The following is a 71,087-nucleotide window of genomic DNA, read 5'->3' as shown; positions in this document are numbered from 1 at the left end:
TTTATTAGGAAAAAGTAAAACCAACTTTGTTGCTGATAGAGCCTTGGTCAAGTGCCAAATCTTTTCTTCTCTATAGTTTTGCACAGTAGTAAATACTAAAATACTTGAGTGCATGTCTACTACATAATCAGGCTTATAGATTTATTTTCAGACCACAACTCCAAGCAGTGGTGTGCACTTGATAAGAGTATGCAAGTGATTTTGATTCAGAGTACTTAAGCAACCTGAGCTAAAATTGAAAAAACCTATTGCAAAAAGCTGGAGATAAAAGGGGCTGAGACGGTATGGACAAATATTAACAGCCAGATCTATACTCGTTGGCTCGCATGTTTCTCTTGTTTGATAAAATGTCCTATTTGGCAAACAAAAATTTTCTAGCAACTCTAAACAAAAGCCACAAACTAAGTCACTTCCCCATCCGGTGGTGGGAGGACCTGCAGTAAATCCCCACTCTGGACAGTGGGTCTTCCCACTGTTTCTTTATCACTATTTTCAAGTTAGGCCTTGAAGTACTCCTCCATCAAACAAAAAATATTCACAAACATAAAGGGGGTAACTTTGCCTCCCCCACCTCAGAGGCATCGTCCTGTTATGCACCCAGGGTGTAAGTCCTTCCTCTAAACAAGTATTCAGTTTTGGTTGTTTCCGTTGTAGGGAGGAGAGCAGCCTCTCATCCTAGAGGTGCCTGTCTCACCTCACCAGGAGAGGGATTTTTAGGTTTCAGGCAGCCCTTAATTGGACTCAGGTGTCCCTTGACCTGCAGCAACTCCTTCTCAGCTTATCAGAAACAGGACCGTTATTCTAAGGCTAACATCACTCTCTTGCAGCTGTCCAGCTTTTGTCACAAGTTATATAAAGGAAATTCACCTATTAATTAGCATGAAGGTATCAACTTGGTTTCTATAAATTCCCTCACAACTCAGTCAGTGCATTCCCCGCACTAACAAAAATGCAATCTAATTAGAAGAGTGGTAATTTAACTTTCACTTCTCACAGGAGTAAGCCACAGCCAGTACACAAAGTAGAGAAGTATGGTCAAGAGGTCAAAATAATTTGAGCATTTCACTTATTATAATGGAACCTTACAAGGATTATTTGTTTTGGTTCACAGCAAAGTCATAGCCAGAACTCCTTATCAGAACATATCTAAACATAAGAAAGCAAAATCCAGACGCTCCCAAAGGTTGGGGTGAAACTTACTCATATTCAGCCCATTATAAAAACCTATTTGAGCTGTAATCTCTAATTCAAACCTGAATTTCCTTTGGGACTGTGTAGTTAAGTTTTCAAAAGATAGGAAAACATACTTAAAATGTATCCAGTGTTAATTAAAAAGTGCCAAAAAAGCTAGTTTTAAAGAAATTTTGCTGCATCTCAGAAGATTTGGGTAACAATTCAGGCATCTTTCCTCACTTGTTTCAGTAGAGGGAGCCAAATTTTCATCACAGATGCTGCAATACCGGCTCTCAATCCCCTCAAAATGAAATTAGGTTCTCTCTACAATTGATAGCAAAAGTTTGCTTAAGTGGATATAGTTGAATGGATAAACTACTGTCAAAAGACCCAAGATGAAAGGAGGAGTTAGAAAGTGTACTTTTTGAGCTTGAAAGATCATGATAGATGCTGCCCATCAAAAGCAGACACAAATGAGTCAGGCTTAACAAAATTTATTTTTCAATCATTTCTTGCACTTGAAGTATTCTTCGATTACATCTTTGGCCTGAGATTCCTTGCCATAGTCCTATAATACAAAAGAGTAAATTAATGGAATACAGACATCTTTGGAAATTAATATATCTTTGTTCAGAGTAAGCTACAGGCTAAATTACAATATATTTTTGTTTGGCTATGTTGGAGTAAACTTTAGTGGAAGATATTCAAATAGATTCAGCACTTAGATATATGGGCACACAAACGTTATTCTTCAAGTATGATCTACATGTATGTATATACTTGTTCATGTACACGCCCTCATGTTAGAATAACAATCAGAGACTCTCGGTATTCACTTTAGCCTCCTTAATATGCTAGTAAGTTGCACACACTTCATCTACTTCCCACTATTTGAAGAAACTGAGCTGTGCAGAAGTTGGGATACTAACTGCCAGATTCTTCCTTATATACACAAAGTATTTTTGAAAGACTGTTCCCATCCTTGACTCCCCTCAAACACACCAATAATCCCCTGTACTTTGACAAAAACAATGGTGTGTTCAAAAGCAGTGTGCTTCTACCATCTCTTTGTTGTGCTCCTTGAGCAACTGCAAGTGGACTGCACTTTCCCAGATACTCTGCTACTCTTCCAAAATACCCTTCAACGTCCCTACAACGTATCTGAGTGCCTGAGACTTAAGGAAACCAAATGGTAAAATGTAGGCAAGCATACCTAATTGTTGTGATAACATGGAATCTATGGGAAAACCTTAACAGTCATAGAAAATCCATTTATTAAAATCCAGAACAATGACAGAAATATGAAAATATTCAGAGTAACCATCAGTGTTGTCCACTATGGACGATGTGTAGCCATTTTCAGGGACCTCAAGGACTAGCAAGTCTTTAAGGCTCGTACCATGGCTTTGTTATTGCCAGCACCATCTTAATGATTTCTGCAGAACATGTTCAAGTTAAGCAGACATAATTTACTGGCATTTAGTTATTTGTTAAAACAGAACCAGACCTCTTCCAATAAAGGGTAATATTGAATTTTGTTTTAATGTTAACCCATTAATGTTTTCTATCAATCCTGTACTCAGATTTCTAGTTATGCATTATAAAATAATCAGCAACAAAAGAGAAAACATTAGACTGAGCTGGATTGGTAAAACTATCTGCTGCTAAAAATACCACTAAAATTAATTATAAAATAAGAATGTTAACCCATGTATGCCTATTTTTTTTTTTTTCAATACAAGAAACTTTTTTTCTGGAATGGAGAATTGGCACTGAATTTACTAAGTGGAAATATTTTTCTATTTAAAACTATGTTCTAGATTCTTTACTTATTTTTTGGAAACCAAGGAAACAAATGGAAAAAAACCTTGTCATCTTACTTTGACAACCACACAACTGCAGCCCACTACTTTGCGAGGTTTTCCTTCTCTGTCGATTTTGCAGAGACCTACCCACTCGCCCAGTTTCTTGTTGTCATCAACCTGTTAAAGACATTAGTATGTTAGAACTGCACTTTCCTTGATGCAATTAGAATAAGATCAAAGCCGCTGTACACTCAGAAACATTGGGTAACGTTTGTGGCTGCTTTCCTCACAAATATCAGTAGAGGGAGCCAAACTATCATCATTGTACAGCTCTAACAGGATTCTGAAGAAAGTAAATGAGGCTCTGACTTGAAATTAAGAGCCTCAGACTAACATTTGTAGGCAGAAGTACCAGCAACTGAGTTTTACAACACACAAAATACACCACAGTCTACTTGGTCTTCAACATTACTTACTAAAAAAAAAAATCTTAATTTTCTTCCTCTTTGGCTTATATTTTTATACTGTTAATATGCTTAGTTCATAGCACTAAAATACTAGTCCAACAGAAATGGGTCTTGGTTGAGTAGACTACAGTATCAGATCATTTATGGCACCACGTATGTTTTTAAGTACAATACTGATACAGCTCTAAATTTGTAACTGAAGTTTCAATACTCACTTTTATCAAGTTGATCTGGTGTTCTGCACAAAGGGCTTCAACCAACTTTACGTACATGGGTTCGTCGCAGTTTGAAGCAAGAACACAAAGGTGGGCTTGGCGTCTAAAATAAAGAACATTTATACACAAGTTACACAACAAGTTATTCCCAAGTCAATAGATTTTCATTAGTAATTAAGCCATGAACTAAAAATACAATATTCAAAGTTTATTTGTTTGCATTAAACCACTTTTTGTAAAACCTATCTGGTCCCACCAGTATGTTCAGATTCAGTTTAAAAGAAAATAAATAACTTTTAATCAAGCTTTAGAAGGATTTACTGCATCAATAGCAGAGTTCAGAGTTTAACTGACAGGAATCCACTTCAGTTTTGGAAACAATCTAAAAAACCATTGATTACATGGAACCTCTGCCCTTGATTTAATGTAATGTAGTTAGATTCCAGTTTCTGCAAATGACTGCATATGGGCACACCTCCATATTACAGCAAGCAGCCAACTGCAAGAGTGAGGCCTTCACAGCATAGTTCAAATGACAGCAATCCATTAGCACAAACTATGATTGTGAAGTAAAAATGTATGTCCACTAGTTATATTTGACATTTAAATTATAAACTCTTCAAGGCAGGGATCTTGTCTGCCCATCTGCACAGCAGCTATCATGACAGGACCTCACGTTTAATTAGGGCTTCTGTACACTACTGCAATACATACTTTTTGAATAGATTGAAGAGGAAGATGAGAGTAAGGGAGATCTGAAAGAAGGCAGTTACAGGAGCCCAGGCCAAAAAAAAAAAAAAAAAGTGGCACAAGCCATGAATTTTGTATCTTTATGCATTTTGACTATTAAGATGACTGGAGTGGTTTGAATTTTGTATGCAATTTTACACACCCCCTGCCCTGGGCGACTGGAATGGAGTTTTTGTAGTTGTTCATAATCTCTCAAGTAAAAGTTTGATTAATAACATATATTGGATAAAGGTGGGGGAGGACACCATTGAAAAAGAATGGGATCTGACTGAGGATCCACCTGAATCATGGGCACTGGTTTACCTCTGATCTCTCCTGGTCCATGCAAGAATCGGAAGTGAGATATGAATATCAGGAGGATCCGAGTCATTACACTCGGACCTAATTACAATCATGATGCTACTCCATCTATTCCATCCAGCACCACACATCTGATTATCTTTAGAGATTAATGCAGCTAAAAACAGGCTCTTAGTACTGTACTTAACACACTTTGAAAGAATCCACCTATTAAATATCACTACTACCCATGGTCCTGTGCTAATACCCGCCCATCCCTCACCCAGCCTACAACAAATAAGGCAGCTCAAAAAGCAATGTCACATTAGGCAATATAATTGTATTTCCTAAAGTATGTTTCGGAGAGTTGACTGTACATAGTCTATGTCTTCTTTCTTTCTCTCTTGTTTTAGTATTATCTGTCTAGTCCCTTAAACTTACAGGTTTGTCAGACTACTTTTATCACTCATAAAAAGAGTGAAGGGGTATCCGACATGTTTGAGAGTCATCATTCAAACACTGTAGTTTTATTGGAGTTTTGGAAGTTATTATATACCTAAACCTAAAAAGATTATTCACACATGCATCTCTATCTTACTTTGCCACTAAGCGTGTGCTCTGAGATCAACTCACATACTACATTTGGTAACAGATACATAAAACAGAACATAAAGCTGAAACTTATAAGATTTTCTTTGCAATATACTATACAGAAGTTCACTGAATGAAACCAGAATATAAATTAAAGGTTACCAAAAAACTGAAGACAAGTTTTCCCAAACAGACCTATTCTCAATGAGATCTTGAGAAGATTTTTATCCCCAGTTAAAGGCACACTATTAAGTTTAGTAGACCCCAAGTCTGATACTGTCTATAAAAAACCTCAATCTTCCAATAATCCCTAGCCCAGAAGAAATGTATCAGCTCACCAAAACAAGGGCCATACTAATCAAACTACATTTAAAGTAGAAGCTCAAGCAAACTACACTGAGACTCAGATTTCCTAAACTCAAATCATGTTGCATGTGCTATCCCACAACTGTTCATGAAAGCTATTTTTGCTTGGGTGCTCTCAGTTACATGAGGCAACTACATAACACAAGCACAGGAAACCCAGCATCTTGGGACTGTAACCTGTAATTTTTGGGTTTAAACTTTACATATGACAGAAGGACTGATAGTCTCCTTGTTAGTGGGATCAGATTTCAAGTCAAAACCTGTTCATCCTAATATATGTCCAAATAACTATACACCTACATTAACAAATATTTAAACAGATTTGCTCGTTACAATACATAGCCCCAAAATATAAGACTTACTTGTCCAAGGCTTTGGCAGCTTCACGAATACCACGAGCTAAGCCATCGTGGATGAGTGCGGTCTTCAGCACTTCCTGCAGGGCGGTGTTAACATCCATTACACCTCCAGCAGCAATGCTAAACAATCGAACAGAGACATAACTCCTCGCTCACCTGCCGGCCTCCCGCCTTAGGAGCCCCGGGGACCTGCAAACACCGGGCCCATAACACACCGGGGGCGGGGTGCAAAGGGACGCACAACCCCGCTGCAGCCCAGGCCGCCCCGCTGCAGGTGAAGCCCCCGACCCGGAGATCCCGCCACCCGTTCCTCCCACCCGGCTCCGAACACGCGGCGAGGCCGCGCCGGCCTGGGCCGGGCCAGGAGCGCTCAGCGCCCGGCGGAGCCACACGCGGCGGCACGTGGCGCGCGAGGCCCGGCATCGGCCACGCGCGCCCGCGCCCCCTCCCCTCCCGGGAAGCCCCAGCCGAGCTGCTAGGACCCAGCGCCCGCCCCCCGCCCCGCGGCCCCGGCTCTCACCCTTCCTCGGCCATGGTCGGTGGGGGTCGCTCCCGCCCGGGGTTTGCTGAAACACAAGAGACAGACCGAGGTTAGTGGCGGTGGCGGCCGCAGCCCCGCCCCGATGCCCAGGGGACGGGGGTTAAATTCGCGCCGCGGCCTCGTGCCCACTTACCCCGCAGCCTCTACGAGTCACCAGCGAAAGAGGGGGGCGGGGCCCCGGCGCTGCCTTCTTAAGGGCGCGAGGACCCCGGCGCTGCCGCGCGCTCCCGGAAGAGGTGGCCACGGAACTGCCTGATCCTCTGACTGTCACTGACTCCCGTTCACAAGCTGACAAAAAACCCGCCCCCAGTGGCCTCTGGCTGTGACCCCTCCCCCCGCAGAGCCGAGTGACGTGTTTCGGCCAAAACCTTTTTTTTCCACAGCAACATGGCGCGGCGGGTGAGCCGGACTAAACCCCGCCGGTGGCGGGAACCCGCCTCTGAGGCGATGACCCCGGCCCGTCCCAGGGTTTCCCCACAGACTTGCGGGGCTCAGCGCCACGCTGCCCTTGCGCTCTGGCCGCCGGCTTGGCTGCACAGTTGCCGGCTTTAAACGCGGTAAACAAGCACCCGACTTTCACAACACGCCAGAACCGAAGCTGATCCCGTTTCAGACCAAGCCAGTCCCTGAGAACCCCGACACCCTGTGACTGGCTGCCCCCGCGGGCAGTCTGGGACTGTGGTGGGCCCCCTGTGACCCCCGGACTCACCCCCGCTTGCTGGGAGCTGATCAAAAAAAAAAAAAGACGCAACAAGCTACAAGCCAAAAACTAGCCAACAAGCAACTCTCAAGCCAATTAAGCCAAAACCAAGCCCAATTTCAGTTTTTCCCCCTTGAGTTTGGCATGTCTGCTTCTGGGATCGCCTGTGGTCCCAGGGCTCAGAGTTCCCCTTTCCTTCTGCACAAAGCCCCAGGGCTGCCCAGAGGGAGGGGCAAGTGGGGTAATTTGCCCCAGGCCTGGCAATGTGCCCCCAGCCCCCTTGCGAGCCCTGTCCAAGAATCCCTTCCCTGGCTACTCACCCAGTGGCGGTCCGGGTCTTTGGCTGTGGGCCCTTCACTCACTCCGGGTCTTCGGCGGCACTTTGGCAGCAGGTCCTTCAGTGCTGCCGAACACATGGAGCGAGTGAAGGAGCCGCCATCGCTGAAGACTCTGAGCGCCGCCCAGTGAGTACAAGTGCCGCAGTGGGTGGTGCCTTTTTTTATATCCGCTCCCTCACTTTGCCCCAGGCCCCCCGAATCCTCTGGGCAGCCCTGCAAAGCCCTGCTGTTTGTCAGTTCTCCCAAGGGCCAGCGAACTGGAAGAAGATCAGTGATTCACACAGCTCAACTCCCCCCCTCACACACCTTTCCCAGGGTATGTCTACACTACAGCTTATGTCAGCATAATTTATGGCTCTCATGGGTGCAAATAAGGCAAATAATCCCACACCTTTTGAATGTTACATTTCAGTATTCAGCATGTGTATATTCTTCTCCACTGTTCCTGAAAAGATTTCTGAAGCCTATGAATGTGTTCAGAAAAGAGAAAGTAAAATACAAACACTGGAAAATTCTGAGAATGAAAAAGCACAGAAACAAATCCAAAAAACAGATGTTTGGGGGTGGGGGGAAGGTAACAAAAGCTGGTAGCCATAGCTTTGTAACTAAAGAAACCAAAATCAGAATCCTCTGTCCTTTTTCTGCAATGTATCCCTCTATCACCTTGCTAGTACCCACATCGGGGTGTATGGGGTTGTCAGGGAGGGGTAGTACTTCTGATAGGGGAGCAGTCGTACTCCTAGGAGTAGCTCATCCACTTTGGTCCCCACTTGACACCCAGCTCTCACCTGTGGCTCCAAGTAGCTGTCAGCATGCGACAGCGGCCACACCCTGGAAACCGTCTCGACTGGCGGGCTAAACCAGGTGAGGGTAGCTGATGAGTCTAAGACCCTCGGTGAGTTAGGGCCTGTCTACCCATTGCATGCGAAGGCTGGATCCGGCTGACTGAGGAAACCTGGTTCAATGGTCAGGAAGGCGGTGACAGCAAGCATTGTGGAACGCTCAAGAGCACGACAAGACACATAGGCGTCCTGGTCATCCACTGCGCCCTGCCCTATCTCCAGCAGTCTCGACTCTTGTCCTGCCACTGGATACAGATAGGAACTGGGAAGAAAGAGTGAGGTTGACGTTGCGCAACTCTCCCTCACTTTAATCCAATTCACGCGCAAGTCTCGACATCATATCATATCATATCACATCATATCAAGTCCTGTGGCGATGGGCGAGCGACGAAGCAGCAGGTGTGGATACACTGGGAGCTGTAGCCGCGGACCTGCACACAGGCGGCTCAGGTATAATGGTCGTTCCTCACTGACCGAAGCAGCGGTGGAGCTTGGCATCTTCTTGAGCGACTGAGCAGCCCTATTCAGGATTGCACTGCTCACCTCCATAGAGTGAGGAGGGGGCTAGAAAAGGTGCCCTAAACATTGCCTGCTTCACCTTACCCTGGCCAGCATACCGCGGCTGCCGGGGATCCCATAAAAGCGGTCGAACAAAAACAAAATTTAGAGTGACACCGATCACCATTGGCACATGGAATGTGCGCACGCTACTGGATAACATCACGGCAGACAGACCAGAGAGAAGAACAGCACTTGTCGCCAGAGAGCTCGCACGCTACAACATTGACATTGCAGCCCTTAGCGAAACTCACCTTGCTAATGAAGGACAGCTGTCCGAGTCAGGCGGAGGCTATACATTCTTCTGGAGTGGCCGCAGCGGTGATGAGCGTCGCGAATCTGGAGTTGGCTTCGCCATCAAAAATCATCTTGTTCGGAAACTTGCCAGTCCCCCCAAGGGTGTGAATGATCGTCTCATGACAATGCAGCTTCCGCTTCAAAATGGAAAACAAGCTACTTTGATCAGTGCATACGCTCCCACAATGACCAACCCAGAGGATGTGAAGGATAAATTCTACGAAGAACTAGATGCTCTGCTATCATCAGTTCACCGCACAGACAAGCTGATCCTGCTTGGCGATTTTAATGCAAGAGTCGGATGCGATGCCGCAGCCTGGGAAGGAGTCATCGGGAAAAATGGAGTGGGAAAGTGTAACAGCAATGGTCTGTTACTGCTGGAAACTTGTGCAGCACATGACCTTCTGATCACCAATACGGTCTTCCGCCTCCCTACCCGTAACAGGACTTCGTGGATGCATCCCCATTCCAAGCACTGGCATCTGATTGACTATGTCATCATCAGGAGAAGGGACAGACAAGATGTCAGGGTTACAAAAGCTATGTGCGGCGCTGACTGCTGGACGGATCACAGGCTCATAGTATCTAAAATGAAGCTCCATATCATGCCGAAGAGACGACCACAAGGCTGTAAGGCTCTCAAAAGGATCAACGTGTCGAAGCTGAAGAACAGCCGCATCACTGAAAATCTAGCAGAAGACCTAGAGAACGAGCTTGCTGATCTTCGTATTGAGAATGACGCTGAGAGAGACTGGGAGCGATTCCGCAACACTGTCCATACAGCTGCATCGAAGGTTTTGGGGCCCTCCACACACAGGCGGCAAGACTGGTTTGATGAAAATGATGCAGAAATCCAGGCCTTACTTGCTGAGAAGCACCGCCTGCATCGCGCATATCAGAACAATCCATCCTCAGCGGCAAAGAAGACTACCTTTATCAACGCTCGCAGAACAGTACAGAACCGACTGCGCAAAATGCGGGACTTGTGGCTGAGCGCCAAAGCAGATGAAATACAGGTGTACGCGGACAGGAACGACTATAAGCAGTTCTATGAAGCCCTCAACACGCTCTATGGTCCACAGGCTTCTGGGAGCTTTCCCCTCCTGAACTCTGATGGCACTGTGCTCCTTACAGAGAAGTCGCAGATTCTCCAGAGATGGGCTGAACATTTTGAAGCAGTTCTCAACTGCCCCTCAGTCATCAATGATGAGGCCATCGACAAGATGCCCCAGGTTGCAGTCAATGACTCCATGGATGCTTCACCAGAAGAGGACGAAGTGAAGAAAGCCATCAACCAGCTGTCAAGTGGCAAATCCCCAGGGTCAGATGCCATACCAGCAGAGGTGTACAAAGTCGGTGGATCAGTGCTGCTACGGAAACTCACTGAGCTGTTTCAGTCCTTCTGGAAGCAGGGATCCATTCCACAGGAATTTAGAGATGCGTCCATTGTGCACCTCTATAAGAGGAAGGGCAATCGCCAGGTATGTGACAATCACCGTGGAATCTCGCTGCTCTCTACAGTGGGGAAAGTTCTTGCACGGGTTTTGTTGAACCGACTGATCACTCACCTGGAGCAGGGCTTACTGCCAGAATCATAGTGCGGCTTCCGCAAGGGGCGTGGGACTATTGACATGATCTTTGCTGCGCGTCAGCTACAGGAGAAATGTCAAGAGCAGAACCGTGAACTCTACACAACTTTTGTGGACCTCACGAAAGCGTTCGACTCTGTCAGTCGCCAGGGCTTGTGGAGGATCATGTCGAAATTCGGCTGTCCAGACCAATTCATACAAATGGTACGTCAATTTCATCACGGTATGATGGCTCGTGTCCTGGATAACGGTGAAACATCTGAGGCCTTCCCAGTCACCAACGGCGTCAAGCAAGGGTGTGTTTTAGCACCCACTTTGTTTAGCATGATATTCTCTGCCACTCTGACTGATGCCTTTCAACACTGCACTGAAGGAGTAGGCCTGAAGTACAGAACCGATGGGAAACTATTCAATTTGAGGCGACTGCGTGCCATCACCAAGGTGAAGGAAACTGTACTTCGAGACTTTCTCTTTGCCGATGAATGTGCTCTGAATGCTAGTACAGAGCCAGAAATGCAAGCCAGTATGGACAAGTTTTCATCTGCATGCAACAGCTTCGGCCTCACCATTAACATCAAGAAGACTGAGGTCATGCACCAGCCAGCTCCCCACACTCTGTACTCAGAACCGTCCATCACTGTAAATGGACAGAGACTTCAGGCAGTGGACCACTTCACGTACCTGGGCAGTACCCTTTCTCGAGCAGTGTCAATCAATGAAGAAGTAAAGTGCAGAATTGCTAAAGCCAGCTCTGCATTTGGCCGATTGCGCTCCAACGTCTGGGAACGTCGAGGGATCAGCCTACCAACGAGGCTGAAGGTCTACCGAGCAGTGGTGCTTCCAACTCTGCTGTACGCCTGCGAGACGTGGACTGTCTATCGGAGTCATGCACGAAGGCTCAATCACTTCCACACTTCCTGTCTGCGAAAGCTTCTAAAAATCAGATGGCAGGACAAAGTGCCCGATACTGAAGTCCTTATCAGAGCCAGTCTGCCGTCAGTTCACACACTGCTGATGACAGCCCAGACCAGATGGGTTGGACATGTCGTGAGAATGTCAGACGAGCGCATTCCTAAACAGCTCTTCTACGGAGAACTCGCCCAGGGAAAGCGCTCCCATGGAGGACAAAAGAAGCGGTTCAAGGACACGCTGAAGACCTCTCTGAAGTCGTTTGAGATTAACATCGCCACATGGGAAACCCTCGCACTGAACCGTCCAGCATGGCGCAGCCTCATTCGCATAGGCAGTAATACCTCTGAGGCGAGGCGTACTGCTGAGGCTGAAAGAAAGCGTGAGCTGCGCAAGTCCAGAGCTGCCCGCACATCATCGACAGTGCCATCACATGTCTGCCCAACATGTGACAGGACGTTCCATGCCCGAATCGGACTGATCAGTCATCTTCGGACGCACAGAGTCCGGTTATCGAAAGAATGAGTTGTTGAGGTCTTCATCGACAACGATGGACAAACATCATCAGTACCCACATCATTGGTGGAATTTTACCCCACTCCTTTCCATCTAAGTTATCATGGGAGGCAACCACTTGTGGACCATGAGGCTCCTTACGCCTCTGTACAGGAAACTACACTTGCGCGGCAGCGCTTTGAAGCGCTAAGTGTAGTCAAAGCGCCAGCGCTGGGAGAGAGCTCTCCCAGCGCTGTCCGTACTCCACGTCCCTGTGGGGAATAACGTACAGTGCTGGGAGCCGCGCTCCCAGTGCTGGGGCTTTGACCACACTGGCGCTTTGCAGCGCCGCAATTTGCAGCACTGGAGAGGGTATGTTTTCACACCCTGCTGCAGCGCTGCAAATTTGCAAGTGTAGCCAAGGCCTAAATAATGACGTATGCGATATATATTCTATCCGGTAGATGGAAGTATGCTCAGCCAAAAAGGTATGTATTAGATCAAACAAGAAAAATAATAGAAGAGCCTTGGGGAAGGGGCAGGGCAGTGGGTGGGGCAAGGGTGTTTGATTCTCTGGAATTAGAAAGTTTGCAACGGTAGTGACAGCACATGTGTGTTTCTTGACAGCAGGGAAAGATCCCAGGTGGTCGTTCTTCAGCTCTGCTCTTGCTGCCTGAAAATTCCAAAGCTGGGCTGTCTGTGGGGATAATTATCCCCTGAATGTGCCTGGGGCAGCAGCCCCCTCCCAAGCCTGAGCAGCCCTGTGTCTACTGATGTCAGCTCCTGCCTTGGTAACATGTCACCATGTGAAGGTGAATGGCACATTATGGTGAAATCTGCAGCAAGCATCTTCCAACCTAAGCCCAGAGCTTCCTTCCCCCCATTACTCCCTGAGCCAGTTTGTTTCAGGAATGAATCTGAAAAAAGTGCTGCAGAAACTCCCATTCCTGCTATTGGCTCTGTGAGATACATCTCTTCATTCCTATTGGCTGAGCAAAGAATTGCCTGCCCAAGGAGGGGAGGGGAGAGAAGAGTGAACCACATTGCTCCTGACTTGTGTTGGTGCCACTAGGCCTGGGTAAACCAAAGTTGTGACTTTGGGCCTGAAGTGAACCAAAGTTCTTACATGCTGTGAACTTTAACCAGCCTAAGATGCTAACAGACTGCAAGCAAAATGTGTAGCTGTCAGCAATCTCCGCTTGCAAATGTAGGAGTTTGGAATAGCAGAAGCGGCGGGGAGGAGGGGGAGAGGGGGAAGGAAAATCTGTATGCGTTTGTTCTGTGAAGGCCATAGATAAGCTTGTGCATGAGAACCTTTTCTAACACGCTGAAATGTAATACCTAATGTAGCTGCTGCTGGGAAGGGAGGGGTGAGGGGGAAAACCGAACAAAAGGCTTACACAAACAAGTGGGGTATAAATGCTGGGACCCCGCCTGCGCGCGGGTGTGCAGGATTTGAGAATGCTATTCTCCCTGACACCTTATTTGGGGCTCAAATAAACCTGGTTTTGCTTCTCCACCCTGGTGTGATAATTAGTGCGACGCACACCGGGCAACGAATCCCGCTGTTGCTCCGCCTTGGGCTCTTTGAGTCGGCAACAGTTTTGGCGTCCCTGGGTGGGCTCGAGGCAAAATTGTGCCTTGCCCGGACTCCTCCAATGGCCGGTGGACGATGGTCACAGCCGATGCCTAGCGCGCACTGGTGTCTTTACCGGGGGCCTCGGCAGAGACACGTCAGGCTGACCTTGGAGGACACAACGGTGCAACGCACTCAGATAGTGGAGAAGCAGCTACGGGCGACGGTGAGGAACCGGTCCTGTGGTAAGGTAGGAACAGTCCAGTGGTGTGGACTTTTGCCTGAGGCTGGGGACGCCCAGCCGTTGTAATTCCCACTAGACAAGAGAGCGTCCTATAGTGGGTCAAGGGCAAGCCCGTGGTATGGGGCAGGAACAGAGTACAGGCAGGGTATGGTGTACACCCTTAGAATGCATTCTGATGAATTGAAGAGTGTTTGAATCAGATCCAATGACTAAAAGTGAACTGAAAAGATTTTGTACAGTAGACTGGCCTCAGTATCAGCTAGAGAGCCAGGAAAGGTGGCCACCAGAAGGATCACTTAATTACAACATGATCCTTCAATTATTTCTGTTTTGTCAGCGAATGGGTAGCTTCTGAAGCTGTTTGTATGTAGAGCTCTTGTAAAAATCCCTCATCATATGCCCCAGAGCTGCACTGGGAGGAGAACTGTCCGTGGGAATGTCTGTCTCTGCTGGGCTCATGCCATTTGAATTTATTGACTGTGCAGCAAGATAAAATGCATCGTGGTAATAGGAAACAATGGCCTTGGTGTGTGTGTGTGTGTGTGTATACCTGTGTGAGTGTTCGTTGCTGGAAGACGCCCAGATTGCCCTGTGAAGCGATTGCTAATGATCAGGAGTAGTCTAACGCAAGCCCAGTAACTAGTGGATCTTTAGGAGATCCAACCCACGGTGGGCTGACTCAGCCTGGCATTGTCCGGCGAGGAAGCTGCCTGGGTCTAGGAATGTGTGAACCCATCTTCCCTCCCCCCCCTTCCTTTCCGTGTGGGCTACTGACAGTCTGATCATCTCATTGGATGCAATTAGAGTATACGGCGCTGTGTCTCCCAGAGACTAGCCGACGCTCTTTGCTGAAAGGGGATGTAGGAAAGTCAGTCATCCTTGTTAGTCTCCCCTGTGTGACTGTTCTGTAGGGAGAGATTCTTAGTTTATGAGCCGCTAGTGCGGACAGGGTACCCTCTCTGTGTGTGCAAGTGGAAAGTGGGTAAAGGGACAGTCTAAAAATTCTTCCTCACCCCCTAAGGGTACCCCAGCATGTTCCATGTACGTACATTATGGTCCTAAAACCTGCAGGTATTTAGAGAATTGGAATCTTCACATGTGTGAAAATCCATCTAAACAGTGCCCATTAGAAGGTATCTTCAATCTAGATAAGATCATATATCTCAGAGGAGCTTTTAATCACAAAGAAAAGCCTCTGACACAGTGTGAGCAATTTGTCTAGGAACGGGTTAATTTGAAACTCGGCTAACCCCAGAGATAAAGAGAGAGCTGCTCTGCTACAAGGTCAAGAGCCAGCACACAAACTATGCTAAGTAAAATTGCTTTCAGCCCCAGCTGGTTGTGGAAAATAAAGAGGCAAACAAAAAGCAGTATAAATTACAGAACTGAGATTGCATTTGCAAAGCTTAACGGTTCAGTGAGATCCAACAGTTTTTGCAACCCTGAAGCCGGACAGGCAGCTGACCTGAACTGGAATCTCTGAAAGAGACGCCGCAGGAGATTCCAGGGTGTAAAAGAACAGCCATCCCAAGAGTGGAAGCATGTTGGAAATGCTGGACAAGCTGTATACAGGATAATCTCCCGTCCACCTATTTCCCTTCTCTGAACATTATACACAGACATGCCAGTCTGGATATGTGTAAGTATTAAAGTGGCTTAAGGCTTGGAGCATTCATATTTTTTCCTGAGTGATGTGGGAGTGTTCCCAATACTTTCCATTGTTGTTTTATTATTTTTAATGAAGCTTTAAAATTTGGATATATGGTGTGATTTCTCTACCCCCCCCCCCCAGTCCTGCAATGTCAGTTTGATCACCTGACATAAGGGATAATTGGTAACAGAAATTTGTCAGTTTGGTGAGCAATAGAGAATTGGGGAGCCCTGTAGAATTTACACCATCTGTTTTACCCTTGTTATTTTATGTTTGCTTTGTTTGGTATTGTTTGGTATTATATAATAAGGATTGTATGGTTAAAGGTGAGCCCTAATAGAATAAGGAAACACTATCTGGTTTTGGTGCACTATCTAGTTTTAGCTCTGTTCTGTTTAACCGGTTACTGTTGGTTTTTCTGCTCTGTTCATTTGGGCGTTGGGTGTGTGGGCGGAACTGAACTTCTCGTTCGTAATTCCTCAGGGTGGAAGCCATGTGTGCGATGAAGCTCTGAGGTTGTATTGAGATAATTCTGTCCCGCCCCCTGTGACGGACAATGTAATAGAAGTGGAAAAATCTGGCTTTGACTGTAATTTTCTCTGCTCTCTGTGTAATTTTCTTTTCTGTTTAAGTGTCAGCAGACAAATGGGTGGGTCTCTGGGTAGACCCCCTTTAGGAGTTTGGATTGTGTGTTAAGTAAATGGCCTTTACCCAATGGCCGTGTATTTTTGCCAGGTGGCAAGCCTTACTAGGGAGGACTTGAGTAGTTTTGGGAGTAAAATGTTTTAGGGAAAAGACCAGAAGGGTGGGGGCTAGTTGTGAAGCCCACCCTCCTAGCTAAACTGGTAATGGAATAAGTTTGTGTCCAGGATAGGGACAATTCAGCGAGAAAAGCAGGATCGGGCCCAGGCGAGGCAGGCAACAGAGAGATGGGAAAACAGGTTGGAAACTTTTAAGGGTGTAGTGGAAAGAAGGAGTAAGTGAGTATAAGCATGGAAATTTCAAATACTCAGGAGGATATTTGAAATGGTGATTTGAATTGGTAAGTGGCTGCTGAAGGAAAAAGCAAGTGATTTAAGGGAGGAGCATGTGATTTTTAAGGGAAAGTGAAAAGTTAACTCTTTAGTTGCTGGAGGGAACAGCAGTTGAACTTTGTAAAAATGCTAAAGAGAAGTTTTTGGTGTCTTTGAAATGTTTGTAAATAAATTCAGGCAAAGAAAATATGGGGTAATTCTCCTGAATTAACAAGAGTATTCGTATATTTTAAGTAATGATTGACTGCCCAGAAGGGGGTAGACTTTTGCTTTGTCTTTCAGATAATCAAAGAAAACTAATGCCAGCTGAACAGCATTCAACATATCATGCATTTACTGACAGAGTAACAATTATGTTTTGTGTTCTATGTTCTGTCTTGTGGTGTCTGTCTCAAGTGGCCAGAATTGTTGTGTTTAATATTTTTATGGGATGATCTAATTTAAAATCAAGTGGCAGTGTTAAATTGAAATGCAGATACTTGTTTTGTTCAATTTAGAATACAAAGTGTTTGGATATATCAGAAAAATGTGATATACTAAAGTCTAATACATTTTCCTAAGTAAGAGAAAGAAACTTTATTAGCCAAATCTTTTAATTGAGAATTGTTATTAAAATTTGCATACTAACAGTCTTTGAAAGCAAGGACATGGAAAGTTAACCCACTCCCCATATTGTACATGGGATCCTTCTGGCTACCTCAGACTTCTAGCCAGAGGGCTGGGATGGTGGAAAGCTATTGGACTAGAGGTTATATTAAGTGAACTCATCAAAGTGGGTGTGCTTGTCCTGGCCTGTTGTTCTAAAGCTCTGTAATAAGGTTATTTTATTAAAAGGGTATATGAGGCATACATTAAATAAGACTAATGTACTGTGTATGTGTTTATTGTTAACAAAAGGTGTATAAGTAAAAGTTTCCTTTATAGGTTAAAGAAAAAAATGGGAAAAGGAAAAAGAATGAGTTAACTGAAGAAAAAAATAATAGCTAACATGCTAAAATAAACTGGCCAAGATTTGTGCTGAGACAAACTTAAAGTGGCCAGATGCCCTTCCTTTGGCACTAATAAATATAAGAACCATTACTTGGCTAAAAACCAGAAAAAGGGGGGACTTAAATTTGCCCATGCAACTATAAAATTTGTAAAATCTGCAAAGACACTAATGCAATGTGTTAGGTTTTTTTTTTTCTCACAGGTGAAGAAGAAACAACCCAAAGATCCTAGCAGCCCTACCATTCCTAGGAACCAGAAGACTGGGTCTACATAAAGATCCATCAACGAAAGACTGCCTTGGCTCCACGCTGGAAAGGCCCTTTCCAAGTCCTGTCTACCAACACTGCTGTGAAGTGCCAAAGACTGACTGCTTGGACCCAGGATTCTCACTGCAAAAAGACCCCTCCACATCAGAAGAATTTTCCTATTGATGATTAGCCTATTCTTTCTTCTAGTTCTACTGTGCTTCTGGACAGCTTCTGGACAACCTCTCCCTTGTCCACTGACAGACCAACTGTGCCTTTAGACTTTTCTAGAAAAAGCAAAGCCATTACAGGGTGATATGTGCTGGAAACCTCTCCCCTGTAGGATGCTAAACCACAATTGTTTTGGGAAAGAAGAAGAAACACTCACTCCACTGACATTGCCAAAGTCCAGGAATTCCTGACTAAAAGGACATTGAGAACTGACCCTGGTGAAGAAACAAAGAATTGTACACTGGCAAGAAAGAAATTTATGGGACCCATGATTGGGAATGTGGTGTTAATTGACTTTTGGGGTTTAATCTACAGGCTGTGCCCTGTGTTTTGGATAAATCCTTCAGTATGTATTGCCCTCCTAATTGGATTTTAAATGACATTGCCCTTATCAAGTTTTCAAATCACTTCTACATACCCAGATTGCTCACAAGGGGATGCCATTAGATTAGCACAACAGAGGGCCTGGGTTATTTCCTCTGGAAAGAAAGAGAATTGAGCAGATCCCTGTGGGCTAGGGCCAATATCTTAAAAGACAAGAACATAATAAGAAATTGGGCCAACTAGAAAAGGCTACTAGCCTTATTTTTGAAACTCAGCTATCTTAAATACAGGCTGGAGTTGGTGAGTTACATGTCATTTCAGCCCTTAGTTCTATAACCCAGAAGTTACTGACAGAGATGGTATTGCATATCACTGAGGCTGGGAAGGTATTGCAGTGGGATCTAGACCAGACTTGGCCCACTGCCCTTACAGATGCATCAGGAGTACCATCTGATCTGTGGTCATGAAGACATACTTGGACACTTTCTGGATGGAAGTGGGGACATTCACAGTGCTCCTTCCAAGCATATGGACCGGTTAGGGTGGGTGTGGTTCCCACATACCGAATCCTGCTGGGTCCATGGGGAGCATGCATATGGGACTGAATTATTCACCGAGACATCTGGGAAATTAAACCACTTGGTATACCTACCTGATTTATAGTCAGTGTCCCAATCCCTTAGTTGTTAAATGAACATTCCACTCTTTTGTCCATGCATTCATTCCTGGGTTGGGGGTAACTAAGCTCAAAAGAGCAGTTGTACATATATCTGTAAAGCTTCATTGTTTTTTTGTTTTTAAAGTTTGAGAAAACTCGCCAAAAGTTTGTTGAGTATTCTCAAAGGGGGGAATTGTTGGTGCCACTAGGCCTGGGTAAACCAAAGTTGTGACTTTGGGCCTGAAGTGAACCAAAGTTCTTACATGCTGTGAACTTTAACCAGCCTAAGATGCTAACAGACTGCAAGCAAAATGTGTAGCTGTCAGCAATCTCCGCTTGCAAATGTAGGAGTTTGGAATAGCAGAAGCGGCGGGGAGGAGGGGGAGAGGGGGAAGGAAAATCTGTATGCGTTTGTTCTGTGAAGGCCATAGATAAGCTTGTGCATGAGAACCTTTTCTAACACGCTGAAATGTAATACCTAATGTAGCTGCTGCTGGGAAGGGAGGGGTGAGGGGGAAAACCGAACAAAAGGCTTACACAAACAAGTGGGGTATAAATGCTGGGACCCCGCCTGCGCGCGGGTGTGCAGGATTTGAGAATGCTATTCTCCCTGACACCTTATTTGGGGCTCAAATAAACCTGGTTTTGCTTCTCCACCCTGGTGTGATAATTAGTGCGACGCACACCGGGCAACGAATCCCGCTGTTGCTCCGCCTTGGGCTCTTTGAGTCGGCAACACTTGTGAGGGGAGCAGGGGAGAGGATAAGCAATGCAAGCAGTGTGCATTGCTCTCACTCCTGGCTGGTGAGGGGAGGAGGCAGAGAAGCAAGCAGTGTTGATCCCAACTGGTGGTACGAAACTCGGTGTGGAGGGTGCTGCATCCCTCCCCTGGCATCCCTAAATGGCGCCCTTGCAAGGCTGGCTCTTCTAATAGCCCTTGTGTCTGGCAGTTCAAACTCAGCAGACAGCTGAACCACCCTGCTGGTAGCCCCTTTCATGTCACAGATATTATACAGGACACAACAGGTAGCTATTAACCATTGGGATATTTTTTCTCTCTGAGATCCAACCTAGTTAGTAAACATCACCAGAACCTTTTAATCTACCAAAAGCACATTCAACAATAATTCTGCACCTGCTCAGCCAATATATCAGTGCTGGGCAACCTGTGGCCTGCTGCTTCCCGTAGCTCCCATTGGCCGGGAATGGTGAACCGTGGCCACTGGGAGCTGCGGGCTGCTGTGCTTGCAGAGGGTTGAGGTAAACAAACTGTCTCACAGCCTGCCAGCGGATTACCTGGATGGGCCGCAGGTTGCCCACCACTGCAATAGATGAATCTTTCATTGTTGTCAAGGAAGCAAAAGGTAGGGTCCCCCAGAATCACTATTGTCATTTCAACATTATAATTGGGAATGCACCAATCAGGGAAGAATGTCCCTGCTTGCAGCTCTTGGAAAAGACCTGTGTTCTTAAAGATGTAAGCATCATGCAATCAGCTCTTGCATAACTACAGAAAACCTATCCCTTTGCACATTTGGATGCCAATGGAACCCTCTGTGGATTTTCTAACTCCAAACTGATTGCCCACTAACTGATAGCAATCCAGTGTTGTAAGTTTCCCTAGTGTGATCACCACTCGCTTTTCTACTGTTAATGTAGCTCTAATTCCGGTGACTCTGCAATGGAGGGCCAACTTGGCACACAGATCCAGGAACATGGCCTTTTGCATCTGAAAGTTCTTAAGCCATTGTTCATCATCACAAACTTGCATTCTGATGTGACCCCACCAGCCAGTGCTTGTTTCTTGGGCCCAGAAGCAGCAATCCACCATGTAGAGCTGCTCTGTGAGTGCCATCAGCAAACCTGCCATTTTTATTTGCCTTGTGCATCAGCACGCAGTCATTATCATCAAACATCTCCTCTTCTTCCTCCTCGCACACATGGTGGTAGTCATACTTGAAATTCCGCAAATACAGGAGATTCACATGTACTGTATCTGCAGCAGTTATTAATATTGTCCTAAGTTCTGCAGAGCACATGCTTCTGCCAGAGAGATGGCAGAGATGGGAATGAAACAAGCATTATGTGTTGGAGAAAATGGCTTTTTGGGAATTTGATACCAAGTTCCCAAAAATCCATGAGCGAATCACTAATATTCCTAAAACATTGTGAAAATGTCCCACAAGGCATTGCACTGAATGGTGGCACAGGACACACAGGGATTAATATCCATGTAAATATCCATAGTGCACCACATTTTCCATAGATGCCACCGCTCTTGATGAGTAATGGAGTGCCATCGCAAGCAGCCAAGAGTGCATACTCCCAGACAATATACAAATATCATTGGTAGTACACCAATGTAACTTACATCAATGAAACTTTGTACAGTAGACGTAGCCTTAGTTTCCTATCTGTAAAATGAGGATAATAATGCTATTTCACAGGAGTGTTTAAATGATTAATTAAGGTTTATAAAGTGCTAACATCCAACAAAATGCACCCAAAAAATCCCTAACAACTGGACAACACATTCCCAGCTTATTTTGACAAATGACTCTTATCAACATTTTAAAAAATGTTTTTAATTATGCACAGACTTCAGCACAAGCGGAAGATTCACATCTCTCTTTTTACATAATTGGGAGTTCACCGAAGCATCACATTTCACAAAAACTTTCCCAAAATCTTTGGGGCTGGCCCTGTTCAGAAAGGTGTGATCACAGCGGACAGCAGTCAGTTATGTCTCTTGAAGGAATGGCCAAAAATATTTTACAGGCCTATACAAATATACAGTACCAGAGTGAGGAATGCATATTCCCATGGTGTTCTGAGGGGAAATTATTATTCTTATTTTGTTTTCATGTAGTGGACAAAAATATTAAAAATGAATGCAGACTTTCATCAATAGTATTGTTATGAGGTAGGTGAAACTTTGTTAAGGGTTAAGTTAAAAGCTCATTAAGATTGACAGATATGAGTACTCCTTTCAGTTAACATAACTGTAAAGACAATCCCTCACCTAAGAGAGAAGGAGTACGTGACCCTGTCCAAGAGCTTTTGCTGAGTATTGTTTGGGGTAAGAGAGAGAGAAATGGGCAGAACATAGAGGACCAAGAGAGCCAAATGAACAGCCTGAAGGAGCTGCTGAAAACATGGTATATGAACTTTGAAGAAACCTGGGGAGAGGTTTTGTGGTCAGGATGAAGAGTGTTCATCCTGACCACAAAAAGTCAGGAGAGGTCAGCTAAAGAGAGTGTTCTTGGTGCTCTGAGCAATGAAGCTGTTTTCTGCTATTTGATTCATTCTGTGTTCAGAGACACAGGACTTTGTCCATTCTTTGTAAATAAACAAAACCACGTCAAAGAACTACTTGAATATCAGCAGTTTCTCCTCCTAACTGGAAACACCTACTAATTTTTGGCTAGCCACTAAGGTCAAAAGAAGTGACAGCATTTATAAAGAGCCTGGGACACCAAGGCAGGAGTTTGACATACAATACAAACCCTGTGTTGTGGTGCTCATGGTAGTTACTAGGAATTTCTCTGACCTATGCTGGTTTTACATGAGTGTAACTCCATGGGCTTCAGTAGGGTTAATCCTGATTTATGTTAGAATAACTGAGAAAAGAATCAGGTACTAAAAGTGAAGGATAGATGCAAACAAGTGCATGGCTGCCTGAGATACCTACAGCTCAGAACTTAAATAAAATATACTGTGGAGATGTTGCACTCTATTATTTCCCTGGAAAATTTCAATGGGGCTGTGATAAATGGCGGGGGGGAGAGTAGTTCCCTTTTATGGGCCCCCAGCCAGCCAGTTAGCTATAAAATCCCTCTTGGTAGCTGTTCTCTACTTGCTTTACCTGTAAAGGGTTAAAAAGTCTGATTGCATGCATAGGTAAAAAGACGTGAGTGAGCACCTGGCCAAAAGAGCCAATGGGAAGGCTAGAACTTTTTATAATCGAAACAAGACTCCCCTTTTGTCTGTCTGTGGTTGTTCTCTCTGGAGAAGAGACACAGAGCAGCAATGCTGTAAGAAGCTTGCGCCAGATATGAAAAATTATCAAATCATACCTAGAAACTACTCATTTGAAACCCCAGATATGTAAGTAGATCAGGAAATGTCTAGGAAGATGCTATTAGGTTTCTCTCTTTTATTTCTGTAAGTCTTGTGGACTCCTCTGTGCTAACCCCAGGTGCTTTTGTTTTGCCTGTAACCTTTAAGATGGACCTCAAAGTTATTTTGATGCTTAATCCTTATAAGTGGTTCTTTTTAAAATCTAGCAATAGTCTGAGTTTTTAGATGTATTTTCTTTCTTTTTTGTTTTTAATAAAATTTATCTTTTTAAAAAACTTGATTGGATTTTGTGTCCTAAGAGGGCGTGCACGTGTTGTTTAATTAGCTCGTGGCAACAGCTGACTTCCTTTGTTTTCTTTCTCAGCTCTTCCCTGGAGGGGGGTGAAAGGACTTGAGGGTACCCCACAGGGAGGAATTCCCAAGTGCTCCTTCCTGGGTTCAAAGGGTTGGTTTTTATTTTTTTGGTTTTTTTTAAACATTTGCATGGTGGCAGCATCTACCCATCCAAGGTCAGAGAGAGAAGCTGTAACCTTGGGAGTTTAATACAAGCCTGGAGTGGCTGGTATTAATTTTTAGAATCCTTACGTGCCCCCATCTTCTACACTCCCAGTGCCAGAGTGGAGAATCAGCCTTGATGAGGGCCTTTAATTCACCATTCAAACCCTATCAATCATCAGCTTTAACTGGAGGCTGCACCACTTTAATGTAACTTGGAACCCAGAGCAGAAAATCTGCTTCATGGGTATGTTCATTGTGGAAGAAAGTAGTCACAGGTTTAATAAAGGTTGGGATAACAAAACCGTTACTCCCAATCCCTAGTCCCCCTCCTCATTCCAAACCACTCCCAGAAAAATCCACTAGACTATAAGAGAAAAAGCTGAAACAGCATTCTCTGCTGCCCAGCAGATGTATCACAGCTTTCAGTTGTGCAAGAGGCAATCCTAACTCTTTTAACAGGAGTCCCAACAACAACATTTCTAATTGGACATTTGTACCCGTCCCCTGTATACAGCAGTCAAATCACTTATCTCCATGGAGGCATCCTAAGATAATTCTTCCATTATGAGGAATCTTGCCCAGAAGATCATACTGCCTACTGTTACTGCTGCTAGGATTTCTTCCTAGGTGGCTCCTAAGAAGACCCATGGCTGGAAACAGACACCTCAGATCCTTCCTTATTGTCACCATTCCTCAGTTTCTAACTCCTGACAGGCTTTTGTGTTCTCTCATCAGCCCTGGGATTTCCCTTTGTGTTGCTGGGATTCTCACAGTCAAGCAAAACAAAAAAACACCACTTCAGATTATAAAAAAATGCCTCTTTTGGACCACTTTTCCCCCTGGTCCACTCATACCCTTAATAATTCCCTGAGTGGAGAAAAGCAAATGGAACTCCTGCAACAGAGGAGACCCCAGTACTACCCCCATCTCCACTCACAGGGGAAGAGGAAGCCACATGTACGGCAGCTAAACTGCCCTTTACCTCTACATTTCTGATACAGTTTGACTGTGTTAAAGTTCCACTGTATCCCTGCCCCTCCTCTAAACCCCATGCAGAATTCAAAATGGAGGGCATGCCCTGAAAACCATCTGCAAGAGTAAGGAAACCTAATCCACCCCCTCACTAGCCAAAGCTCCTTCTGGCAGCTGATCCCCAACAGCAGGGAGCTTCAAAGCAAGCTCTCTTTCCACTTGAACGTATACTCCTATTGCCAGTCTCTTCATTCTCCCTCTCCATGCAGATCCCAAGTCAGCTTCCCCAGCTATACATAGCATGGGGACACAACCCCCCCAGGCACCACAGGAATATAACATCAGCTGATAGCACCACATAGATCCACCGATCTGTTCACGGTGATTTCTGCATCCATCTCCACACACACAGACTTTTATGCCATCCCATCCAGAGAACTTGTGGGTAGGACAAAGCCTTCTTTCAGCCCCATTATCTGAGACTGCAGCCATCTTGGCAGAAAGAGGAGGTAAGAACTCTCTCTCTCTCTCTCTTTCTGTATCTCAGAGAGACTGAGAACAGAGAGACTTTTGTTTTGGACTTTTAAGTTTTGGAAGTTCTGAACCTTAGTCCTGAGGTAAGGGCCTTTATGGGACTACCTTTCATAGAGCTTAATTAAAAGGAACACATATTTATGTTAATTAGCATGCTTGGTTTCTCATTGCCCTGATCTGAGCAAGCATACTTGTTGACACTCAGGAAGGATAATATAGGGTGAGGTATACCTGCAGTACCACATCTGGCCATGAGGGAGGGCATAGGGTGGCCCACCCCTGTAAAAGAAAAGTGTCCATCACAATGTACAATGAATATCAATAACATAAAAAAAACTACACAAGCACAAATGAACAAGAGGAAAAAGTAAGACTTTCTTGAAGCTTTGTGAAATTTAAAATTTTCAATTTGCATCCTATAGAAGTTTCCTTTTGAGTTAAAAGTGAACCAACCTAGGCTGAAACCACTATATTTCAGCAGGTCAGAAATACACATTAGACTACTTGGTGTTTTTTTTTATTGAAAACCTAAAACAGGTAACATCCAGCAGCCATCCCTACCCACCCACCATGCTCAGATTTCTGTCTTTTTTCCATGTCTTCCAAAATTGTTCCTCACCTCCATTGTTCCTGCACAGGGGGACAGCTGGCCTAATGCTCTATTTGTGTCTTCACATGAGCAGAATAAGTTAGATCTGCTTCCCAATATACACCTGGAAACCTTTGGGAGAATGAGGCAGTCTGTGTGGACCCTCTGTTCAGCAGCACATCAGGAGAAGCCCTCAAGACTGGGGATGAAATACCCCAGTCTCCACCACATAGAAGAAAAATCCAAAGCTTCTGCCTGAACCTTAGCCAAGAAAAGTATGAATTGCTTCTGTTCATCTCCAGGGGATGTTGACCCTAATGATGATGAAATCTCAATGTTATGTATTTTGCTGCTGATCAAACCATAAGCAAAAAAAGATCTACATTAGAGTAGATCTACTGGAAATGACATCTCTTTTTGGCATCATGAATGACAGAAGCTTGAGTTATAGACAACTCCTGTAGGTGTACCACCATAATAAGATCTAATGGCTGGAACATAAATCAAGACAGGGTGCAACTTTTTAACAGTGAGGGTAATTAATCATTGGAACAATTTGTCTAGGAATGCAATGAATTCTCCATCACTCAGAGACTTTATATCAAAATTGGATATCTTTCTAAAACATAGTTCAAACAGAAGTTATGGTCTTGATGTAGCAATTACTGGGTAAGTTTCTGTTGCCTGTATTATGCGGGAAGTCAGACTAGGTCAGGGGTTGGCAACCTTTCAGAAGTGGTGTGCTGAGTCTTCATTTATTTACTCTAATTTAAGGTTTCATGTGCCAGTAATACATTTTAACATTTTTAGAAGGTCTCTTTCTCTAAGTCTATATTATATAACTAAACTATTGTTGTATGTAAAGTAAATAAGATTTTTAAAATGTTTAAGAAGCTTCATTTAAAATTAAATTAAAATGCAGCGCACCCCGGACCGGTGGCCAGGACCTGGGCAGTGTGAGTGCCACTGAAAATCAACTCACGTGCCATCTTCCGCACAGGTGCCATAGGTTGCCTACCCCTGGACTAGATGATCATTATAGTCTTTGTCCTAAATTCTATAAATGTTGTGTAATGCTCACTTCTATTTTGCTACATGCTGCACACATGTGCACATGCACACACACACACACACACCTGTGCTGCTCCCATAGCTTTGTCTGTCGGTTTGGAGCGCTGAATGATAGAATAGCCAAAGAACATTTACACGGATGTGATTCCCGTGACCATGTGTCATGTCCCTTTTGCTGTGACATTAACTTCGCAGCTGTTCTTTGTAACCCTTCACAAATTCTCAGGGTAGAAAAAGGACTAATATGTACTAAAGCCGCTGATCTGCGGATTAAGCAAATATGGTGAAGCAGCCTGTGTTTGTCAATGAAAAACTGGGAGGGAACGGTAGTGTCAGCTGCTTCTCCCGCGCGGCTAATGAGCGGGTTTAGGGTGGGCTGAGGCTGAGCATACTCACTAACAACATCTGAAGCTGCTGCCTTAAATCTGCTCTCCGCTGCGGTTAGGATCTCTTTCATGTGCAAAACCGGGATAGACAGAGGGACATTGGTACTCTGGTGAAGCTACATTGGGGCTGCGATATCCAGGATCCCTCGCTATGGGTAGCCAGGAAGCAGGGACCCAGGAGACTTTGCAAACCCCAGGTGGGAGTAGGAGAGTTTGTCTTTTACATCCTGCTCTCTCTAACCTTTTGGGTTGCGGGTGTCTTCCCCTCCCGCCCCCCAGGGAAATTGGGTGACTACTTCACCCAAGTATTGTCTGAACGCTTCTGAAAACCCCGGCTGACTTCTTCTGTTTAGGTTAGTGGTTTGCGTTTGCTGAAGGTGGGACCTGATTTTTCTGAGTAACTGCAACTTTGGGGGCAGGTGACCCGTTTTGTGTGCACTTTTTTTCCTTTTATTATTTTTGTAACTAAACTCTGCACATCAGAAGAACTTAAAACTACACTAAGATCACACTCTGACACTTCTTGCCTTTCATGTTTACATTTCTCACTGTTGAAAATGACCCATTTCATCTTCTTTTCCAGGACAATGTGTTCAGTGGGCTTTTTGTCTTTATGTGAAGTCTAACTAAAGCTCAGCAGGAGCTTTTTGTCTGTTTATCAAGGCTATGAAGGGATGAACTTGAAGGTTTCTTGCTGGCTATTTTAAAAACTCTGACCCTAATTGCAACCCTAGCTAAATAATGGAAAGACTTGCTAGTAGCCTGAAGCTAAACCTGTTAAATAACTATCTTATTGCACCTTGGAAAAAGAGCAAAAGGGTATCTTTGATTTTCTGGGAACTCTCTTCTGGCCTCAACCTCATTCTGGAGTGCAAAATATTAGGAACACTTGAAATCTACACCTGGAGGAGTGGCGAGAAAGAAAGGGAGTAAATTTAAATACTATCTATTGCAAACTTTCTTTGAAGGATACAAAGAGCTGGTAGATGACCTACACTTGTATCTTAAATGTTTCTTACATCTTTATTTGTAAGCTGATTGTTTCTGGGTCTCTGGGCTGTAAAACAAAGTGTTTGTGAGGGATGAAGTGCAGACTTTTTATAGCATGTTAATACTGTGTAGTTAAAACTATGTGAGAGTGGCAGTGGCAGATTCTTTTGCAGCATCAATGACAAGCTGTGCAGAGATCCTGGGAGACTCTCAGAAGTCAAATGGACTCTGGGTGCAAGAGGCTATACTGATAGGGTTGTGGGGAGGGCTTCACTTAGGCTATGTCTACGCTGCACTTTCCTCATTAAAACTCTTGTCTCTCAGGGGTGTGGAAAAAAACAACTTGTTGGGGGTGCTTTTATTTTGTCAAGAAGAGTGGCGACTCTGCTTACCTTACAGCCGTAACAAGGCTTGTAAGCTGTGCAGTGTAGACATAGCCTTGTAAAATGGTGCAGTAATACATTCAGAAATGGTGGGTTTTATGGCTTTTAATGGCAGAACATAGACTCATAGACCCTAGGACTGGAAGGGACATCGAGAGGTCATCGAGTCCAGTCCCCTGCCCTCATGGCAGGACCAAATACTGTCTAGTAAATTACCTTTTCCTGACCCATAGGTTTAGGTTACTAATTCTGAATTCCTGGAGGGGCCATCTCTTGTAAACAGACAGCTTGAAGTTGTGCCTAATACAAATATTTGTAGTTCTAGAGAATGGCAGACCAGAAGTTCCCAGTGAAGAGTCAAGCAGATTTACCAGAGATCAGCTCTTCACAATGGCAGCAACAGGTTGTTTAAACTTCAGTTCAATGATTTGCTATTCGATCCTGGGGCCCTTTTTTCCAAGAGAGGTAAATCAATGTACAGCTCTGGAAACTATTATTCAAATTACCTGCATATTTTGTAGATTTTTTTTTTAAATCAGAAATTACTTTATAAAAAAATTATCAGATTTATATTTCAGCATCACCCTTAGAGGCTACATGTGAGCTCAGGCCCCTATTGTGCCAGGCGCTGTAAGAGACTGGTCCTGTACCAAAGCACTTACAGCCTATTTTAGATGAGGCAGACAAACTGTAGAGAGAGGTGAAGTGATTTGCCCAAGGCCTCTTAGCCGGTCAGTAGGAAAACCAGGAATAAGCCCCAGGTCTCTTGACTCCATTCCAATACCTTATCTTCTGGATCACTCTCTTCCCTCCCCTCCCCCATCCATTTATGACTTCCCCCTCAGTCTTTCCCAGGTTAAAGTTTGCCATGCTGGCAGATAGGAAAATCACCTTTACTGTCATTAAATTGAGCAAACTTGATGTGCAAGTTGAGGAAAAATAAATGTATGTGGAGCCCTATGACACTTCAGAGTAATCATTTTAGAGCAAATCTATTGCTCAGACAGGGAGAGGCAGGCCCTGGTAGGGTGACCAGATGTCCTGATTTTATCAGGAGTGTCCTGATATTTACTTGTTTGTCCCGTGTCCTGACCGATGTTCGGGATGCGAATTGTCCCTATATTTTGTACTCCAGCACAATTCAACTCACTGCCCCAATTCTGCCCCCTTCCTGCCCCATTGGATCCCTCCCCAAATCCCTGCTCTGCCCCTGGCCCTGCCTCTTCCCCAAGCACACTGCATTCCTCCCCCCTCCCACCCTCCCAGGCTTGCATGAATCAGCTGTATGGTGGCGGAAGCGCTGGGAGAGAGGAGGGAGAAGCAGGATGCGGCAGCCAGCTCAGGGGAGGCAGAGGTGAGCTGGTGCGGTGGGGGGAGGGGCGAGGAGCTGCTGGTGGGTGCTCAGCCCCCACCAGGGGCGGCTCTAGACATTTCACCACCCCAAGCACGGCGTCACTCTGTGGAGGGTCCGCTGGTCCACCGAAGCCACGGGTCCAATGGTGGGAGGTCCACCGGAGCCGTGGGACCAGCGGACCCTCCGCAGGCATGCTGCCAAAGGCGGCCTGCCTGCCGTGCCCCGCGGCCGGCGGAGCGCCCCCCCCATGGCATGCCGCCCCAAGCACGCGCTTGGCGTGCTGGGGCCTGCAGCCGCCCCTGGCCCTCACCAATTTTTCCTATGCTCCAGCAGCTTTTTTTTTTTTTTTTTTGGTTGCTCCACTGGTGATGCCCCCCCCCCCCAATATTTCATGTCTCTCAGCTGGTCACCTTAGGCCTTGGTCAGTTAGCCAGATCATCCCCACCTGGGGCAATGCCTAGAAGAGAGGGCTAAGGGTTTTCCCCTCGGACATTCCAGTGTTCACTCCATGCAGCAGGTGGGCGGATCTTCAAAGCTTGCCCCCAAATGCTACATAGCCACCAAGATCTGAGAGAGGCCAGTGCTCCCTGTGCAGAGGCCTTGTACCTCTAGTGCTGGAGTCACCCTAGTTCTTTCCCTCTAGCAGTGTAGTTCTACTGGAAAGGAAAAGTACAGTGACAGACCATATTACCTCTTCCCAGGTAACTTCTATAAGACCAGGGGGGAGATGTGGTCATCTTCCCCCTGCCCAGTCCACACCTTTTCCTCTGCATGGATCCCAAATTTGCAGGGTGTCCTCTGTGGCATCCTGGGATCTGGGGGGTAGGAGAACCATGCTGTGGAGACAGCAGAATCCTTCATTTGCCCCTTCCTTGCACGGGGGATGAGGTCTGTGCACACCAGGTTCCACCTGTGTATGGACTTAGGGAATGTGTTCTGTCCCTGGGTAAGGTCCTACTAGCTGACCTGTAGTGCAACACAGCAACTTAGAATTTCCATCCTTCACACCTGCTTCCACTTGTAATAGATGCTGCTTCTGCTCCTGACTACAGAAATACTGAATTGTGGTGCCAGGTGATTTTAAATTGCTGTAAAGATGTAAGACTTGATTAAAAGTATTTTACCTAATGCTAATGTTTTCCTTTGTGAACTGTGGTCCCTTTTTTTTTTTTTTTTTTTGGTCCATGTTCTAAGTCTGGCTGTCATGGTGTTTCCTTTTACAGGCAGAGAAAAAGGGTGCCAGTGATACAGTTGTTGGACTGATTTTTGGATGCTTTGCTTTATCTAATTTCTTGACTTCTTTAATAGTAGGAAATTATGTAAGTATTTTTACAGTTTTCAGTACTGACTTAATTATGGAATAGGACCTAAACTTTATGCAGAGCCTGGTCCAAATAAACCAATTTGACTGCTGACATGTATAAATTTGCTCTTTTAAGCAAGTGAAAAGATACATTGACATAATAATGGCCATACTGGGTCAGACCAAAGGTCCATCTAGTTCAGTATCCTGTCTTTCAACAGTGGCCAATGCCAGGTGCTTGAGAGGGAATGAACAGAACAGGTAATCCTCAAGTGATCCATCTGCTGCTGCCAGTTCCTGGGTGTTTAGTGGTCAGGAAAAACTAATTATGTGCACTCTGAGACTCACTCCATACTCTAGTAAATGTATTTGTTGTTTTCCTATTTTCCAGTTACTTTTACAGACATCCATGCTCTTCCTTTCAATGAAGAGCCTGGGCACCTGTAAATTCAGCTAGAAACTAGGAAGATGTCCAGCAGAATGAGACTAAGTTGCTCTGCTGATCATCAGCAAGTACTCTACATATCACAGTAGAGAAGCTGCTCTTTATTATAAAGAAGGCAGGTTTTGTCTCTGACTGTACATTCAGCCAGCTGGGTTAGGAGCAATAGTCTGTGTGCTGTTTTTTACACCATTGGGTTCTCAGAGGCAGACCTCCTGGGAGAAGAGATCAAAAATAGGGCTGTTAAGTGATTTAAAAAAATAATTGTGATTAATAGCAGAATTAATTGCACTGTTAAATAACAATAGAATACCATTTAAATATTTGTGGATGTTTTCTACATTTTTCAAGTATATTGACTTCAATTACAACACAGAATACAAAGTGTGCAGTGCTCACTTTATATTTTGGATTACAAGTATTTGCACTGTAAAAAATCAAATATATTTTTCAATTCACCTAATACAAGTACTGTAGTATAATCTTTTTATCACAAAAGTTGAACTTACAAATGTAGAATTATGTACCAAAAACCAAAACAATGTAAAACTTTAGAGCTTGGAAGTCCACTCAGTACTCCTTGTTCAGCCAATTGCTCAGACAAACAAGTTTTTACACTTGCACGAGCTAATGCTGCCCTCTTCTTATTTACAATGTCACCTGAAATGAGAACAGGCATTCTCATGGCACTGTTGTAGCTGCCATTGCAAGATATTTACATGTCAGATGCGCTAAAGATTGATATGTCCCTTTATCGGGGCTGGCTCTACCATTTTTGCTGCCCCAAGCATGCCCAAAAAAAAAAAAAGCCGTGGGACTGTGCTGCCCCAAGAATGGACGGAATGCTACCCCTTAGCATGTGCCGCCCCAGGCACGTGCTTCCTCCACTGGTGCCTGAAGCCGGCCCTGCCCTTTATGCTTCAATTGCTATTCAAGAGGATATGCATCAATCCAAAGCAGTGCAGACAGACGCATGTTCATTATCTGAGTCAGATGCCACTAGCAGAAGGTTGGTGGGTTTTTTTGGTGGTTCGGGTTCTGTAGTTTCCACATCGGAATGTTGCTCTTCTAAGACTTCTGAAAGCATGCCTCACACCTCATCCCTCTCAGATTTTGGAAAGCACTTCAGATTCTTAAACTTTGGGTCAAGTGCTGTAGCTATCATTAGAAATCTCACATTGGTACCTTCTTTGCATTTTGTCAAATTTTCAGTAAAAGTGTTCTTAAAATGAACAAAATGTGCTGGGTCATCATCTGAGACTGCTATAACATGAAGTATGTGGCAGAATGTGAGTAAAACAGAGCAGGGGACATGCAATCCTCCCTCATGGAGTTCAGTCACCAAAAAAAAAAGCGTTAATTATATTTGACAAGTGTCTTCCATATGGAAGCATGTCCTCTGGAATAGTGCCCAAAGCATGAATGTTTATCATATCTGGCATGAAAATACCTTGTAATGCCAGCTAGGCCGGCTCCAGGCACCAGCGAACAAAGCAGGTGCTTGGGGCAGCCAATGGGAAGGGGCGGCATGTCAGTGGTCTTCGGCAATTTGGCAACGGGTCCCTCAGTTTCTTTCTGAGTGATGGACCCGCTGCCGAGGAATGAAGCAGCATGGTCGAGCTGCTGCCGATCACAGCCTTTTTTTTTTCCCACCGCAAGGGGCAGCAAAAAAACCTGAGCCGGCCCTGATGTCAGCTACAAAAGTGCCATGCACGTGCCTGTTTTCACTTTCTAGTGACATTGTAAATAGGGCAGCATTATCTCCTGTAAATGTAAACAAGCTTGTTTGTCTGAGCAATTGGCTGGACAAGAAGTAGGACTGAGCGGACTTTGTTTTGTTTTTGAGTGAAGTTATGTAACAAAACAAAATCTACGTTTGTAAATTGCACTTTCACAACAGAGATCGCACTACAGTACTTATGAGGTAAATTGAAAAATACTATTTTTACAGTGCAAATATTTGTAATAAAAATATACCCTTTGATTTCAAATACAACACAGAATAAACATATATGAAAATATATATAAAAACATCCAAAATATTTAATAAATTTCAATTGGTCTTCTATTTAATGGTGCAATTAAAAGTGTGATTAATTGCCATTTATTTTTTAATTTCAATTAATTTGTGAGTTAACTGCAATTAGTGGACAGCCCTAGTCAAAACTGTGGTCAGAATATGCTGTAATCAAAAAAAGTTCTCCTGTCTGCTCTCTTTTTGGAGTATCTTCTTCCAATTTCAATTTTGCCTTTCTTTTTGTGACTAGTACTCAAAGATTTGAGAAACACCTTGTTAGTCTTTTTCAAAACTGACTTTTTTTCTCCCCCCCTTGCTGCAGTGATTGCAGTCTGGCCAGCCAGTGGGCATGGAGCTAAACCGTGCAAGAAAACATTTTAGAGTTGGAAAATGTTTTCTAGGTTCTCACCTTAAGAACTATATTTGATAGCCATATTTAAGCTAGTGCACAGGCTGCTTTAAGGCTCTAGCTATACTTTTAACACACTTAAGAAAAATAAGTGTTGTATTTTACCCCTTCCTTTTTTGGGGGGGGGCAAGGGGGAGGAAGGAATAGTACTTGAAAATCTTTTCAATGAAAGTGGCATTAGACCTCTGTTTCCAATGGGAAGTCCCTTCAATTTACAAGAAAAAAGAATAAAAGCCCTTACAACAGACCACTGGGGTGAAAGTAAGGCGGTACAAGCTGGTACAGTGTACTGGTAAAAAGTTGCCACCGATAACAGCCTGTACAGCTGACTTTTTAAAGCAGTGCCATGGCAAAGGACCCTGCTTAAAGTGAGGCCCCTTTTGCCCTCTCCACCCTCCCCTGGGCTGCTGATGGGGTGGGGGGGGGCAAAAGGAGCAGCTGCCCCGGGGCCAGTGACTTGGGCTTGGGCTCTGGCTTCTCATCTGCAAGGTAAGTGAGTGGGGGCTGTGTGAAGCACACAACTTCCCACTAATGGAAGAGACAAGCGGGTAGCCTGTAGCAATGATTGGACATCTCAGGGTTTCACTGAAAGCAGGACAAACCACTGGCTTCAGTAAAACACGCTGCAGTACAGGGACTGGTTCTCCAGCCCTGAACAATCCAAAGAAACTGAAATGTGTGCTCATGCTAATGGAGGGTTAGAATGCAATAAGAAGCCACACAGAGTTATATTGTTGAAGGTGACCTGGCCAGAGGCTGTGCCCCCAGCCATCCATTTCCTAGCTGGCGAGTCTGTAGTGAAAGCAGGCCACGCTGTCTTGCCTCTGGCATTTCTGAGAATGGGGAGAAGTGAAGTGCATTCCCTACCTCAGAGATGGTTACTAGTTTCTTTTAAACTGGCTTCCATGGCAGAATGATCTTTTCCCTGAATAATTAGCCTTTCACAGATCCTGTGTTTACTGCCTCTGGTGCTTATATGCCCTGAGCTGCATACCTTGTTGTCTTGGATTATCTATCGAACAGACTAGCAGCTGAGCAAATGGAAACAGCCATTTTAGTCAGCTCCCCATTGCCTACCTTAATAGCATCATTACTGCCTGCTATAAGCAATGCTAGAGTGACTCAAGCCTGGTCTACACTACGCGTTTAAACCGGTTTTAGGAGCGTAAAACCGATTTAACACCACACCCGTCCACACTAAGAGGCCCTTTATATCGGTATAAAGGGCTCTTTAAACCAGTTTCTGTACTCCTCCCTAACGAGAGGAGTAGCGCTAATATCAGTATTACCATATTGGATTGGGGTTAGTGTGGCCGCAGATCGACGGTATTGGCCTCCGGGCGGTATCCCACAGTGCACCACTGACCGCTCTGGACAGCAATCTGAACTCGGATGCAGTGGCCAGGTAGACAGGAAAAGCCCCGCGAACTTTTGAATATTTCCTGTTTGCCCAGCGTGGAGCTCCGATCAGCACGGGTGGTGATGCAGTTAAAAATCAAAATAAATAAAGAGCTCCCGCATGGACGATGCGGACGTGATCGCTGTAAGGGCAGGCAAATCTGTTCTATCAGCACTCTGTTACAGAAGACGAAATTCAAAATCATTTTTTAAATATCTCCAGACAGATGCCATAGCAGGGACTCAGCGCACTGCTGCGTGACAAGCGTAACGGAAAGCCAAAGAATCAAATGGATGCTCATGGACTGGAGGACTCAAGCTATCCCACAGTTCCTGCAGTCTCTGAAAAGCATTTGCATTCTTGGCTGAGCTCCAAATGCTTCTAGGGTCAAAAACAGTGTCCGCGGTGGGTCAGGGCATAGCTAGGCAATTTACGCACCCCCCCCACCCACTCCCAGAAGTGAAAGGGAAAACAATCCTCTCTTGACTCTTTTACATGTCACCCTATCTTTACTGAATGCTGCAGATAGACGCGATGGTGCAGCACTCAACACCAACATCCTTGCTCCCCCCACGCTATGGATGGCTGATGGTACAATACGACTGGTATCCGTCCTCATCATCAGCCTATTGGCACATGGGGCAGTGCAAAAGGACTGGTAACCATGCTAACTAGCATCTGTTAGGTCGATCAAGGGCGCCTGGTCCTAATTTTTCCTGGTAGATGGTACAGTATGGCTGATAACCATCGTCATCATAGCAACAGGGGGCTGAGCTCCATCAGCCCCCACCCTTCATGTGTAAAGAAAAGATTCAATTGCCCCTGAACTAGCAGAGGGATGCTGGGCTCCTCTCCTACACACTCCTTACTGTCCTGTCTGGACTATCATAGCAGCTGGAGGCTGCCTTCCACTCATATCTCACTATTCTATTTTTAGATACCAAAAAGGAGGGATTGACTCAGGGAGTCATTCCCAATTTTGGCTTTTGTGCCCCTGGCTAAGAGCAGCCAGGGGCACTTATGACAGCAGCAAATGGAACAGTGCAAAAGGACTGGTAGCCACGATCATCTTATTACCAATTTATGGTATGGTAGATGGTACAATATGGCTGATAACCATCTCTGCTATCATGCAAAAGCAAAAGCATGCTGCTGTGTAGCGCTGCTGAATCGCCTCTGTTTGAGCGGCATCTAGTACACATACGGTGACAGTCACAAAAGGCGAAACAGGCTCCATGATTGCCATGCTATGGCATCTTCCAGGGCAATCCAGGGAAAAAAGGCATGAAATGCTTGTCTGCCGTTGCTTTCCCAGCGGAAGGAGTGACTGACGACATTTACCCAGAACCACCCGCGACAATGATTTTTGCCGCATCAGGCACTGGGCTCTCAACCCGGAAATTCAAAGGGGCGGGGGAGGCTGCGGGAACTATGGGATAGCTACGGAATAGCTACCCACAGTGCAATGCTCCAGAAATCGACGCTAGCCTCGGACCGTGGACGCACACCACCAATTTAATGTGTTTAGTGTGGCTGCGCACACTCGATTTTATACAATCTGTTTTGTTAAACCGGTTTATGTATAATCCCGTAGTGTAGACGTACCCTCACATACATCCATCTAATCGATATAAGAATGCTGGTGCATTCTGCCACTGTACAGAGGCTACAGCAAATGGCAGTGAGAGTTAGCTCTACCAGTGACTTACCGTTGAGGGGAAAAGTAGGTTAAGTCACTTAACCATTTAGAATATTTTTAGGTTTGGTTACAAGCTAAATGTGGGAGGGAGTCTGATTCTCTGCCTTTGTTCTGTCAGTGATTTTTCTAGAGCATGCACACAGTGTTTTTGATTTCATAACAAAAGTCTCCAAATACATTTCCTTGATTAAAATGGACTGGAAATAATTAAAATGTAACATTTATTCTTGACCAATTGCAGCTTGTACAAATTGGAGCCAAATTCACGTTTGTGGCTGGAATGTTTGTCTCAGGATGTATTACAATTCTGTTTGGGTGAGTGTGTTTTCTTGTTTCTAGTGTGAAATTTGCATATTTTTTTTTGACTCAGGGCTAGGAGTCAAAAGACCTCAGCTCTGTTTCTGACATTGGGCCAATGACTTAACCTCTCTGTCTTAGTTTTCCTCCTCTGTAAAGTGAGAATAATACTTGCCTAACTCCGGGGGCTATAAGGTTTGTTTAGCACTCTGAGACCCTTGGCTGGAAGATGCCATAAATGCAATTTGCTAATTAGTTATTGGAAAAACCTCACATATGGTAATAAGTACATACAAAATCTAGCTCATAAAATGGGACTTTTAATTATTTTAAATCCATTTGGAAATTGGAAACTTTCCCTGGCAGTTGTAAGGTCTAAGGCACTAATTTCTGATTATGTAGGCTTTATTTTTAAAAAGTGTCTATTTCACAATGCTGTGAAATTGTGAAATCAAGTTCAGCTTTGTGGGGATGCTGCTTGGCAAAACGATGAGGAGCAACTGAGGAAGGCCCTGGAGTTTTTCACAGGGGAGAAGGATGCTGTGCTGGCCCTCTGCCCCCAAAGCGGGTGGAGGAGTTGGAGAAAGGCTAGAGATTTTCACTCTCCTTTTCCAGTTCAGGCACTAGGGGTATGTCTGCACTGCATTGTCAGCCTGGGTCTGTAGGATCTGAGACTGCAGACTCAGTATCTTTTGCATCCACACTGCATCATGAACCAGGGCTTACAATTTCTGGACCTGGGTCTTGCAATCATGCTGACACGACATCCATACTGTGCTACGCTGACCACAGTCAAACATTATTCTTGGGACATATTCCAGGCGTCCTAGTGCATCCTCTAGCTGTAGCCATTCTAGGCCTTGTTTCACTGTGTATTGTGGGAAAACTTGACTGTCCAGCTTATGGCACTTGACTGGAAATTGTCTCAACCTGCCAACACATCCAGCTGAGCCATCTTTGGGTCTACATGCTCCCAAGAACCAGAGTCACAAACATGGGTGAAGCACCGTTGGAAGAACTTGTCTCGCTTTCACTTTCCCTCCCACTTCAGGAAATGATAGAGTGCCCATGAGATGCTGGTAGATATTTCAACAGTGTTTGTGGGGGTTTTTTTGGGGGGGGATGGTCCCTACTGGAGACCTCTCTCAGAGAGGAATACAGATGTAGCAGACTCCAGCTGGTGGGTGATATTAATGATTCTTGCTATAGCTGCAGATTTTCCCCATATGTTGACTGGTGCTTCTGGATCAGGGCCATGAGAACAGACTAATGGGATCAGATCACGTGGACCTGGGATGCCAGCACTGGCTCCAGAACTTTCACATGAAGAAGCAGGTGTTTCTGGAGCTTTGTCAGCTCAGCTGGTCCAGAGCAAGGTTGCTATAGCCATCTGAAAGAAGCTCTATCCCTGACTGCTACAGATCCATGGCTAACTAGTTTGGTGTTGGCAAGTCAATGGTAGGAGCTGTGCTGGTGGATGTTTGTGTGGCAATTGGAACTGAGATTTACCCAAAGGTTAGTGGGCATAAACAAAGTCCCTGAAATAATTTTGAGAGAATGGGCTTTCCAAACTGCACTGGGGCATGGATGGGATTCGTGTCCTTAGTTTGATCTCCTCAAGGAGCACATGAGTGCATGAACTACAAGTGATCCAACTTGATCATGGAGCCCCTGGTTGACCACAGAGGCTAATTCATGGATGCCAACATGGGCTGTTCCAGCAAAGTGCATGGTGCCAAGGTTTTCTGCAGAATAGGACTTTACTTTCATGGACAGGCTGGGACTATTCCCACCGAATGAGATGGTAATAAATAGAGAACAGGGAGGACAGACAGTTACTAGGGAACTCCATGTACCCCTTATGACTTCTGAAACAGTACCCTGATCTCAGAAGGCCTGGCAAAAGAAGGTTAATTACACCGTCAGTAGCTGTAGAATGGTGGTTTGAAATCCTGCTATAGCTGTTTACTGGATCATTTGGATGCTAGTGTTATGCTGTCCATTATTGTGGCTTGCTGTGCTCTTCACAAGATGAAGCCATTTCTTCAGGTGTGCACTCAGGCTTTTAATGGATTGCTAGACCAGTACACCTATTATAATGGAACCAGGATCCACATGTGCCATGGAAATCAGGGGTGCTTTGTGAAGCCACGAGGTGGGCTTGCCTCACCCCATGGATGGGGGGGAATAGTAAGTGTGAATATATTCCTATAGTAATGTGAAATATCATCTGTAGTGGGATGGATCCCATTCACATTTCCATGACCTCTGGGGGATTCTTAATGAATTTAAATGTATGGATGCAATGGAATATATGGTCTTTTCTATATTTTTTTTAAATCTTTGCTGTAAAATGGGCATGTGCTTCAGCCCACTGTTTTTTGGATTGCTGTTATGTAGTCAGCTTTAGTAAAAGTAATAAACAGCTGTCATGACATCTTTGTGCAAACAAAACACTTTAATTCTATACATGGTTTTAATAAAAACTGAAAATATTAAAAACTACAAGCCAGCCCAGCTACCATCAAACTCCTAATACGGGTGTGGGGGGGAATTGCAAAAAACAGTGAATGGTGCTCATTAAATCACTTCCAAAAAAGTGACTCTTTTGGCAGTGACTTTGTGTCAGTGACTCTATCTGACCTGTCCAAGTCACTACACCTAACAGGTTGCTGTCATAGTATTTGTCTTTAAAGAAGATTGTGTGAGATGTCAAATAACAGCTTATACCGTACTGGTCATTCTAAGCATTGTGAGATGCATCTGCAGGTATTTTTCTCAAGAAGTTGTATGTATGTACTAAAAATGTTTAAAATATGTAACTACTATGTTGAAAATGTTACTAGGCAGGGTTAATAAACTAGTTTCTCTCAGACAAAGGAATATTGACTTACCAGTGTGCCTACATCTCTGATGTAAAATTAAGCACTGTGAAAGCCAAAACACAAGGGGAACTACATCCGCATGCAAGTCACCAGGAAAAGCCAGGTGTGTGGGGAGATGAGTAATCAGCATGAGAAGATGTTGGAGACTTAAAGCAAGGGAGGTTGTCTTGTTTTGATCCCAGACACAAATGAGTTCTGGGGAAACATAAGGCGAAAACATTTTGTCCATAACTGAGGGAGCAAAATGGACAGTTCTTCTTGCAGCCATGGAAATTGGATCCTGGCCCTGGGGCTAGTGTTGCTGAGAGGTTGCTGCAGGCAAGAAACTTAGCATAGGTAAAGTTTTCCACCTGTTAAAAGTTTATTCATCTCTGAGAAGTGTTTATACTTCTGTTTTATTTGTAACCAATTCCCCTTTCACCATCTTAACCAGTTTCACTTAAATCTGTCCTTAATCAATAAGCTTATTCTTGAGTTTATTATAAATTCATCTTAGTGCTTTTTTCAGTTCAGGATTCACACTTTACTAAGTATAAAACAGGCTGGTGAGTATGCTCTCTTTGGAGACAGCCAACTTGATCATTTCTGTGAGTGCCCAGTGACAGGGTCTGGATATTACAGGGAATACTCTATTCTTCAAGGGAGCATGGGGATTAGAGTGTTAACCTGCAGGGTAAAGGAAAGGGCTGGCAGAGCTTCTCAGGAGATGGATTGTTTGGGTGACTAACAGACTGGCAAGACAGTGGTGCTAAACTGGTACCAGCTCCCTAAGTCTGTCTCTCTCACTGAGACAGGTGGGTAGCTAATTGACCCATCCTGTACACTCCAAGAAGAAAACACTCCAGCTCTGTTTCACCAATTCTGAGTACCTCCTTCCCCAGTTCTTTGGCTTTTCTAGTGCATCATGTATGTACTGGCTGCTGCTGCACAGGACTGGAAGAATGAATGGGATACATGTGCCCATTCTAATTAGTGTTCATGCCTTGGGGGCATGTACCACCCAATCACAGAATGGTCCAAAGGGTTCTGGGGCTGCAGGATACAGTAGAGTGGTGGGGCTCAGGGGGTGGGACTGGAGCAGGAGGTACAGAGGTAAGTGGGGCTGGAACCTTCAGTCTCACTGCCCTGAGCACAAGCAGCTTCCCTAACCTTTCTGCTGTACTTGAATTTTCTCCCTCAAGTGTTGCTTGGGCTCCAGAAACAATGCTGCCAATCTCCCCTAATGTGCTGCAGCCTCTCTTGGTCTGTCAATCTACCGTACATCTTCCTCCCATTGATATTGCTGCTTATGACTGGTTTTATCCAGGATGTCCACCATTAATTCTTCTTGCCTCCTTGACTGCTGTAGCAGCATATGGCCCTCCCTCCCTGACCCCCAAAGGGCCCTGCGTGACTGACTGCCCTGCAGAGGTGAAAGGGTTGGCAAGACAAATGAAAGAACTTATTGTCTGAGTATTTCAAAAGGTTTGACTTCATCTGTAGTGAAAGTCAAGGTCAAAAATGGTACTTTGGGTTTTATTCTGAGAAAAAGAAGTTGATTTTTCTGACACTGTTGGGAATTGAGCAGAAAGCAATCACGTTAGGATAAGGTCTGATTTACAAATCAATTCAAATTATTTCTAAAATTGCAGTCCATTTTTTTTTTTCAGTTATGGTGGAAGAAGCGGGACCACTTGCCATGGTTTTATAATCCTTTTAGACTTGTTGGTCAGGCATTACACATCTATGAGTGGAAGGGGTTAGTGACCTACAGAGGAGGCCCTAATAAGCATGCCCTGCACTGAAATGTGATCACCCGTTTGGAGTTTATGCTCCAGGAAAAGTTTGCAGTCATTAATAACTGGGACTGTATGGAAAACTTGTGGGGAAATCAACAGGATGCAGAGTTCACTTGCAGATCTAGTGAAGCCTCCCTGAAAGCTCCCTGCAGTCAGGCAATGACCTAAGTGCAGCTTAGGCTTACAATACAGCCCCCATGGTTATATACAGACACCCCAGGTCAATTTGGATTCCTTATATCGCGCGCACACACACGCCTGGACTCCACATAGATGTCCATAGCCTAAATAACTTTTTACCCCTCTCCCCATATTCGGATAATAGCTCAGTAAAAGGGATTGAAAAGCACTCCCCCTCCTGGCATCTTTTTGGACTCGTAATACAGGACTCCTGGAGTAAATACAACCCAGGTGCATTTTGGACAGTTATGTTCTCTCTTCCCTTTCTCCCTCCTCTTCCCCCCCCCCCTCCCGCCATATCTCCATTATAGTTTAGAGTAATTGGACAGGCAGCTTGGCATGGTCCAGTGGTGCTGATTTGTATGGCATTGTGTACTATTAGTAAAAGGCTCTTTATCTCCACAATGCATCTTTGGGACAAGGGGGGTGTGTGTGTGAATATTTAGTAAAAATTTCATCAGAACTGCTTAACTTTTTGTTTTCACTTCCCGGAATCCATTTTGAATTCCATATGGTGGCTGGGGGTGGAGGTAACATTAGGGTCCTGGCATGTGTTCCACCTTTAGCGGATACGTGCTGCTATCCCTGATGGTGATTTCATTGGGGCATAAACCAAAATTGACTCTTCCCTATATTAACAAAAATGTTCTGCCACCATGTTTACCAGGTTCTGATGCTTCCAGTTCTGCTGCGGGCTGCTCCCTGGGGCATCTTCAAACAGCTCCTCTCAGCATGGACTCAGGATGTGCTGTCGCAGCTCACTATGCAGAACCTCCTCAGGGACTAGCATGAGTAGCAAAATCCTTCCTGTGCTTGATCTGATGGCGGCTGGTTTTGCTCTGTGTTGCCTGTGACTCAGGGCTTACAAGGGTGCCATCCCTGCTCAGCACATTGTCATGCACCACCATAGACTCAGTGAGATGTTCAGTTCCCATTACCCCATCAAATTCCTCAGAGAAGAGGCAGAGAGTTCCCAGAGGTGTGGTTGTTTATCCCTGACTTTGCAGTAGTTGGTCTAGAGTCACTTTGTTCACTCTGAGCATTGATCAGCTGAGTGGTGGATCCCCAATGGTGTAAGCTTCTCCAACCTTTCCTGGTACACATGGTCATTTCTGGTACTTTTGCTGAAGTCAGATAGCTTGCTTGTCTTGCATTAGAGATCAGCCAGATTCTGGTTAATTTTCCGAGGCTGGTTAGTACCCATGGCCAGCCACAAGAAGTCATCCTACAGCAAGTGTGCTAACACAGGAGATGGTTAACTGTGTTCCCAGTTCCAAGGCCAGCATGGGAAGGAAGAGTTGCTTCCAGTTTCTGGGAATCAAGTAGGTAGTTCTGAGCTAAAAGGGCCAAGAAACACTGGCCCAGAGGACTGGGGGACAATGTTGACGAGCTGTCCAGCCATGACCCTGGGAAGCCAGGGTTGAGCTGCATCCACCCAGCAAAAAGACAGTTGGAACCTGAATCTCCGAAGGACTCAGGCTCAGACCCTCCCCTCCCCCCCCCACACCCTTTTTCACCCATGTCCTAGGAGCTGGGTCTGAGAATCCAAGTCAGAATATTTGTGTGTGGATGCTAAGGGAGGTCTGGGCTCAAACCTGAGTCTTAGCATGGATTTACAATGCAGTATAGACATACCTTTGATATATTAGAAGCTCCAGTATCTCTAATACATGCAAAAGCTGGAGCACCCAAGCAGGTCCTGGGACAGCACCTTCCACAGCACCTGAGAGTCAAAGTGGAACTGAGCTTCTTATCAGGACCCTATCCCTGGACTCTGCTAGGTGTCTAAACTTTTCAAACTTTCTTTATGTGATAGGTAGGTAAGAGTTTTATTACCCATTTGACAAAGGGCAAGTGACTTGCCCTGTGCTTTGACTACTCGAGCATATTGTTTAAAACTATTATCAGTTTGGCTTGTTTCATTTTGTTTTGTTTCCTTGTTCTTTCAGTATGTTGGATAGAGCACCTGATGGACCAATATTCATTGGTTTGTGTTTTCTGGTTAGAGCGATGGATGCCACAGGCTTTGCTGCAGCAGCGACAGCTTCATTTTCTATTCTTGCAAAGGCTTTTCCCAATAATATAGCTACAGTAATGGTATGTACAGAACTATACATTATAGCCAAATGTCAAGAATAAGTGTTTTTTAATGACTCTCATCTTTATGCATTTTGCGTAACAGACAGCCACTGTAACCCTACAGCTCATGTCAGGTGTCTAATATAAGCTCCTCCAATTTAAAAAGCCTGACAAAAAATCTCTAATTTGAATTAAAAACTATATATGCCTGGATGAATAAACATGATTCAGGTGCAACAAAAGTTATGCAGGTCCTGGAACAATGGAAGGAATAAAGAAGTAAAACTGAGCTCATTCAGTAACATATACAGGAGTGTTTAAAATAATAAAAACCTTGATGTCTTTCTGAGGATTAGGAGAGGAGGGATTTTTTTTTTAAATTATATTCTTGTTGTGATCAGTTTACCAGCCTTGTTTGAAACATGGGTAGGATATTGACAGACAACATACAACTTTAAAGCATTTTAAAAATGCTTTCCATCTAATCTAGTGTTCGTGAAGACTGAATTCCTTATGACATAACACAACAAAGGGAAATGTCTTGGCTTATCATCCAGCTTTCTGCTTAAGGATCAATCTGCTTTAACCAGGTGCTTCAGTGAGGAGTTAAACCATTACATTTGGGACTTTTTTATTCTAAGGTTCCTCCATTCTAGTGGGGACTGTTGCAAAGTGCCCTATGCTGTTGTGTCCAGCTGCATTGGTGATGGCTTCACTAGGAGTAGACACAAGGGAGGGTGTGCTGACCCAACTTTGCATGATACTAATGCTGTGCCCTTGCTTATAAAACAGCAAGCCAGTAGCAATGGGAGGAGGGATCTAAGAAGTGGATATGGCTGGAGACTTGGAGTAGGAATGGTGCTGCTGTTAAATGTAGATAGAAGTAATCACTTTTGGGGGGAGCGGGGGATGGAGTGCGTGTGGGAGAACTAAATAAAAGTTTACTTTAAATCTTAAACCCACCATCGCTTTACACAAGGCTCCAGTTCATAAAGGTGGACTGGCTGAACTGGGGCATCTGTCACCTGTCAGTCTTGTTTCTCCATGAGAGAGATGTCTGCCCTTCAGTGTTATCTCTGAAATCCTGTGAAAATAACTAGAGTCATAGTTTGCTGTTAACACAGCAAAAATCTCAGAAGTAGACCACTATAGCATTGTGACATAAAAAACAAAAACTGCCCTGTCCCCCTGCACCCCTTCCCAAAGCAAATTAACTCCAAGGAAACCAAGTAGACACCCAAGTCTGATGTACACTTAAGTTTTTTGCCCATATTTTAATTATGGGTGGCCTTTTTAAACCAAAATAGTTATACTGGCAAAAGCCTTATGTAGACAGTTATACAGTGTAAAGGTGATTTCTATCAGTGTAGTTTTTCTCCTTCCTGCACAGGAATAATGATGCTGGTGAAAGCACTACCCCTATAGTGCAAGCAGTACGTCTTTCTAGTGTAGATATGCCCTTATGTGAGCTTTCTTGTCACTGTTCTATTACTTCCCAGTGGATATTATGGCTAACTACTTTTTTGTTTTTTAGGAAAATTTCTTAGTCTAAGCATAGGTTGATCCAACGATGTAACTGAAGGGTAGTCAATTATTTTTGTCAAAGTCCAGGTTTTTTTGGTCAAGGTATAATCACGGTCCAGACTCCAGAGAAGAAAATAAATAAAAATATGAGAAATAGATTATTGGGCTCCATTCAAAAGCATCTGATGGTCTGGGTTTCGCCAGGGCCGGCTCCAGGCACCAACTCGGCAAGCCGGTGCTTCAGGGGGGCCAAGGGGAAGGGGCAGCAAGTCAGGCTCTTCGGCAGCGGGTCCCTCGGTCCCTCTCGGAGGGAAGGACCTGCCGCCGAATTGCTGCCGAAGAAGAAAGCGGCGCGGTGGAGCTGCCGCCGATCGCGGCTTCCCCCCCCACCGCTTGGGGCAGCAAAACTCCTGGAGCCGGCCCTGGATTTGGCCTGTGGTCCACCTATTGACTACCTGATGGGGACTAATAGTATTGTAAGAGGAGACTAAGTCCACATAGATCCCCTTCGTCCTATTTTTTTTTTTTTTGAGTAGCCTCTGATAAAAGAAACCAAACTTAGCGGGTCAAGCATACCCACTTTGTGACTTGATGGACTTCATCAGATAGATGCAGGAGCTGAACTTGACCAGTTGTGTATATAGGTAGAAAAGTGCTTCAACTTAAGGCATTTTTCACCCAAGCCCCAAAGAAGTAACTTGATGATGATGATGATCTGCAATATGCTTACAAAATTACATTAGAACCTGAAGGGGAGAACTTAGTATTTGGGAAATGTAGTCACTTCATTGCTGGCCTCTCTGCAGATGTACTGGGTATATGGAGGTGTTTTGCCCCAGAAACTAGCTATGTTAGGCAATACTTGAGTAGCTAATACCAAAATATAAAAACTATACTTGGTCCTGTCCTCTCTGTGCTGAAATAAGAGGATCAAATTGCTTTTACCTAAACAACTTTCCAGACTCCTTTTGCTGTCCTTGCATGTGAAAGTGGTTGTTGATGGATCTGATTTGTTCTAGCTCTTGATCAATGACAGAGCCTCGCTTCTATCTAACCAACCTCCTCACACTAGATGCTTCTCATAGGAAGTGATTTGTCTCCAGACACTTGCCGAAGAATTTGGATGCACCCAAAAATTAATGTTTGTTCTCTCTCTTTCTCTCTCTCCCTCTTTAGGGCAGTCTTGAAACATTTACAGGGCTTGGACTGGTGCTGGGCCCACCTCTAGGTGGCTTTTTGTTCCAGTCCTTTGGCTATGAAGTCCCTTTCACAGTACTAGGATGCATAGTGCTGATCCTGGTGCCTCTGAACATGTACCTCTTACCAAAATACGGTAGGCTCTTTTCCTTCTACTTCCTTTGATTAATATTTCAAATTTGAGATGGATGGATAGATACATACTCCAGTAAAATATTTTAATTATTCATGTGTGCAACTATCTGTATGAGATTTCTGGAGCTGGATCAGGCATCAGAAATCTTATGGCAAAATTGCAACTGATTTTAAGGTTGCAGGATCAGGTCCTTGTTGAACATACCGAAAAATCATGGATGCACATGGCTTGGAATGAACCAAATATCTTCTGTCCATCCCTGTAAATGCTATCTTCCTCTGTTGCATTGAACTGCAGTGAGACTTTTCTACATGTGTCTCTTAGCTTTGGGACTGGAAATGATCAGTTGTCTTTGCTTAGTAGCATTTTGAGGCTAGTTGGAGTCTTACAGTACCAAGGACAAATGGATTCCTATGTATTGTGTTTGTTATCTCTTGCACTGTGTGGAATACAAGGAAGAGAATCCAGCTGCATGCAGTACTTTTGAACTCTGATGCATTTTCGAGAGGAAAAGGTAGCTAGAAAGTAACTGTCGATATAATATGAACAGCCTCATATTAGAAGGTAGTCATCACCAGATTGCTGGAGGATAAAACTAATGGAACAGTTCAGATGTGATAACTTTGGAGGATAAGAACTGCATGGCTAAATACTTGAAGCTTTATAGAAAGCCCACAAGGGAGGGGATGGTAAATATAAAAAAAAATCACGGGAGAGGAAGCACTACATATATAAAAGGGGCAATGGAACATAACTTAAACATGAAAAGACATCACAATGGTACTTGAAATGTGTCTTGTCTAGAGTGCATATCCAAGGTGCAGGAAGCCTGATCGGGTAACTGCATGAGTATGCTAATTGATTTGGTTTGACAACTGACAATCTTTTTTGTTTTGGTAGCGCATGTCTGAACTAGGAATACCATGAAAAGGGAGAACTTCCACATGTGATTTTATGATGCACAATGTGTTAATTTTCTTTTACGGGCAAGGCCGGCTCTAGGCACCAGTGTTCCAAGCATGTGCTCGGGCGGCACTTTCCAAGGGGCGGCATTCCAGCCTCCCCCCCCCCCCCCCCTCCTTGTTTTTTTTTTTTTTTTTTTTGCTTGGGGCACAAAAAGCCAGGAGCCAGCCCTGAACCAAGATGTTCCCTGTCATCTGAGGCTTTCAGGCTGAGCGGGAACTGACACTGCAGTTCTGGCTTCTGTCGCTAGATGGCGCTCACGGCAGCCTGAGTCGCACAGGCTGGACTGCAGTTCAGGCTGCCCTGCCGCTGGGGAGCCCGAGCATCATCCCCCGGAGCTGAGCCCGGGCTGTGGCTGCGAGAGGGGCTCAGCTCCGGGGGATGATGCTCGGGCTCCCCAGCGGCAGGGCAGCCTGAACTGCAGTCCAGCCTGTGGGTGAGGACCCGGGGAGGGAGGGAAGTGGGGCCCGGGATGCAGGGAGGGTCCTGCTGCCGCTCTGCTCTGAGTCTCCCCAGGGCGGTGCAGCGTGGCGTTTCCCCGCCCGAGCGGGCTGGGCAGGGCACCGCCGGGCTGGGCAGGGGGCTCCCGCGCTGGCAGGGCGAGTGGCTGGGCAGCCCGAGCTGCCACCACCCCCTCCTGCCCCCGGACCCAGCCCCGTGCTGCCTGCCGTGGGTGGGGAGAGGCAGAGCCCAGCTCCGAGCGGGGCAGCAGATACTGCCCCGCCAGGGGACCCCCATGGCTCGGGCACCTGGGGGTCAGTGTCTGTCCTCTTGGCTCTGCCTGCACAGGGCTGGGGAAGCAGCTGTCAGTGCCTGCCCCTCTGAGCCCCCAGCACCCCCACGCCTGCTCCTCCTGCCTGAACCCTCTTTACTAGATCCCCATCCCTTTCCGGGTACAAGGTTTGAGGGTTAGTCTCTATGCCTTCCATGAGCATTTGGAGCACTAAAGATGGGGTTGCGGGGGATGGGGGGGAGGGTGCGATTTATACTAAAGTGAAATAAAAATAGGAGAAACAGTTTGATCCCCACTGCAAGTGTAAACGGGGATTGCTGTGGTGAATGAGGAGGTCATGTCTGGGGGGGAGCCCAGGGCTGGGGTGGCAGGAGGTTGGGGGCAGCCAAAAATTTGTTTTTGCTTGGGGTGGCAAAAAACCTAGAGCCGGCCCTGTTTACTGGTCAGAATGAATTATTAGGTTATCTAGTTTGATCTTATGTAATGGCAAATGGTGTACTGTAGAGAGATGGCACTATTTCATATTTTTGCCTATTCACTTAATAGGCAATAGCCCAATTACTTTAAATCTAAGATGAAAGCATTAAGTAGGAACATTTAAGTTCTGTTTTCTTCCTTTTTTCTCTCTGTTCATTTGTCCAGCTTCCAATTTTCGAGGCTTTAAAAAAAAATCTGATCTCATAACAATGTCCAACCATGAGCTGTAACATTGTAAATTTTGCTTCAATTTGTTTGAGATTCCCGCTGCTTTGAAGATGGTTGTGGGAGAATACTGAATCTTGGAAGCAAGAGAGTGGGTTATGAGCATATCAAATTAAACACAATCCATGCTACCAAAAGAACACAGTTTTATTTTCTTTTCTTAAAACAGATGCACTCGCTACCAAGGATTCATTCTGGATGCTCGTTACTCTGCCAAAAGTTGTATTTCTCTGTTTTACTAGATTTTCACTAAGTGCGTGTTTAGGCTTTCTGGAGCCCACTATGTCACTGTTTGTTTTAGAGAAGGTGAGTCATCTTACTGTGCAACAGATGGGTTAATGAATTCAGCAATATGGAGTACTTTAATCAAAATATTTTAAAATCAATGTCCTAATAAATTCTATTTTATCAAATGTGCTTGTCATTGGCATTAGCTGAGCTTAATACTGTATTTTTGACTTGCCATTCAGAGTAATTTGATTTTCCGCAGTGCTGGGCACTAGCAGCTCCTATTAACTTCATTTGGAATTATGGGTACTCAACAGCTATGAAAATCCATCCCTTGCTCTCTTTAATATGTTCTCCCCACCCCACCCCCCTTGGTTTCCAGTTGCATAAGATCCTTCCCTAAGGTATTGAAACTGACTGCAACTCTCCCTTTCATGCACCCCTGTCTATCAGATAAAATGAGTAAATGCTTTGTCTGTGGGATAATAGTGTGACAGAACATTGTCCTAAGCAAAAGCATCTTATTTTGGGGTTAAGCTGTTTTTGGCTCCACCTCTGCTTGTAACAACACAAAACAATACTGTTTCAACAGTCTATTCTGAAGACACTATCTTGGCCTTGTCACTTATCCATTAAGATGGATAAGTGACACTTGTTTGTATGCTTGCATGACATGCTGCAATAAAGTGCATGCTAACAAAATCATTAGGTATGTATTAATGTTGTTGTCATTGTGTTTCCCCATCAGGGAACTTGAAAACCAAGCTTAATTGCACCTTTGCCAAGTGCCATTTTTTTTCCTGATTCTTATCCACTCTGGATAAGTATGAACAAATAATGCATGTGTGAATGGCAGGAGGGTTCATGTGATTGGGTAAGAAGAGTATTTACAGACTTTGAGGTTTCAATTGAAATAGCTGCAATCTTGGAATATTTGAATTGACTGAGTTCTTCAAATCTAGAATTGCGAATTGTTGATGCCATTGGCCTATAAAACTAGGGAAAGGCAAATGGTAAGTGAACAAAGCCTACTCTACAATATTCTAACTTCTCCATTCTATTGTTTTTTGCATCAGTGAGACCCCTTTCCTCTCCCACCCATGCCCTGTTCTGAATCCCTCTTTATATCAAAGAGACAAAGTGGGTGAAATCTTTTTTTATGGGACCAACTTTTGTTGGGGTGAGAGAGAGAAGCTTTTGAATTACACAAAACTCTTCTCAAAGTCTGGGAAGGGTATTCAGAGTGTCCTAGCTAAATACAAAGTGGAACAGGTTGTTTAGCATAAGAAGTTAATACATATTGTAAGGGACCATTCAAGGTGAAGTGGCCCATTAACACCTCTGTAGTCATAGGACAAAGAAGTGGGGTTAGTGGGTTACAGATGGTTGTAATAAGCCATACATCCAGTGTCCTTTATTAAGACCTTGATTGCAGTGTCTAGCAGCATTATGAATTTAAGCTCCAGGCTCATCTTTTGAAGGTGTTGTGCAGGTTTCCTTTGAAGAAGAGGGCTGAGAGGTCAGATACGGAGTGATGGTTTTGTGAAAAGTGTTCACTCATATGTGATAAGGTGTTTTTGTCTTATCACTTTTCTGTGCAAGTTTATTTGACAGCATAGTGATTGTCTGGTTGTTGGGGCATTGAGTGCACTGGATGAGGTAAACCACACATTGTGATAGGCATGTGTAGAACCCCTGGATCTTGAAAGGTGTGTTGTGGTGGGGTATTGATCATTATAGCAGTGGAGATATTCCTTCTGTTGTTCTGTCAGGGTCTGGTGCTATTTTGAGTTGATGGGCCCTAGTCTGTAGGGAGCTTGCTTCTGATGAGGAGCTTAGTGAGGTTGTGGGGGAGGGGGTTGTTTCAAGGCCAGAAGAGGGGGTTCAGGAAATTTTTTTTTCAGGATGTGGTCCCCATTGAGCATGGGTTGTAATTGTTTAATGATGCTCTATAAGGGTTCCAGTGTGGGGTGATAACTGACAAGTGGGGATATGATATCAGAACTTTTGTTTTTCTGTAATGGGGCAAGCTCTCTCGGGCTATTAGAGAGGCCTGTTCTGTGATATGATCCACTCCTCTGGTGGACTGTTCTTATTTAGTGAAGGTGGTTTTAAGTGTGTTAAGGTATGTATCTCTGACTTTCTCCTCAAAGCATATTCTGTGGTATCTACAGCCAGGCCATCAGATAACAGATTTCTTGGTGTATCTGGGGTAGTTACTGGACCTGTGTAGGTAGGTATGGTGATCAACAGGTTATTTGTATATAGCTGTCTGTCGGGTTCCTTCTGGAATATCTGAAGCACAAGAGATGGTTCTTCAGTTTTCCTGAAGTCCTTTTGCAGAGTTTTATTTAGCATATTTGAAGTTGTATGTAGTGGTCAGAGGGCTATAGATGATGAGCCCTCTGGGGACGATTTGTTTCTTGCATTTACTCAGGAAGTAAATGCCGCTGTTAATTTTTTTTTCTTGTTGTGGAATTTCCATTTCAATGGCAAAATTCATTTTGTTGTTTGTTGTTTGACTTGCTCCCAGGATATTAGAGAGACGTAGTGGATGGAGTAATAGCTTTTACTGGACCAACTTTTGTTTGGGGAAAGAGACCTACAACTCCAAATATGGTGTACAGCGCTGCAGAAGGACTTCAGAAAAACTAAGAAACCATCTCTTGCACCTCCCATACGCCAGAAGAAATCACCTCATACAAGAAATTATCATGTACCCCCATATGATAGAAAGAAAAAAAATCAAGAAACCTACCTGGAGATCATGCAAAAACCCTCAAACAACTATTTAAAAAAAACAAACTAACCACTGTCAAACACACACAAACAAAAAATGGAACCAACTACAGCAATTCCACAACCCACAGAACTTTGCCTCTGAGATAAACCATGGCAATAGGACCTGACACACACACGCTGCATGACAACCCAACATCATCAATTTATCAAGAGTACCCCTAATTGCAGCTGAATTATCTGTACTTTACAAGGGACCAAAATTCTGCCCCACCACAGACCCTGATCCATACTATCATGTGGAAAACTAGAATTACTCTTTCACTGAGACTCTGCCTCCAAGTAGTCTTTCACAACAATGACAACACTGCCTACAACTAGCATGTCCCCACCCACAGTCATATGGAAAAAAGAATGACTGGACATCTAAGTTCCCTCTAATCTGTGTGGTCACATTAAGTGTCATGCAGGTGTTCAGGGCTGTGGTGGGGAGACATGCTTCTCTCCCTGCCCTGAATCTGCAGCAGATGAGGAAGAGGCACCCCGGCCCCAGCCCAGTCCCGGGGTTGCCACAGTAAGGAAAGGCACCTCTTCTCCTCCCCCCTCCCCAGCCTAGGTGCTGTGGCGGGGGAAGGGGAGGGAGAGGGAGAGCGCACGCTGGGGGAATTCTCTCTCTCTCCCCCTCCCTGCCATAGTCCTGGGGCAGCCTGCACCCCTCATCCCTGACCTCACCCCAGAACCCGCACCCTCAGCCAGATCCCTCACCCCTTGCATCCCAACCCTCTGTCCCAGCCCTAAGTCCCTTATCACTGTCCCCACACCACCAGCCAGATCCCTCACCCCCCGCATCCAAACCCCAGCCCTGAACCCCCTCCCACACTCCAAACCCCTTGGCCCCATCCCCACCACATGAATTTTGTTATATGCATCAATATGGAGGTGATGGTGCACATAACACAATTCATTCCGCACATGTGTGGCGAAAACTAGGGGGCACGCTGATGGACACTGCACAGTGGACAAAACCACACATTGATTGTTTCAGGGGGAAAAAAAGGCTGTGAAATCCTTAACAAACATCATACCACCACAATAGTTCCACTGCCAAGAGGACAGCTGTACAGTCCCTGAAATTCAACCACTAGATAATGATCAAACCTGCAGACAAAGGGAGTATTGTTGTAATTTTCAACCATGATGACTACATCAATGAGGTCAGCTGACAACTTTCCAACAATGCCTACTATAATGAACTTAAAGAAGACCCCACACCACAATTCACCAAGGAATTTAAAGATACTATCAAATCCTTCCTCAAACAACTCCAAGAGAAACACTACAACTTCATCCTGCACAAAACCACCCCAGGGATCTTCTACATGCTTCCTGAGATGCACAAACAATGGAACCCAGGCAGACCCATCATACCTAGCCATGGCACTCTTACTGAAGGAATATCTAGACTCATAGACACCATCCTCAAACCACTCACCACACAAAAGGTCAGCTTCATCCAGGACACACGAAACTTCCTGCAGAAACTCTGCAATATTAAGAAGCTCCCTCAAAACACCATCCTTGCCACCATGAATGTCACTCCTCTATACCAACATTCTTCACAATGACAGCATCACTGTCTCTATCTCAAATATCTACAAGACAACGATCAACACTCAGATATCCACCCCAAACATATCACCAAACTCATCTATTTCATCCCCTGGGAGAATAACATGACGGGGAAAGGAGTCGAGGAAAGCTGGCTCTATTTTAAAGAATCCTTATTGAGGTTGCAGGAACAAACCATCCCGATGTGTAGGAAGAAAAGTAAATAAGCCAAGCTGGTTGCCTGCCATAACAGTGAAATCCTTGCTCGTCTTAAACACAAAAAAACAGCTTACAAGAAGTGGAAGATTGGACAAATAACCAGGGAGGAGTACAAAAGTATTGCTCAGGCATGCAGGTGTGAAATCAGGAAGGCCAAATCACACTTGGAGTTGCAGCTAGCCGGAGATGTTAGGAGTAACAAGAAGGGTTTCTTCAGGTATGTTAGCAACAAGAAGAAAGTCAAGGAAAGTGTGGTCCCCTTGCTGAATGAGGGAGGGAACCTAGTGACGGAGGATGTGGAGAAAGCTAGTGTACTCAATGCTTTTTTTGCCTCTGTCTTCACAGACAAGGTCAGCTCCCAGACAGCTGCACTCTGCAGCACAGTATGGGGAGGAGGTGTCCAGCTCTCTGTGGAGAAAGAAGTAGTTTGGGACTATTGAGAAAAGCTGGACGAGCACAAATCCATGGGGCCGGATGCGCTGCATCCGAGGGTGCTAAAGGAGTTGGCCGATGAGATTGCAGAGCCATTGGCTATTATCTTTGAAAAATCATGGCGATCGGAGGAGGTCCCGGATGACTGGAAAAAAGCTAATGTAGTGCCCATCTTTAAAAAAGGGAAGAAGGAAGATCCAGGGAACTACAGGCCAGTCAGTCTCACCTCAGTCCCTGGAAAAATCATGGAACAGGTCCTCAAGGAATCAATTCTGAACCACTTAAAGGAGGGGAAAGTGATCAGGAACAGTCAGCATGGATTCACCAAGGGCAAGTCATGCCTGACTAACCTAATTGCCTTCTATGATGAGATAACCGGCTCTGTGGATGAGGGGAAAGCAGTGGATGTGCTATTTCTGGACTTTAGCAAAGCTTTTGATACAGTCTCCCACAGTATTCTTGCCAGCAAGTTAAAGAAGTATGGGCTGGATGAATGGACGGTAAGGTGGATAGAAAACTGGCTAGATGGTCGGTCTCAACGGGTAGTGATCAATGGTTCCATGTCTAGTTGGCAGCCGATATCAAGTGGAGTGCCCCAAGGGTCCGTGTTGGGGCCGGTTTTGTTCAATATCTTCATTAACGATCTGGAGGATGGTGTGGACTGCACCCTTAGCAAGTTTGCAGATGACACTAAACTGGGAGGAGTGGTTGATACGCTGGAGGGTAGGGATAGGATACAGAAGGACCTAGACAAATTAGAGGATTGGGCCAAAAGAAATATGATGAGGTTCAACAAGTGCAGAGTCCTGCACTTAGGACGGAAGAATCCCATGCACTGCTACAGACTAGGGACCGAATGGCTGGGCAGTAGTTCTGCAGAAAAGGACCTAGGGGTTACGGTGGACGAAAAGCTGAATATGAGTCAACAGTGTGCCCTTGTTGCCAAGAAGGCTAATGGCATTTTGGGTTGTATAAGTAGGGGCATTTCCAGCAGATCGAGGGATGTGATCATTCCCCTCTATTCAGCACTGGTGAGGCCTCATTTGGAGTACTGTGTCCAGTTTTGGGCCCCACACTACAAGAAGGATGTGGACAAATTGGAGAGAGTCCAGCGGAGGGCAACAAAAATGATTAGGGGGCTGGAGCACATGACTTATGAGGAGAGGCTGAGGGAACTGGGATTGTTTAGCCTGCGGAAGAGAAGAATGAGGGGGGATTTGATAGCTGCTTTCAACTACCTGAAAGGGGGTTCCAAAGAGGATGGCTCTAGACTGTTCTCAGTGGTAGAAGATGACAGAACAAGGAGTAATGGTCTCAAGTTGCAGAAGGGGAGGTTTAGGTTGGACATTAAGAAAAACTTTTTCACTAGTAGGGTGGTGAAGAACTGGAATGGGTTACCTAGGGAGGTGGTGGAATCTCCTTCCTTAGAGGTTTTTAAGGTCAGGCTTGACAAAGCCCTGGCTGGGATGATTTAGTTGGGTTTGGTCCTTTGAGCAGGGGGTTGGACTAGATGACCTCCTGAGGTCCCTTCCAACCCTGAGATTCTATAATCCTCACCCATAACCATTTCACATTCAACAACAAACAGTTTGTTCAAAGCATGGAGACAGCCATGGGTATTAGGATGGCTCCCCGATATGCCAACCTCTTCATGGGCCACCTTAAGGAAGAATTTCTGGACAAATGCACCATGAAACCGATGTACCAAAGATACATGGATGACATTTTCATCTTCTCAACAGACGACCTAAACTCCCTCAGATTTCTACCACCCATCCACCAAACTCTCTCTAGAATGCTCCCCCACCACCATCAACTTCCTGGAGAACACAATCAGCTTCAACAATGGATCCCTACAGAAAACTGTACACAAGAAACTCATGTATCTCCACACTTGACTTCACAGATCCAGTAACTACCCCAAACAGACCATGCTGGGCACTGATACCGCAGAATATGCTTTGAGGAGAAAGTCCGGGATACATATCTTACTACACTTAACTGCCTTCATCAGACAAGGACACTCCACCAGAGTTGTTACATAGATTGCATCAGGGAATAGGCCACCCAAACAGCCTGAAAGAACTTTCTTCAATATGGAAATAACACTGTCTCTGACTGCACAACCCTAGTTGTCACCTATCATCCCATACTGGAACCCATACAGGTATCATTAAATAATTACAACCCATACTCGGTGGGGACACCGTCCTGAAAGAAATCTTTCCTGAATCCCCTCTTTTGCTCTTGAAACAACCCCTTACCTCTCCAAATTCATCATCAGAAGTAAGCTTTCCACAGACCAGAACACACCAGCTCCTGCCATAACAGAAGCAAAACCTGAAGATATATCACTATAGCTACAATGATCAATACCCCCCACAATGCACCCTTCAAGATCCATGAGTCCTACACATGCCTATCACATGTGGTGTACCTCATTCAGTGCACTATATTCTCCAATAAATAACTAATAACCAGACAGTCGTCATTCTCTCAGATAACTCTCAAAGAAAAATGATGAAAGACAAATCACCATATCACTGGTGTTTGAACACTTTTTTTTTTTCATGAAACAATCACTTCATATCTGACTTCTCAGTCCTTCTCCTCAAAGGAAAACTGCACAACATTTTCAAAAGACAAGCCTAGGAGCTTAAATTCATAACTTTGCTAGACACTAAAATCATGGTTTTAATAAAGGCGTAGGATTTATTGTTGTAATAAACCATCTGTAACCCACTACCCCACCTTTTTTGTCCTATGAGCAGGGTGTTAATGAGCCACTTCACCTTAGGTGGACCCTTAGCATATATGCTAACTACTTATGCTAAACAATCTGTTCCATACCTTGTATTTAGCTGTGACACTTTGAGAACCTTCCCAAGACCTGGAGAAGAGCTCTGTGTAGCTCAAAAGCTTGTCTTTTTCATCAACAGAAGTTGGTTCAATAAAAGATATTGCCTCACCCACCTTGTGTCTCTCATATCTTGGAACCAACATGGCTCCAACAACACCTCTGTTTGCAGTGTTTTTTTACTTTTTTTTAAACAAATCAAATCACTAATTTTTTCCAGTTTAAAAGCCATCTTAAAGGGAAGTCATGCTGTAAAATAAATTCACCTAGTAGGAAGGTACAAATGCTATAGTATTCTACTACTAATAAAACTAAAAATTGGAAGAAATGTAAATACTAGAGCCACTTGGGCACTGAACTCTGAGGTCTACATTTCAAACACCTCAGATTCTGAGCTGTTAAAATGCAGCCTTCTGGATTGGGGGCAAATCTCTCAACTTTTGAGATTAGACTTGAACCATGCGTGTCTGTGGAGTAATGGAACCTGATGAATTGACGAGATTTGGAGTAAGGGGAACCCCAAAACTACTGCTGATACACAAGTATTGAAAAATATATTTCATAAGGAAGTTAGTTATTGGCTTCAGCCACTTAGCCTAAAATGTGATTCTTATGGAATACTTCAATCATTCTGTGCTTTTTTTAAACTTTATTTTACAGTTCAAATTACCGGCTGGTTATGTGGGTTTAGTATTTCTAGCGTTGGCACTCTCCTACTCCCTGTCTGCACCATTACTTGGGCTTCTAAGTGATAAAATGCCAGTGAGTAAAATCTCTTATTGCTTGTATAGTGTCATATGTACATGACTAGCTTAAATATGCAAAGTAAAAAGCAGAGAAGTCTCTTTTCTGAAGTCTTAGACCAGGACCCCAATTCTGCAAAGGGATCCATCTGCCCAGGCCTTTACACCTGCACGGAGTCCCATTTTCTTCAAGTCAGTGGATCCCTTCATAGGATCTTGGGCTACATTAAGATCACAAATACACTTGTTCATTATCTTTACTATTTCTATGTACATTATAGCTGATATACATCTGGATTTTTAGATGGGCTAAATGCATGGTCAGCCTCTTAGATGTAAAGAAAGGGGGACTGGGGGGAGAGATTGAGCATTGGCCTGCTAAACCCAGGGTTGAGAGTTCAATCCTTGAGGGGGGCACCTAGGGATATGGGGCAAAATCAGTACTTGGTCCTGCTAGTGAATGACCCTTCAAGGTCCCTTCCAGTTCTATGAGATAGGTATATGACTACTCCAGGTAGAGCTGGAACTGTGGGGAGAGAGGGTGTGAGGTGGTGAACAAGCTATCAGGAATTTTTCCCCTCCTTCTGGACAAATGTTCTGACCAGCTGTATCTTCACACTCTTAATGAAAAACTCACTATAGGAATTTTTCAAATAAGCTCCGTATATGTGTAGGCTAGGAGGCTTTGGTGACGCAGCCTTTTACCTTTGGAGATCTTTGTTCAAGCTTTATCTGATCACAAGTGCTAATGTCTGTTTATTTTGACATAGTATGTGTCACTTTTTTGCCATTTACCAGAGACCACCAATTATGTAGTGAAAAGACAATAGGAAAAGCAGAGACCTTGAATATCCAAAATTAGGTGCATGGCCAACTCAGTATGGCAGCAAGCACTTGACAGTAGTGGGAGCCGTTAATGTCACATCAGCATCACATGCAAACTTACTTTTCAGCAGTATTTTTTTTATTTTTTATTTATTTATTTATTTATTTATTTTTTTAAAAGTCCTGAATCATACTGCTGGTGAAAACCAAGCTTTGGGCATCTGGTAGCAGAGTCTGTTTGCAGTAGGGTCACAGTGACTTGAAATACCCTCACCACCTGATTTGTCACCTGAAAGCTTCCTGATGCAATCCCCACAGTAGGCAGTACTTGCCAGGGAGTGGGCATGAGATAGGAAATGTACTGATCAGTGCCTCTCCCATACATCCACCTATGGACCCTCAGTCAGAATGTAAAGGTGTTTTCCGCAGGGACCACTTTTAAAAGCTTCATTGGGGGTTGAGGTAATCCAGTCAAACTCTTAAATTTGCCACTGTTACCTGTCATATCTGCAGCATCTTCTTACACTGGGAGTAGTAGATACTGTGTTGCCATAACTAATGCTGAGTGGCAAATGTTAAGTGTAAGGATTCGTACTCTGTTGTGATGGGGAGAGAATATTAACTTTTTCTCTAGAAAATTATTGTTCTAAATCCCACTCCCTGGTTTCACTCCCAAGAGGTTTGAGCTGCTCCTGAAGGAAGGGAAATGCATCTGAATGAGTCCCAACTATGTTCCTTTCCCTGGTGGGTTTGAAGTGTTCAGAAGTGCCTTAACCACATTATTTTTGCGTATGTGCTAGTTTGGCAGATAAGAAGAGTTTGGTTGAGTTTGAATTTCTTCAGACCTGTGATTTCTCTTTCACAGTACCTAAGGAAATGGTTGTTGGTCTTTGGAGGCTTACTGACAGCACTGTCGTTTTTCCTGTTAGGACCTGCTCCCATCTTGCACATTGAAAGGTACAGTTTACTGCCTTTTATCTCCAAAACTATCTAGTGAGCTTTCCCCATTAATTGGCATTCTGTCTAATTATGTAGCCATTCAATGCAAGAAGAGTTTATCTGCTGAGCTTGTGAAAAGAGATACTGTTTTCCTTGCTCAAGGAGCAGAACACAAAGGTACCTCCAGACAGAAGCATCAGAATACTTGCGTATGGTTATAATTAAAAAAAAATGACTAGAAGAAACTTGCCTGTATTGCCCTGCAGCCTTTGCCTTTTCAGAGTTGTATCTGCTCACTTTAGTCTGAGTTTGGGGTAGAGAATAATAAAGGTTAGTTTTATTACTGGTAAGTCCTCCAGGACCAAGATGGCTGTGGGAGAGCAAAGTGACTTATTTTGTTAGTTCTTGGGATGCATAAACTACGGCTATATCTTCAAGAGCGGGGGGGAGGGGGGAGAGAAGAGGGATCCCACTGAGAGCCATCTTGATGTCGTATCCAAGGGGAGATGGGTACTGTGGCTTTTTTTTTACCTCAGTGTAGCTAGGTTAGGTAAACACTGTAACCCGCATTTCGTATTTAATTACACTAAAATAAAAAACTACAGTGCTTCTCTCCTTGGATATTTATGACATTGAAATACCTCTCAATGGAAAATCATTGCCCAAAAAAAGCAAAGAAAGTCTGTGTTCCATTTGTAAAGCCACCTGTGCTACCCCTATTGTCTTCCAATGATATACTCTGTTACACCTGTGAAATGACACTGATGGCAAGGATTGCTAAGGTGTAGAGCTGGTTACATTTTTTTTCCTAACTTTTGAAGAAGAACATAACTAATTTCAAACATTTTGGGAGGAGGAGTGAGTGGAGGAGAAACTTCGGAAAGTAGCTTAGAGGGTGAAAAAACCCTACATCTCTACACCGATGTAACTGTGGACTGCAGAATGGTTAGTGTTGTGAAACAAAGACCATATCTTGGATTTAACAACCCCAAGATAAATTTTCAGGGTCAGCAGTTGGTAAAACTATTCTCTGTTTATAAACTGAGCTCCCTGCAGAAGGAAATAATTGACACAACAGACATGGAATCACATAATTTTTTTATTTTTCACAAAGTCCATTTTTCAAATTGAAGCTGCACTCTTAAATCTCTTCCGTCAAAACATGCTGGGCTATTTACTAGATGGTTTTAAATGAATATTCTAGCTAATGATGGTTTGAAGGGAAAACTAATCTCTGAATCATGGAGAACTGGTGTAACAGTCTAATTAACAAAAGTAAAGTTTATTTTAAGGAAGTTTTACACCATTCCTTTCAATGCTTATTTTGCAGCAAACTCTGGATGTTTGTCCTAACGCTGGTTTTATATGGCTTTTCCTTTGGGATGACTTGTATTCCACTGTTTCCTGAGATACTAAGTTGTGCTTAGTAAGTAATTCTGTCTGTTTATATTCTTACTAATATTTGGAAGCTCTGCAAACAATTTCCAGCCACCTTTTCATTCTCTGAGAGGGAGGGGTGGGGAAACTAATTATTGATCTGAGCCTGAGATGTTGGGTGAACCTTTTGAAAAAGTGACTTAGCCACTTGACAAGTGGCTATTCTTGCCCCCACCCGTTCCCCCTCCCAGGTTAGCTGGGTTTCTACATCACTTACGCACTTCTGAATTTTATCTGTTGGTCAGGGGTGTGTGACAACCTCAATATGGTTATGGGGTCCATGGTTTTAGTAGTTTGCATAGCAAGCCATAACACTAATGTGTGTGTATTTTGGGTTGTTTTTTTTTAGGGGACTCTTATTTCAGGTCATTGGAAGGGTTAATATCCAGCGAATATCATTGTCTCTCTGGGAGACACTACAGTAACAGTTCTATCAGCAGGAGTCAGGATTACTTTAAATGAAGTTTCCCATTTTCCATGCTGCTTGCTCATAGTGGGCTGAAGTCCTCTTAGTTCCATGTTTAGACAACATGTATTTCTCCTTGGAACCAAGGGCTCCTGCTTTTTCAGACCCATTTCTCAGCTTTCCTTTTCCTATGCCCCATCACAGACTGACAGTGTATGACATGGATATCCAGTTATCACAGTCTCAAAGGTGATTATGCAGTAGTGCTGGGAATCCCACTTAACATTGTCCTTTTCTTCCTTCTCCTAGGGAGGTGGTGCCAGATGGCTTAATAGGCAAGACAAGGGGCAGAAAGTTGTAGATCCTCTGTGCAGACAAACTTCTCTGTGCTGTAGTGGATGTACTTGTGTGTATATTTATGTAGTTCATATTTCCCTGTGGGGGGGACATTCCCCACCTCCCCCAGGAATAGAGCACTTTAAAAGGAAAGAAGTGTACTTAGTGGAAATAACCTGTCTGTCTTTCTCCAGTGAGAATGGATTCGAGCAGGGGTTAAGTACATTAGGACTGGTGTCTGGGCTCTGTGGTGCAATGTGGTCACTTGGGTAGGTACACAATCATGCTCTATAAACTTCTGGTGTTTTGGTTGCTCTGTGTTTACTATAATGTTGCTGGGCTTCTTAAGTGTGTAAAAGAATTGGCTTGCCCTTTAGCCCCTTCCCCCCCCCGCCCCCCCCGCTGGCCAAGTATGGTTCTTCGATGTCCTACCTCAATAGTCTGTGCTCTCAGGACCCCTTAAGAATGCCACGCAGTCCAAAGGTATAACATGAAATTCCCCTGCTGGGGTTCTACTTCATGAAGTCCAAAGACTTGAAATAAAGTCTTTTTTGCCCAGATTCAAAATAAAGCCTCCTGAGCCTGCAGTCTCTGTCCCCTCAGGTTCAGGGGTTGTATAGCCCTCTTTCTTCGGGGGTCTGGAGTCTGTGCTTCCAGGCTCCCAGTAGCTCCCTTCAGGGACCCTTTCACTTGCTCCCTGTGTAATTTTCTCCCTTCTTTCCCTGTGTTGAAAGAGAGATCCATGGGTAGCCCTTCCCCATCTCCTGTTGTCCAGATACCTCTTCTTAAGCCTGGTTGGGCAGCAGGTAGTTAGTCACAGGTGCACTGGACCCTGCTCCCTCTTAAAGGGACCAGTCTCCCAGTGACAAATTGATGATGAAAAATCACTTAACTTTTACCTCTGTCATTGTGTTAACCTTGGACCAAAGGCTCATTACTAAACTGGTCCCAGGTGGACATGTTCTGCAGCAATTCAAAATGTGCAGGAAAGGGATAGCAGGACAGAATCTGAACTAATCTTCCTTGAGATGGTGGTGTCTTTCACATCAAGAAATGATTGTTAGTGACTAAGTCTGGGTGAGCCTGCAGTTCTCCTCTGTGTGGTTACTTCTTGGCTATCAAAACTCTTGGCGTGTGCTAGCTTAAAGACCGTGACACTGAACCTCCCAATAGTGCAAGGAGGGATGCTTGTGCCTGAGATGAAGGACATAGTGACATTCCCATCACTACTCCCAATTTCTACCCTCTGTCTCCCCTTCCACTCTCCTGTCAATTACCACCTTCCCCCCTTCATTGTCTGGACAGTTTGATGTGTGGATAATTTGGCATTTTGAGGTAGGGGGTGTGTGGGTGTGTGTGTGTGTGTGTGTGTTCAGGGCTGGCTCTAGACCAAATGGCGCCCCAGGCAAGGAGTGCCTTTGGTGCTCCTCCCCGCCATTTGTTAGACTTTGAATACCTTTTTTGCATTTGTAGCCCATTTCATGACTTTGCACAATTTGGATGCATGATTTATCCCTGTCATATAAGACTATCAATTTGCATGCTAGGATCTGTAAATCTGCATTTATTCATGCCATATATAAGACAATAAAAAAATTCCTCTAAGCTTATAGAAACTTATTTTTAAGAATAACTGAAGTGTTCTAACATCACAAAATTGAACTGTGCACCGACATTGGGTGGAGCAGTATTAATTAGTGTTACAGTAGGTGACAGCCTTAATGTTAACCGTAGTCCTTCAGTTCAAAAGGTCGCTTTTCTTGCCTTTGCCCTCATAACCTGAAGCACAACGTCGGAGATCCAAAGACTGGCAATAGCATTTTCAAGCAATGAAATAGCAAGCGATGTCAGTCTCTCATTGGCCATTGCTAAGGCAAAGATTTAGTCATGGGTATTTTTAGTAAAAAGTCATGGACAGGTGACAGGCAATAAACAATAATTCATGGCCCATGACCTGTCCATGACTTTTTTTTAATTATATAAATACCCCTGAATAAAACTCAGCAGTTCATGAGGCTCCGGGTGCCGCTGCTCCGGGGGCCACAGGACACCGCTGCTGTGGGGGCCTGGGGACTGATGGCTGGCCACTGCATTGGTCGTGGGGGCTGACTTCCCCCAGCCACCCCTGCTCCGAATCCCCGGGGACCACTGCTCAGACATTCCACAGAGCCTCCCCTGGGGACCATGGCTTGGGGCCAGCCACCCTGGAACTGCCTGAGCAGTGACCTGTGCGGCTGGCTCCCAGGCCACTCCAGCAGTGCCTAGTTCCGCTGGCTGCAGGGCACCCGAGCAGCTGGCCCCGGGATCAGCTGCACCAGCCACTGCAGCTGCGAAAGTCACTGAGATCACGGAAAGTCATGGAATTTGTGACTTCTGCAACCTCTATGACAAAATCGCAGCCTTAGCCATCATTGATCAAAGATATACATTTAATGAGCCTGAGCTTCAAAAAGCTGTGCTTACCATTTGCGACTGTGATGGGCAGCGTGAGCAGAATCCTCAAAGCTATCCACACATTAGGAAAAGTATCCTTCAGCTTTGCATCATGAATGAATTGGAGAACTTGGAGTGGAGAGCGGTTCCCATGTTGCAAAATGTGATGGATGTTGTACAATTCGACACAGAGGTCTTTATCATTGACATCCAAACATTTCCCCGTGTGTCAGCTTCCAATGAAGGTCTGTACAATTGTTCAAGTGTTTCCCTGTCCACCAGCAGCTTACTAAGGGCAAAAACACCCAGGTCTTTTCATGATACTTCATTTGTCCAAACCTTTCTTTGATGGACACTTGAGCTGCATCAATGAGTGAGCAAAAAAACCTCCCTTCTGAATTTTTCTTCTGAGCTTCCCATCACCTCACCTCTCCCCTTGTAACCAAACTCTCTCTTCTTCCAATGAATAAGAGTTTCCTTGAAGAAAGGCTCAACTCCTAAATTTTCTGCCATTTCTCTGGCAGCAGTGATGGCACTTTCAAATCCATTGCCTCTGTAGGCCACAATGAAATCAAAGCAGCTTTTAGTCAAAGTAGCAGCAGTTGTGATGTCCATTGACTGAGGTTTTTACAATATTTACTTGGGACAGGATATTGTGTCAAAGTACATTTGAGATCAGAAATTTGAAGTCGGTGATCTGGTTGGCCAGGCTTTGTGCCTAATGTCAGATTCCGGCCTCAGCTTTACTTGACTGCACCAGTTCCATCAGGGCATCGTAAACCTCATTCACTTGGTAGCTCACCGGCCTTATGCTGTCAATGTGGCTCTCCCAATGAGTGTCACCTAGTGGCTTCAGGGTCAGATTTGTTGTTATCTGTGAGGATCTTCCACCTGATAGTTGATGCTGAAAACAGGATGTATATCCTTTTGCAATACTCTGAAGAGAGATACTGATTCTAAAGATGATGATGCTGCCTCTGACAGAACCAGATTGATGGCATGGCAGCCACAAGCCATGAAGAAAGCTCTTGGATTCAGTGCCAGGATCCTTGCCTGGATGCCACTGTTTCTTCCCTTCATGTTCATGCTTTTTGTCGTAGCCTTGGCCAAGGCAATCCTGAAGCTTTATTTTATTCTCATTCAAAACATTCATAAACAATTCTGTTAGGCTTTTTCCAGTTGAGTCATCCAGACTGGAAACAGATAGTGTTTCTTTACTTGGATACAGCCTTCCTCGTCAACAAATCTTACTGTAAATGATGTCTTTTTCTTGTGACAAATGTCCGGAATGCAGTCCATTATTACAGCATAGTACTTGGCTTTATCAAGCCGCATCAATATGTTATCAAGTCCCTTCCTTGCCATAAGGTCAATCAATTCATTTTGAATTGTTTTGCTGCGGTAATGGTCCAGAGCTTCTTTACAAACTACTCGATATAGGTGCTCACTCATGATATCATTGGAGCTCTACCAAACCGAGGAAATTGCTGTTAAGTTGTTCACTGCACATATCCGACAAGCCCCAGAAAGCCAAATTATTCTTTGCAAGTAATTTGAGATCAGATGCTGACGTTCCTCCAATGCTGGATTTCTACATTTACTAATGCGCTAGTTTTCTGTGTACCTGCATTTATTCAGCTTGAGTCTGGACTTGACCTTCAACCATTTGGAGTTAGGCTGTAAAATGGCCGGGAGACTTTTTATGTTGCTTCAGAGCCTAAGCTAAATTATGCTGGTAATTGTACCTGGAAAACAGAAGCAATGGTTTGGTTTTGTCAAATATTTTGCAAAAAATAAAATACTTTGTCAGTTGTGTTTTGAATTGGCATTGGCTAATTTACTCAGTTTCTCACCATTCTCGAGCACTCTTTCACAGTGTGACTTTGAGATGTGTCGCTTCTGCCCATTTACTGGAAACATCATATCCTCAGTTTTTCCTGGCCCATTCAAAATTGTACGATCAATATTGGCAGAGTTTAGGATTGCTGGCCATAAAACGGGATCTGATGTATCAATTTGCGGGGTGCAATTTTTCTCGCTGCTGTTTCTGTCATCATGCAAGGCTGATTCTTCTTTATCATTTCTCTCCTTTTCATGTAAACCAGTTTTTTTCTTCTTCTTTCACATTACGCTCCTTTTCATGCGAGCCACATTCTTCTTCATTGCTCTCTTTTATGCTGCCAGGAAAACTGGATGATTCTCCATCACTTTCCTCACATTTCCATTTCTTATCTTCAGGTAAATCTGTTAATTCCTTAGTAATAGGACTTCTATGATTTACACTTTATGCCTCAATTTTATTTGCACTGGGATGATCGCTACTACCTAAAGCCCGGTCTATATTGATCTGTTTCAGATATTTTTCCATCAAATTTACCCCTTGATGCAAAAAGCTCAATTGCAATCTAGTTTGCTTCCTATACTGAGCTCCTGAAGGCTTCTTTTGGGGGCATCTTTTACTTTCTATGGGGGAAAACAGACTTTTGCTCTCCCCAATACTGTCTATGTTCCGCAGTCTTAGAAAGTCATCAAACATTATGTGTTAAGCATGGCAAAAGAAGTAACAGTATTTCTTTTATATTGCTTAGATAGGGGTTTGATAGATATCTCTGGTCTCATTATTAGTCCTTTTATTAGTTGCTACTTACACTCTTCAAGTCTTAAAACACAAGTACACTTTCACAATTACACAATAAAACAAGGTTCACAATATCGCAGATGGATTCTCACTTGGCTTCATTTTTATATCTCACTGACTAGTGACACCCTGCCCCTTACATACCCATGAGGGCATGGCTGACAACATTCTAGGAGGTTCAAGGAAAATGTAGTTCTCAAAGTCTGGAAGGTTCCACAACATTCTAGAAAGGTCCAGAACATTCTCAGAGGTTAAGTGAAAAATGAATCCATATGTGGAATACCTGAAACACTTTACTTCAAATGTTCTATTTTCCTTTTTTTGCCACTAACAAGAAAAACAGGACCCTGAGCCCAGTGTCCCAAGTCCAGCACCTCAAGCGGTTACCTAGGTTACCTGCCCCTGAATCTGCGTGTATTTGGATAGAGGGGAGGGGTTCCAGAGTTTCTCACCCAGTTGCTGCCACCAAGTGAGTGGAAGTTGAGGAAGACATTAGGTATGCCACAGCCAGGGCTCTGCCCACCCTGCTTGTGTTGATAGCAGCACCAGGGGTGGCTCTAGGAATTGCGCCGCCCCAATCAGGGCGGCACGCCGTGGGGGGCACTCTGGCGGTCGCTGGTCCCGCGGCTCCGGTGGACCTCCTGCAGACGTGCCTGCGGATGCTCCACCGAAGCTGTGGGACCAGCAGACCCTCCACAAGCACGCCTGCGGGAGGTCCACCGGAGCTGCCTGCCGCTCTGCCGCTGCACGCCGCCCCAAGCGTGCGCTGGGGTCTGGAGCCGGCCCTGAGCAGCACACAGGCAACAGCAGCACAAACCATAGCTTTGGGCAGCATTTTCTAGGATGTTAGTCTGCCCTCCTTTATCATCCATATTCACAGCTGATGGGATTTAATGGAACAAGAGTGGGATGCTCTCTGCTGAGTGACTGAAATGCTGGCTGTCCTCCTTAGTGCAGGACAGTTGAGAGCAATGCTGGGTATATGACAGCAGCCTGGTGGATGTAGTACAGATATATATGTACCGTCCTCTCCTGTTACTAAATCAGTCTTTAGATCTTGTAAAAAGCTACTTAACTTCACTTTGTGTAAACTGAATTGTGAACAAATAATAATGTTGTGCTACTGCATGAGAATGATGCTGCACTCAGCTTTTTTGAAAAGCACAGTACACCAGAGCCGGCTCCAGGCACCGGCATTCTAAGCTGGTGCTTGGGGCGGCAATCTTCAAGGGGCGGCAGTCCCTGTTGTTTTGCCCCCAAGCAGCGCGCTGATTTGCCGCCCTGGACGGCTGAGACAGTCCATGTGCCCTTAGGGTGGCGGGGGCAGACCATGTGCCCTTAGGGCAGCACGTGCGTTTCCGCTGTGTAGGCAATTCGGCAGCAGCTTCTATATTTAGCTGTCTGCGGCGGCTTCAGCTAAACATAGAAGCTGCCACCGAATTGCTGCCGCTGTGGAAATGCGCCTGCCGCCCTAAGGGCACACGGACTGCCCCCGCCGCGGCAGCAATTTGGTGCTCTGCTTGGGGTGGCGAAAACTATAGAGCCGGTCCTGGAGAGCACACTATTCACATGGAAATCAGTGGACCTTGCAAGGTGCTCAGCACCTCAGAAAACCAGGCCCCTATATAAGTAGTTTAACTTTGAACACAAGGCCCCACTCCTGCATTGAGTTCTAGCACAGACCTGGCATGGTCCCATTTAAATCACTGGGACTCTGCATGGGCACAGGAGTTAACAGGACACAAGTCTGAAAACATAAGTTAGTTTATATTCTGCGTAGCTTCCCCCCCCTCACTTCACAAAATCTCAGTTTGGTGCATGGACTACACTGACAGACCCTGTGTCAAACCACTCTTGCATGGGACTACTCCATAGATGTCTGCCAGCTGATGTGCCATCTGTACATAAGTTATAGATCTGAAACCTCTTGTCTCAACATATTGTGATAAAGAATCTTTTAGCTGTGGATGTTGTAATCTCTTCTCTTCTCTTTGAGGTACCCATACTTCTTCTCTTTGATATTTTTAGAGGTTTTGTAGGACCAACATTAGGTGGATTCCTAAATGAGAGGCTGGGGTTTGAATGGGCTGCCGCCATACAAGGAGGATGGGCGTTATTAAGTGTAAGTAAAGCTAGTATTCTTGCTTGTTGCTTTTATTGCAGACTGTGACTATAAAATATTACACAACTATTACAACTGTAATAATTGGCCATTTCTTTAAAGGGACTAGCTATTGGAATATTCTATATCCTAGAGGCATCACAAAGAAGAAGGTACTGTGGGACTTTTATTCTTTACATCCATGTCCAACCAGATTTAAATCCTTTTCATTAAGGAAAACACAAAGTCAGCTTAGTAATGAAAGAGACTTTAAACACTTCTGGGGGCACAAACTACACCTGCATTTGTTTGGGGGTTTGTGTTTGTTTTTGTTAATGCTAGCATTATGTATTCACAAAGTATCCAGAAGTTCTGTCTCACACATTGCCTTTCCTCCTTTTCCCTCCCCCTCCACTCACAGATCCAGCCTGCAGACTCCTCCAGGCACAAATGAAGAAAGAGTTCACCTTTTGGCTAGTGAGATGTAGCCAGAAATATTTTTGGGTCACTGTTCATTTTTTATAGTTAACTTAATGATGAGAAGAGTGGACTTCACACACACAAACACGCAATACTGCATAATTCTAGAGCTGGGGGTGGGGATATCTTCCCATAATGCACAATGAATTGTGGTTTATTTGTAACTGCAATAAATTGCTCCAGGGCTGTTCTGAAACTGGGATATTAAATGTCAAATGCCCTTCTTTTGGATGTTCCTGCTGTGCATTAGTTGAACTGGTAAATATCCGATGTAAGCCAGCTTATCTGTGTTCACTGTACAGTATTCTGAAAAGCGGTTTTGCGCAATGTGAAAGAATTTTATTTTGGAATGTTCTACTTTTTGTACTGGTATCTGCGGGGGACTATTCCACATAGTCTGTCACTACCATATTTTTTTCTAATGTGTATTTTTCTTTTTCTTAAAGGGAAGATGGTGGTTAAAAATATCATAACTGATAATACAAGATGGTCAAAGCGAATTTTGAAATAGTGAAGCAGTGAGCGTAATGCTCTGTTAAATAAAACCAATTAATTTCTTATTTCTAAATTCTGTGAATTTCTTTAGCCAAATGAGATTAAAAGTGAGGGTGGAGAGGAAGTCCACAATTTCCCATGTCATCCTAATGAACACAGGAGTGGGAAGGAAAGGCTATAGTGGGAGGGCTGAGTTTACACAGTGGGTGATGTTAAAGAAGTATGGTGTTGGGCCTATTTAGACCAGGAATGAATTTGGCTTACGATGGAGATGGAGTTGGGTGGACTTAGGGTCTGTATTACTAGTGGATGCTAGTTGGGCCACTTACCTCTTTAAGTATAGC

The 71,087-nt window shown here is 44.5% G+C and overlaps 2 protein-coding genes and 4 non-coding genes across 13 annotated transcripts; 1 reads left to right on the top strand and 5 right to left on the bottom strand.

The window, feature by feature from the left end:
• Nucleotides 1–1,368: 1,368 nt before the first annotated feature.
• Nucleotides 1,369–1,453, bottom strand: LOC123367745. Its single transcript, XR_006578627.1, has one exon. It is a non-coding gene; the product is annotated as a small nucleolar RNA SNORD100 (small nucleolar RNA).
• A 198-nt stretch (nt 1,454–1,651) lies between these two features.
• RPS12 (ribosomal protein S12) lies at nt 1,652–6,790 on the bottom strand. Its single transcript, XM_045008424.1, has 6 exons — nt 6,680–6,790; nt 6,526–6,571; nt 6,009–6,125; nt 3,661–3,763; nt 3,054–3,155; nt 1,652–1,741 (listed from the first exon to the last, which is right to left on the bottom strand). Exons 2-6 carry the CDS (start codon nt 6,537–6,539, stop codon nt 1,679–1,681), a joined length of 399 nt encoding a protein of 132 aa, XP_044864359.1. The 5' UTR covers nt 6,540–6,571; nt 6,680–6,790; the 3' UTR covers nt 1,652–1,678.
• LOC123367742 lies at nt 2,519–2,652 on the bottom strand. Its single transcript, XR_006578624.1, has one exon. It is a non-coding gene; the product is annotated as a small nucleolar RNA SNORA33 (small nucleolar RNA).
• Nucleotides 3,221–3,309, bottom strand: LOC123367744. The gene has a single exon (XR_006578626.1). It is a non-coding gene; the product is annotated as a small nucleolar RNA SNORD100 (small nucleolar RNA).
• Nucleotides 5,133–5,207, bottom strand: LOC123367730. Its single transcript, XR_006578612.1, has one exon. It is a non-coding gene; the product is annotated as a small nucleolar RNA SNORD101 (small nucleolar RNA).
• A 20,630-nt stretch (nt 6,791–27,420) lies between the features above and the next one.
• On the top strand, nt 27,421–70,781 carry LOC123367110 (MFS-type transporter SLC18B1-like). 8 transcript variants are annotated; one of them, XM_045011133.1, is made up of 14 exons: nt 27,421–27,554; nt 29,050–29,195; nt 31,308–31,403; nt 37,595–37,668; nt 44,443–44,590; nt 47,273–47,429; nt 49,997–50,133; nt 58,571–58,672; nt 60,344–60,435; nt 61,748–61,843; nt 62,791–62,865; nt 69,696–69,789; nt 69,892–69,941; nt 70,695–70,781. In XM_045011133.1, exons 1-14 carry the CDS (start codon nt 27,509–27,511, stop codon nt 70,708–70,710), a joined length of 1,329 nt encoding a protein of 442 aa, XP_044867068.1. In that variant the 5' UTR covers nt 27,421–27,508; the 3' UTR covers nt 70,711–70,781. The 8 variants fall into 8 exon arrangements, with proteins under 8 accessions (XP_044867068.1, XP_044867069.1, XP_044867071.1 ...); XM_045011134.1 differs by lacking the exon at nt 70,695–70,781 and adding an exon at nt 70,190–70,668 and having other exon boundaries at nt 44,500–44,590; XM_045011136.1 differs by lacking the exon at nt 70,695–70,781 and adding an exon at nt 70,190–70,667 and having other exon boundaries at nt 29,050–29,133.
• The last annotated feature ends 306 nt before the right edge of the window (nt 70,782–71,087 follow it).

The sequence above is a fragment of the Mauremys mutica genome, chromosome 3 (assembly GCF_020497125.1).
Source record: "Mauremys mutica isolate MM-2020 ecotype Southern chromosome 3, ASM2049712v1, whole genome shotgun sequence".
NCBI classification, from domain to species: domain Eukaryota; kingdom Metazoa; phylum Chordata; order Testudines; family Geoemydidae; genus Mauremys; species Mauremys mutica.
Note: the sequence above shows the minus strand (reverse complement) of the source record. Positions and strands in the feature narration are given on the sequence as shown.

Coding starts and splice junctions, on each gene's coding strand:
- RPS12 (XM_045008424.1), bottom strand. Junction 3,156..3,660: donor ACCAGATCAACTTGATAAAA/GTGAGTATTGAA, acceptor TGTCTTTAACAG/GTTGATGACAACAAGAAACT. Junction 1,742..3,053: donor GCAGTTGTGTGGTTGTCAAA/GTAAGATGACAA, acceptor TTTGTATTATAG/GACTATGGCAAGGAATCTCA.
- LOC123367110 (XM_045011132.1), top strand. CDS start 27,509: ATGGGTAGCCAGGAAGCAGGGACCCAGGAGACTTTGCAAACCCCAG. Junction 31,404..37,594: donor CTTTAATAGTAGGAAATTAT/GTAAGTATTTTT, acceptor GACCAATTGCAG/CTTGTACAAATTGGAGCCAA. Junction 69,942..70,189: donor GAGGCATCACAAAGAAGAAG/GTACTGTGGGAC, acceptor CTCCACTCACAG/ATCCAGCCTGCAGACTCCTC.